Source organism: Equus przewalskii, unplaced genomic scaffold (assembly GCF_037783145.1).
Source record: "Equus przewalskii isolate Varuska unplaced genomic scaffold, EquPr2 contig_13666, whole genome shotgun sequence".
Classification (NCBI taxonomy): Eukaryota; Metazoa; Chordata; class Mammalia; order Perissodactyla; family Equidae; genus Equus; species Equus przewalskii.
The window spans coordinates 1-72,089 of record NW_027227214.1 but is presented as its reverse complement, the minus strand read 5'-3'; the positions used below and the strand labels follow the sequence as shown (position 1 = coordinate 72,089).

At 39.7% G+C, this 72,089-nt stretch overlaps 1 protein-coding gene across 1 annotated transcript; it reads left to right on the top strand.

Annotated features, from left to right (window-relative positions):
- Positions 1–57,241: 57,241 nt before the first annotated feature.
- ZNF658 (zinc finger protein 658) lies at positions 57,242–72,086 on the top strand (the record flags this gene model as incomplete). Its single annotated transcript, XM_008508492.2, has 6 exons — positions 57,242–57,572; positions 57,884–57,974; positions 58,162–58,220; positions 62,955–63,081; positions 63,373–63,468; positions 70,177–72,086. Coding segments are annotated over exons 3-6 (2,148 nt in total), but the record flags the coding sequence as incomplete, so codon positions are not given.
- Positions 72,087–72,089: the final 3 nt, after the last annotated feature.

Sequence of the window (72,089 nt, the reverse complement as noted above, 5' to 3'; positions counted from 1 at the left end):
ATGCAAATCAAAACTACAATGAGAACTTGAAAACACTAATGCGTAAAGATGCATGCACCCCTATGTTCATTGCAGCATTATTCGCAATAGCCAAGACTCGGAAGCAACCTAGGTGCCCATCAAGGGACGAATGGGTGCATATGTGACTTTGGATTGTTGATTTCTAATTTTGGGGGTAGATACCCAGTAGTGGGATAGCTGGGTCATATGGTAGTTCTATTTTTAGTTTTTTGAGAAGTCTCCCTACTGTTTTCCATCGTGGCTGCACCAGTTTGCATTCCCACCAGCAGTGTATGAGGGTTCCCTTTTCTCCACACCCTTTCCAACATTTGCTATTTTTAGTCTTAGTGATTTGAGCCATTTTAACAGGTTTAAGGTGGTATCTTAGTGTAGTTTTGATTTGCATTTCCCTGATGCTTAGTGCTGTTGAACATCTTTTCATGTGTTTATTGGCCATCTGTATATCTTCTTTGGAAAAATGTCTGTTCGTATGCTCTGCCCGTTTTTTGATCGGGCTGTTTGTTATTTTATTGTTCAGTTGTGTGAGTTCCTTATATATTATGGAGATTAACCCCTTGTCAGATATATGATCTGCAAATATTTTCTCCCAATTGGTAGGTTGTGTCTTTGTTTGAATTCTAGTTTCTTTTGCCTTGCAGCAGCTCTTCAGTCTGATGAACTCCCACTTGTTTATTTTTTCTTTTGTTTCCCTTGTCTGACAGGAGATGGTATTCGAAAAGATCCTTTTTAGTTCGATGTCAAAGAGTGTAATACCTCTACTATCTTCCAGGAATTTTATGGCTTGAGGACTTATCTTCAAGTTTTTGATCCATTTTGATTTTATGTTTGTGTACGGTGTGAGATAATGGTCTACCTTTATTCTTTTGCATGTGGCTGTCCAGTTTTCCCAACACCATTTATTGAAGAGACTATCTTTTCTCCATTGTATGTTCTTGGCACCTTTGTGGAAGATGAGCTGTCTGTAGATGTGCGGTTTTATTTCTGGGCTTTCAGTTCTGTTCCACTGATCTATGTGCCCATTTATGTACCAGTACCGTGCTGTTTTGATCACCATGTCTTTGTAGTACATTTTGAAGTCAGGGATTGTAATACCTCCAGCTTTGTTCTTTTTTCCCAGCACTGCCTTAGCAATTTGGGGTCTTTGTTTGCCCCATATGAATTTTAGGATTCTTTGTTCTATTTCCATGAAGAATGTCATTGGATTCTTATTGGGATTGCACTGAATATGTAAGTTGTGTTGGATAGTATGGACATTTTCACTATGTTTAGTCTTCCAATCCATCTGCATGGAATCTCATTCCATCTCTTTATGTCATTATAAATTTCTTTCAGTAATGTCTCATAGTTTTCATTGTATAAGTGCTTCGCCTCTTTGGTTAAATATATTCCTAGATAATCTACTCTTTTAGTTGCAATTGCAAATGGAATCGTATTCTTGAGTTCTCCTTCTGTAAGTTCGTTATTAGAGTATAGAAAAGCAACTGATTTTTTGTAAGTTGATTCTGTACCCTGCAACTTTACTGTAGTTGTTAATTATGTCTATTAGTTTCCCGATGGATTTTTGGGATGGGGTGTTTCTATATATACAATCATATCGTCTGCAAGCAGTGAGAGTTTCAATTCTCCACTCCCTATCTGGATTCCTTTTATTCCTTTCTCTTGCCTAATTGCTCTGGACAAAACCTCCAGTACTATGTTGGATAAGAGTGGTGATAGAGGGCATCCTTGTGTTGTTCCCATTCTCAGGGGGATGGCTTACAGTTTTTGCCCACTGAGTATGATGTTGGCTGTGGGTTTGTCATACATGGCCTTTATTATGTTGAGGTAACTTCCTTCTATCCCCATTTTTTAAAGAGTTTTTTTTTTATCATAAATCGCTGGTGGATCTTGTCAAATGATTTCTCTGAATCTATCGAGATGATCATGTGGTTTTTATTCCTCAATTTCTTGATGTGGTGCATTAAGTCGATTGATTTGCGGATGTTGGACCATCCCTGTGTCCGTGGTATAAATCCCACTTGATCATGATGGATGATCCTTCTGATGTATTGCCGAATTCGGGTTGCCAAAATTTTGTTGAGGAGTTTTGCATCTATGTTCATCAGCAACATTGGCCTGTAGTTTTCCTTTGTGTGTTGTCCTTGTCAGGCTTTGGTGTCAGAGTGATGTTGGCCCTGTAGAATGTATTAGGAAGTGTTGCATCTTCCCTAAATTTCGGGAATAGTTTGAGAAGGATAGGTATTAAATCCTCTCTGAAAGTTTGGTAGAATTCCCCAGGGAAGCCTTGTGGTCCTGGGGTTTTATTCTTTGGGATGCTTTTGATTGCTGTTTCAATCTCTTTCCTTGTGGTTGGTCTATTCAGATTGTCTGTTTCTCCTTGCTTCAGCTTTGGGGCATCGTAAGAGTTTGAGAATTTATCCATTTCCTCTAGATTATCCATTTTTTTGGCATATAGTTTTTCATAGTATTCTCTTATAATCCATTGTATTTCTGTGGTGTCTGTTGTTATTTCTCCTCTTTCATTTCTAATTTTCTTTATCTGAGCTTTCTCTCTCTTTCTCTGTGTACGTCTGGCTAGGGGTTTGTCAATTTTATTTCTCTTCTCAAAGAACCAGCTCTGTGTTTCACTGATCCTTTCTACTGACCTTTTTGTTTCCATAGCATTTATTTCTGCTCTGATTTTTATTATTTCCCTCCTTCTGCTGACTTTGGGCTTTGTTTGTTCTTCTTTTCTAATTCAGATAGGTGTAATTTGAGATTGCTTATTTGGGATTTTGCTTGTTTGTTACGGTGTGCCTGTATTGCGATGAATTTCCCTCTTAATATGGCTTTTGCTGCATCCCACATGAGTTGGTATGGTACGTTATTTTCACTTGTCTCCAGATATTTTTGGATCTCTCCTTTAATTTCTTCAATGACCCATTGCTGGTTCAATAGCGTGTTGTTTAGTGTCCACATCTTTGTCCTTTTCTCAGCCTTTTCCTTGTAATTAATTTCCAGCTTTACAGCATTGTGAGCGGAAAGGATGCTTGTAACTATTTCAGTTTTCTTAAATTTATTGAGGCTTACCTTGTTTCCCAAAATATGGTCTATCCTTGTGAATGTTTCATGCGCACTTGAGAAGAATGTCTGTTCTGCTCTTTTTGGATGGAGTGTCTATTAAGTCCAACTGGTTTAGCTTTCATTTAATTCCACTGTTTCCTTGTTGATTTTCTGTCTGGATGATCTATCCATTGATGTGAGTGGAGTGTTGAGGTCCTCTACTATTATTGTGTTGTTATTAATATCTTCTTTTAGGTTTGTCAGTAGTAGCTTTACGAACTTTGGTGTTCCTGTGTTGGGGGGCATAGATATTTACAAGTGTTATTTCTTTTAATGGAGTGTCCCTTTGATCGTTCTATACTGCCCCTCTTTGTCTCTCTTTACCTGTCTTATGTTGAAGTCTACTTTGTCTGAAAAAGTATGGCGGCACCTGCTTTCTTTTGTTTGCCATTAGTTTGGAGTATTGTCTTCCATCCCTTCACTCTGAGCCTGTGTTTGTCATTGGAGCTGAGATATGTTTCCTGGAGGCAGCATATTGTTGGGTCTTCTTCTTTAATCCATCTCGCCACTCTGTGTCTTTTTATTGGAGAATTCAATCCATTTACGTTTATGGTGATTATTGATGCAGGATGGCTCAATGCTGGAATTTTATCACTCATTTTCCTGCATTTCCTTTGTTTCTCGTCCTGCGTATTTTGGTCTACCCATTGAATTAAGTAGTTTTTTATGATGTGTTTCTTTGTTTTCTCCTTATTTCTTCTTTGTCTCTCTGTTCTGCTTCTTTGTTTAGTGGTTACCCTGAGGTTTGTATTCGGAAGTCCATTTGCTGATGGCCTCTAACTTCCATAGTCTAAACTGATTCAGTCCCTCTCCTCCTTCCCTCTTAAGTTGTTTTTCTCAAATCTTATTCCATCTTGTGTTGTGAGTTTGCGGTTTAAACTCAGGATTATCTTTGCTTTTGGTGTTTTCCTTCCCTTTAGCTTAATGCTATACTTGAGGATTTGCTATCCTATTCTGATTTGGTCTACCTATTTATCTCCTTACTCTGCGTTTTCTGACCCTTTTCTCCCCCATTTTTTTTTTTTTTTCAGGCATGAGGCCCTTCTTGAGGATTTCTTGTACGGGGGGCATCTCGTGGCTATGAAGTCCCTTAGCTTTTGTTTGTCTGGGAAAGGTTTTATTATTACTCCCACATATCTGAAGGATATTTTTGCTGGATAAAGTATTCTTGGCTGAAAATTTTTGTCATTTAAAGATTTGAATATGTCATTCCATTCCCTCGTAGCTTGTAAGGTTTCTGCAGAGAAATCCGCTGAAAGCCTGAAAGGAGTTTCTTTGTAGGTTATTTTCTTCTGCATTACTGCCCTTAGTATTCTTTCTTTGTCATTCCTTTTCGCCAGTTTTACTACTATATGCCTTGCAGTAGGTCTTTTTACATTGACATATCTAGGAGATCTAGAAGCCTCTTCCACACAGATGTCCCTCTCTTTCCCTAGGTTTGGGAAGTTCTCTGGTATCATTACTTTGAATGCGCTTTCTGCTCCATTCTCCTTCTCTTCTCCTTTTGGAATACCTATAATTCTTATGTTACCTTTTCTAATTGAGTTGGATATTTCTCAAAGACTTTCTTCATTTCTTTTTAGTCTTAGTTCTCTCTCCTCCTCTGTCTGGAGCATTTCAACACGTCTATCTTTGATTATGCTGATACACTCCTCTATGATGTCCACTCAAGCATTCAGGGAATCCATATTTTGTTTTATCTCTTCCATTGTGTCTTTCCTCTCTAATATTTCTGATTGATTCTTCTTTATAGTTTCCATCTCTTTTGTGAAGTACCTCCTGAGCTCGTTGAATTGTTTCTCTACATTCTATTTACCTCATTGAGTCTTTTGATGACAGCTATTTTGAATTCATTTTCATTTAGATTAAATATTTCTCTGTTCTCAGGACTGAATTCTGCGTACTTGTCATTTTCTCTCTGGTCTGGAGATTTGATATAATGTTTTATGTTGCTAGAAGTGGGTCAGATCTTATGCACCCTAATATTATTTGGTTGCAGTTACTGCCTATTGCCATTGGGTGGGGGTTCAAGAGCTGCATAATCTGAGCCCTCCACCTTCAGCCGAGATCCCAGGCAGTGGAGTGGGTACCAGGTGGGTGGGGGGAGGGGCACTTTCTCCTGCATGCTCTCCAGGCTTTCTCACTCTGCTCTTGCTATCTGCTCTCCTGGGGTGTTGGCTTGATGAGGTCACCCTGATGAAAGTTTTTGCCCTGGTAGAGGGCTTCCCTCAAGGCTGCAAGGGCCCTAGGGAGTCCTTGATGTTCCCATGAATGAATGTCCCCTCCCCGTTCCTTCCCTCATGGAGCCTCCTGTGGTCAAAGATCACAGTCTTTAGGGGAGGGAGCGAAGTTCTCTCTTACCCCTTACCAGCTCCACCGAGGGGGCTCCAGCTTCTCTGCCCTCCGTTGCACGGCTACATGTCTCTCTGGTGTTTTTGTGTTGTCTTAGGATGTCCTATGTTGGAGTACAGCTGCCCCTTTTCATTATAGGTTGGAGGGGAGAGAGTCCCTGGCAGGTTCACTCTTCCACGATGCTGCTGTCACCAAGATAGCTTTTGAGGAATGAAGGTTGACTTTCTGGAATGAAACCACTTGGAAATATTGGCCTGGTACCTTGCTTATGGGTTCCCAGTAACCTGGTAAGGTTGAGTAAAGAATGTCACTCCCTCTAGCAGGTGAAAAGGACCCCAGGATATTTGGGGAAACCTCTCAAAGAGAGGAAGTCATGCAAATCTGTAGGTATTGCAGGCAGAATCTGCTGACAAGTCCTTGGCTTGACTTTCCTGGCGGTGGGAGGCATTTAAAGTCCAATCTGAGATTCCTTATACAAAGTTCAGCAAAGCAGATTTAAAAGAATTTATATGATCAATTGCCATTCTTGGTGCACTTATGTAAATAATCGGCAAAATTTATTAAAACTAGACTTATCTTGAAAACCAGTTCATCTCAATTTGGCTATATTTAGTAAAAATGAGGGTGATTTTAGAGAGACAAATTATGTTTAAGTAGAAACTATAATACACATTTGTGAATATTAGGTCCTAGTTTTGATCATGGTCTTTGAGGTTCTTATTATATCTGTTAACTGAACTGGATCCTGAATTCTTCTAGTTTCCTATAATGTCTGGCTACAAATCTCAAAACTAACATTTTCAGGGGTTTTTTCCCCCCATTATTTTCATTCAGAATCATAGAGAACTGAACCTGCCCTTTTTCCTAAAGCCTTGCAAACTGAAACTGGAGGACTTGATACAAACGTGAGAGAGATTCATGTCTGCTATTATATAAGCCCCTCAAAATGGTACCTGAGTGCCAGGTGACGCCATCAGAGATACTTCAAACTGCAAAATATTCTCAACTGTAACATCTAAAAGTCTTTTAACTGCTTGCCATCTGGTCTCAAAATCTGGTCTATAATTTCTCCAACAATTAACCTGGTTTTCCTTTTGTCTCTCTAGAAATACTTCTTATTAAGTACCTGGTTACAACAAAACGTCAGATCATCATACTTCCATCCTAGATGGTACAAAAACGATATTGATGACTGGCTTTCAAGATTATGTTCCTGGTTACCAAAAGGACTCCAATCCACATTGTTTGGCATTTTAGCTCGGTTGATCTATGCTCCTAATGGTGGAGATATATATATATATATATATATATATATATATATATATATATATCATATTATAGCTAAATTCGTCCTCTGCTGTTTTTCCAGTATTTGTAAAATTGCAACTGAGGCTATCACCACCCACAGGGGAACCTGGCAAGAATATGTTCAAGCTTTCCACCACAAAAATCCCTAGCATAGCCCCAGTTCAGCAGGAAGCAGCCAGATGACCATGACACCCCCTTTTTCCATAGAAATGGAAAGCGGGAAATGACAGTGGGGAATATGTTACCAGCTCTTAGTTAATATCAGCCCTGATATTGGTTCCCCTACACTGAATCTGGCATGGATGGGGTTAAAACTAAAAGCCTGCATTCCCAGTGCCGCTGGTCTTTAGTTACACTCGTATGCAAATGTTTGTTCCTTTAACCTCTGACTCCCTAAGCTTTACAACCAAATAGAAGTTACAAATTGTTCAGGCCCAGATGGCCTCACCCTGGGCTCCCACTAAAGCTGTAGCTGATCCCAGGACCTTGAAGTTCTTTTACAGAGAAACTAATGTCCAAGGAATATCAAGAAACCGAAGCTTCCCGGGCCCAGCTTCTCAGCTTCCTGACGTCAGAGTCTACCTTCCACCATGGAGATAAACAGCCAAGGAAACTCATCTGACAAACCCTTTGTCTCCTCTGCTGGAAGCAGCCCCAGACACAGGCCAATGGGAAAATGCTGACCAAGAAGTCCACGGCCCTCCTCCCCTACCCAAAACCCCAAATAAAAAGCCCTACCCATCTCTTAACGGGGAGCAAGCAACTTTTGGGGCGCTGGCCCTTGCTTTGCTCCCTCTGCCTGGCAAAATAAAGGCTTTCTTTTTTCTCCCAAGACCCTGTTCTCATTATTTGGATTGGCATTGGGATCAGAGGCCAAGCTTTCGGTAACATAATGCTGGAGAACTACAGCCACCTCATGTCAGTGGGTAAGTATATAAGCATAACTAACCCATGCAATTCCCCGCATAATTCAATATACTTTACTTAAAAAATGTTATCATCTTGATTGAGGTACAATTTATACAAAATAAAATTCCGTACTGTTGAGTGTACAATTCAATGAGCCTTGACAAGTATATCAGCTGTTTATCACCACAATCACGATATAGAATATTTTCTTCACCCTAAAATGTTGCATTGTATCCCTCGCACCATTATATGTTTTGCCCTGGTGACCATTACCCTGCTTTCTATCACAATAGTTTTGCCTTTCTAGAAGTTTATAAAATGGAATCACAAAGTGTTTACTCTTTTGCGTCTGCCTTCTCTCACTGTGTAGTGCTTTCGAGCGTCATCCATTCTGTTGCATATACCAGTAGGTTTCTTTATTTTAATCTTAGCAATATTCTGTTTCGAGGCTATACCACACTTGCTTATTTATTCAGCAGTTACTAGACACTTGGATCGTCTCAAGGTTTTCGCTTTTATGGATAAAGCCATTGTAAACATTTGATTACAAGTCTTTGTGTGGACATGTTTTCATTTCTCCTGTGTAAATACAGAGGAGTTGGTTTTCTGTGTCTTGTGTTAAGGGTAGATTTACATTTATGTGAAACTGCCATGTATTTCCAACGTGGCTAAGCCATGCTGCATTTCCATCAGCAAGGTATGAGAGTTTTAGTGGCTGCACACTCCTCAGAATAAATGATATTGTCAATCTTATTATTTTAAAGAAATATTGTGTTCTTACTGGATTTTAATTTTCATGTTCCTGACAGACACTGATGTTGAGCATTTTTCCACATGCCCTTTTGTCATTAATGTATCTTCTCTTGTGAAGTACTGGTTGAAATATGAGCCTATTTTTGGTTTTGAGTTAAAGAGTTTTTATATATTCTATATGTACATCTTTCATCAAGACAAATGAACAGCAAATATTTCCCCATACCTCTAACCATCCCCCGCTTCCCAGGCTGTGGCTTCCCTTCTTGTTTCTTTAACAGTGTTTTTGAAGAGCAGAAGTTTTTAATTTTGAAATAGCCTCATTTATAATCCTTGTTTTCTTTCATACTTCATACTTTTGGTATTCTATTTAAGAAACCTTTGCCTTACTCAAGATCACTAAGATTTGCTCCTAAAAAAAGAGAGATTTCCTCCTGTCAAGTTGAAACAAAAGACAGAGGATCCCTAAAAGAGAAAGACAAGTGGACTCCGTGTGGCTAACCGGGACCTAAAACATAACAGTCAATCGACCATGCCAGCACTGAGGTGCAATGAGGTACTCTGTTCTCAGAGAAACCGCAGCTTGTACCTGAAACTGAGCATCCCTTCCTGATGGATGGCCAGAAGCCTGATATAGCTGATTTTAAAACACCAGTATCTATAGGGGAACCAACAAATTGGAGGGCTTTCTAAATAATCCCTATGGTCTATGATTTTTGCTTCTATAAGCTCTGCCCTCCCACACCCTCCCTGGAGTGTACTTTTGATTTGTTTTTGAGGCTGCATTTCCCCATTTGCAAACTGTATGCGCAATTCCTAACTAAATTCCTAACTGTATGAGCTTTCCTAAGTAAATTCTTGTATCTCAGATATTTTTATTGACATTCTTTGGTGTCAGAAGTGGGACCTGAAGCCACTCCTGGACCTTTCCCTGCACCATCCAGGACCAAGGCGTCGGCACCTCCAAGAGCCCCTTGAGTTCAATTGCTCCTTGATGGTGTTGAGAGATGTTCAGGAAAGTCCTCTAGAATCCAAGAGCCCCCACACTTTGAGGCAGAGGTCTCGGAAAGCTTTTTGCCTGAGGGGTCCCTCACTAAAGGTTTAAGGAGTCCAGTCTGGTTGTCCAGATGCCCTCACTAAAGCTTCAAGAAGGGGAGAGAAGGGAGCCTGGTCCAGTTGTCGAGACACCCACCACTCATTCCTATTTCTTGTTGTGGCAAGATAAGGCTTTTCAACAGCAAGTTCGCATTTGGAAAGATAAAGTTCACTCAAGCTCAACATGGGAAATCCATGTTCAAGGACAGCCTCTGCTGATCAGCTACCCTCTGGTACCCCAGCAGGGTTTATATTTAAGAATTGTGGCTCTGGGTCCTGTAAATATCTTGTTCTCTGGACTAAGACCACCAGGGATAATTTAAAATTACATCGGCCATTAGAAGGAATGTTCCAATTAGATAAGATCATTTAAGAAGTATACTTAAAAGCAAAGACTTCAAAATTCCAAAATACCCTTATTGAAAGTTTCATTGCAAAAAGCTAATAAAAAATTAAGATATAAGAGGTACCTAAAAGACTACACAAAAGTCTGTTAAGTTAATGGCTTTACAGACATTCCCATATCTACCTTCAAAGAAGGGCCCCCACGTGGGCTCCTTCCAGACTTAATGAGACTCAGAGATTTTCTGGTAAACTGCTGCATCCCATCTGACAGAAACAAAATTTAGATTCAACTACTATTTCATAACTAGTGATCTTTGCATTACTCTACATGATTCATGACAGGAATTTTCAAACAATAGCTATGGGGTCTCTCTATGTGTGTGCGTGTCTCTCTTTCTATATGTCACATATATATTTTTCTACCTCCAGATGACATAATTTCTAAAAGAGCTCTATTTAATTGTGTTAAAGTAAGTGCCTATATACGTTATTTATAAATATAATAAAAATTAACCCAGAAGAACTTCAGGATCATGTGATCTAGGGAAACGTTCCATATTAAAGCTAATTTAAGTTTGTTAACTTTAGAGTTATAAGCCTTAAGTATAAAACTTTTGTTCTATCTAAGTTCACCAAAAGCCAAATCCATGTTATCTCGGTTACAAAATTTGGCAGCAAAAGTTGATGGCTGACTTTGTCTGACGTCTCATAAAATTTTTGTGGGTAATCTAAAAGATATAATTATTGGGAAGAAACTAAATGAATTCAGATTAAAGAGTTTTAAGGTAAACTTTTTAACAATAATTATGTGTTGTGGTATATGTACTTAAAAATAACTTCAAAAACTTTTGGTGACTTGAAACCTTAGAGTTTTGCTAAATTAAATTAAATGATAAAAATTTATTGAGTATTTAGATCATTTCCAAATAAGATAAAACATTAGACATTAATCACTAAACATAGATTTATCTACTTTTGGCTTCTTATTATAGAAAATGTTAAAGTATTTGGGTTTATTAATAAACATCTTTTGTGTCACGCTGAGGAATTTTCTATGAGACAGTATATGTTTCTATAAAGTATTTTATAAGTCTGCCAATCCATGGACTGCTAATGTAAAAGACAGTTCATAATAGCTTATTCTTAGTTTTCACTAAAAATTAAGGTTTCTAGGGGTTAAAAATTCTAATTGTTATATGTGATTAAAGGTACTAAAATTTAATAAGGGAAACATCTCTGTGTACCAGGAAAGTAAGATGTATGCTTTCAGTAAAGAAGGTATAAGGAATGAAGATTTTTTTTGTTTTGTTAAGAAAGTAAATTTGTCCTAAAACACTGGGAAAGAGAGAAGGCATATGAGGAATTCTGAATGTGAAAGAAAAAGTTATAGAAAGCTTATGGGAGGAAAACCTGAGCAAACAGTTTTACGTATGGTCAAGTTGGCTAAGATTAAAATGAATTAGGTAAATAAGTTTAACTATCAAAAGTAACCTGTGCAAAATTAGGATTTGGTTTTCTTTCTCTTAAAAGGATAATTTTCTTGAACTTTTAGCCTGCTCTTGATAAAGACATTATAAAAGGATTTTTGTTTTGTTTTGTGTTGTTTTGTTTACCCTTGAGTAGCTTACCAAAAAGGCAAGTATCTTATGTTTTATCAAAATAAATTTACTGTATTGTTTTTATTAGGTTTTTAATCACAAGAGCTAAGGTTTTTCTTCTTTAATTTTCTGTATTTGTCTGAAAATCTTTAATTGCCACCATAGTTAATTGGATAGGTAGGCATTGTTTCACAGTAACCTATGATCCTATTTGACCAAATGTTCTAAAACCTTTTGATGTTTTTGTCAAATTTCCCAAAATTCCAAGTCAAAATAAAGTCTTTCTTTTGACTTGAAAGCAACTTTGAGAATTTCCAGTGGATCCCTGGGACTCCTCAAAGAATTTGTTCTCTCTTCTTACAAAAAGGGAAACATCAAACTAATTAAGTTTATTTGGTACGTTAAACTGCATGGGAAGCATTGTCAAATAAGTGATGCTAAGCCTCCTTTATAGGTGTCTTTGTATAAACTATCTTACTAATATAAATGTCTTAAAAGCTATATTAAACTTTAAAAATCTAATACATCCTGATATAATGTTATCATTTCTAATTCTAGGTATCATAAAATGTTACAAGTCACAGAAATAACCAAATTTCCTTTTCGATTGAATTATAACATTAAATCTTTTGTCATCCATAGAGAGTTATGGTTTTACTCTGAGGCTTTTGCAAATATTTTATCTTCAGAGAGATTCATGGAAAGGAGTCTGACACTTTTACTCTAGAATCCAGGTTTCTGATAAACTTTCAGATCATAAGACTGAACTGGTTAAGAAATTACAGAATTCTAACAGAAATTCCTGGCTTTTTTTTTTTTAAAAAAAAAACAACACTACTAACAAAAGATCAAGAACGAATATTAATTAGATAGGACTACATGAACCAGGGAGAACGCTCTAATGTTCTGTTTTTCCAAATTTAAAGAAATCTTTTCTCTTAAGCTATCAACAATTTGGTAAGATACACCTTTGTGAACAAGGATAAAGCATTTACTTTTTATCCCTACCTGATCCCTCCAGAATTCAGAAACTCTCAGTGAATATTCTTACTTTCACTTATCTAAATAATCAGACCAAATTTTTAATATAAGCGAATTAGTTTTGCCGTCATTATCTTTGGTGAAAAGAAAAAAAGAGGGTAATTGCGGAGAAAGAAATTACGTTACACCTTTGTAGATATTGGATTCTAGTCCTGTTAATTGTCTTTGACGTTTTGTTAAATACTTATAGACTGGGCTCCCCTGACCTAAGGTATTGCCTTTGGTCTTGCCAACTGTTTGCAATGCCCTCTTTGGAAAACATGAACTGACCTCACATGGGATAGTCACTGGCAGATCAACGTCTGTTGGTGTACAACCTTCTGTTGATCCCTTGTTGTCTTAGGCTAGTCTGACCAGTTACTGTAAGTCTCTAATATCTTATACTCGAGCCTATCGTCAACAGGATGAAGAAGCTCTCCCAGGTTCTAATTTAAAGGATCCCATTGATCACAGTCTAGAGCCTGTGTAAACATCATCAGAGGAAAACAGCCCTTGAACCCTATTGGAAAGGGCCTTACCAACTCCTTCAGATGACGGATAATCCGCTCTGCTCTTGGACACCATGATAAAGCTGACTCGCAGTAACAACTTCCAGGAAGAGAAGTAGCCAACATCTCTTACAGACAGCTGCCCCAAGACCCCAGACCAGACCTGTATATGCACTTCCATGACTATTTAGTATCACCATTGTCATATTGTTCAAATGTCATTTAAGACTCTTCTGATACTGTGTTCATTTTTCCAATCCACATCTGAATGGGCCTCTGATAGCAGTGTCTTTTTACAATGGGCTCACTCCTTCACTACACATAAAAGTCAGAGTAACTGTTGGATATGTGGGCAATTCCCCCTCTCTAGTTCATCTAGATTACCTTGGTGGATTTCTCCCCTCCAGGGCACAGAGCGGAAAGCTTTGAAACAATTTCTTAGGCATTCCTACTTCCCCCTTTTGTGTTTTCCAGATCCTTTTAGTTGCTTACCCTCAGGGCTGGGTTCACTTTTAAGATTGGGTCTCCAGGCCCTCACATTATTGTTGGTTTTAGGACTAAGCATCTGGCTGTTCTTTAAAATAACTATGGCTGGCTTCCACAAATGCCTCTGGGAAACTCCTACCCAAATCGTGATGACTCAAGACCTTCAGACCCTTGATGCAACTAATGCCAGTACCTCCACAAACTTCCACTCTGAGACCTTAGCTGACCTATAACAGGTACCTGGCTGGATCCCTGCCCTGCATGGCCCGAGTTACTTGATTGGATAACTGAGTCCCACTAAGCCCACGAGTCCCTCTGTGGGACTAGATGGACCCAAGGCGGGCAGAGGTTACTTAGGCACCGAAGTGAGACAAACACCAAATTGATCATCAACACTGCCTGTGACAGGTTTCAATCAAAGGAGAGAAATGTGGAATTAAAACAAAAGATAGAGGACCCCAAAAATGGACTCTGTGTGGCTGACCAGGACCTAAAATGAAGCGGCCATGCCAGGATTGAGGTGGGGTCAGGTACTCTGTTCTCAGAGAACCCACAACTTGTACCTGAAACTGAGCATCCCTTCCTGATGGATGGCCAGAAGCCTCATATAGCTGATTTTAGAACACCAGCATCTATAGAGCAACCAACGAATCACAGGGCTTTCAAAACAATTCCTGTGGTCTATAGTTTTTGCCTTTCTAAGCTCTGCCCTCCCACACCTTCTCCAGAGTATACCTTAGATTTGTTTTGGAGGCTGTGTCATAATACAAATCTACATAAATCAAAAGAGTGTGGCATTTATGTCTAAGTGGTTGTGTGGAATTGGCATTATTTCTTTATTTAAAGTTTGGTAGAATTCATCATTAAAGCCATCTTGGTCTGGGGGCTGGCCCCGTGGCCGAGTGGTTAAGTTCGCGCGCTCCGCTGCAGGCGGCCCAGTGTTTCGACGGTTCGAATCCTGGGCGCGGACATGGCACTGCTCGTCAGACCACGCTGGGGCAGCGTCCCACATGCCACAACTAGAGGAACCCACAACGAAGAATGAACAACTATGTACCGGGGGGCTTTGGGGAGAAAAAGGAAAAAATAAAAAATCTTTAAAGCCATCTTGGTCTGGACTTCTCTTTGTGGAAAGAATGAAAGGGTGGTCTTGGTACGTGATTTCCATTATGAATTAAATTCCTTTAATAGATAATAGTGCTATTCGTGTTGTCTATTTCTTCTTCAGCGAAGTTGCATTGTTATGCTGTTGAAATAACTTGTCCATTTCATCTATGCAATTGAATTATTAGTATATAGTTATTTATGATACACCTATTATCCACTGATTGTCTGTAGGATCTACAGCGATACCCTCTATCCTTCCTATTCTGAGTTATTTGTGTCTTCCTTCATTTTTTTCTGGTCTAGCCAGAAGCTTATCAAGCGTATTGCTCTTTTCAAAGAACCAGGTTTTAGTTTTATTGATTTCTCTCATTTTTCTTTTTACTTCATAGCTTTTAGTGCTTATCTTTATCACTTCGTATCTTCTATTAATTTGAGTTTAATTTATTCTTTCTAGCTTTTTAAGGTGGAGGCTAGGTCAGTTATTTACGTCTTTCTTCTTTGTTAATATACATAACTGAACCTATAAATTTTCCTCCAGGCACTCCTTTAGCTGAATCACAAATTTTGGCATGCTGTTTTCAAAATCCAAAAAGATATTCATTTTTTCCTTCTGGCTTCTCATTTAATGCATTGATCACATAGAAATATGCTGTTTATTTTCCAAATATTTGAGAGTTTCCCAAGTTCTTTCTGGTATTGGTTTCTAAAGACACACTATGGGTCTCCTCCTTTCGAACCCCTTGGCTTACTATCCAGGCATACGTGGTCCTTGCCTCTATTTGGTTTCTTTTTCTCCTCCCTTAGCCTTAGCCTGAACGACGCTTACCGTGGTCTATGTCCAAGCTTCCATTCTGGGGACCTTGTTGCCAAGTAGTTAAATAGTTTTGGGGAGGCTATCTCTGGGCACAAAAGAAAATTTTCCCAGATAGTCTGGTAGCATCAATTGAACAAGCCGATCACTCTGACCCTGGGTGACCATCCCGTTATCTGGATGCTCACGTTTCCCATTATAAGTCCAGATCTCGGTTACAGTGACCCTAAGGGAAGTTTCAGCTTCCTCGACAGTCATCCATGGTGCTTATCAAATGAGAGAATCACGCCAGGTACCCTACTGTTTCATTATGGATGCAAAGACCCACTTCAAAAAGCCCTGATCAGTCTTTACGTGTTCTTCTTCCTGCTCATGTCACCAGCCAAGGTGGTGGTGGGCATGGTGGCTTGGAGCATGGTGTTTCTCACTTGGCAACTGGGTGATTTCCATTCTTTTTCATCCAGCAAAACTTGCATGGCTCCTTTATCTGCTAGCCAGATAAGCCAAACTTTTCATAGTCTCATTGGAGTTTTGTCCAAATCTCTCTCTAATTTCCCCTTTTCCACTCATTTTAAGAGTACACTTCCCTTCAGCTCTGAGTAACTGAACTTACCTCAATCACTTAGGGAGTATTTTATCTGCAGTTACCACTGTGGTGCAGAGGGAAGTGGATTCTCTTCCCTGGCAGAGCAAGATACATGTTGTGTTTTGTTTTATAAACTTAGTGGGACCCTCCCCACTCGTTCTCTAACTCTCACCATTGATACAACTCATCAGGTGTCTCAGGCATGACAGTCAAAAACCACTTGTCCCCTTGTCACTGAACACTTCAGCAACCAGATGCAATACCACTTGCCAGACTCCCATTCCATACCTAGCTAGCCGGCCTGCAGTATCCTGCCAGTCTTTTTTCCAAAAAGGCACTGTGATCTTATCAGCCTCTGGGACAAGGGGGTTAAAAGTTTGATCTAGTCAATCTATCAGGAGTAGGTGGGGCCAAAGCCCTGAAACCAAAATGGACCAGCTTTCACAGAAGTTACAACTTCTGTGTTTGGAGAATTCTTTACCTTGTAAAAGATAGCATTTTTCTTTTCTTTGTCAGAAGCATCCAGTGTTATGAGTCCACCTACATTGTTTCAAGAAATTTTGCAAGTACCTTGACGTTTGTTGGAGCTTATCAGTTACTCCTGCTGATGGGCAGCCAAGCCCACTGAAAAAGATTTTTAAATTGCCAACCAACAAGATATCACTCACACAGTGAAAACTTTGGACATTAGAGGGATTTCTTTAACACTTTTTAAGCACTTACAGCTCAAACATGTAACATATGAATTCCAATTACACATTTTTGGAACAATACATACAATTAATCTGCTCAGAGCCTCACTCACAATATAATTTAACCTATTTTTTTCTCTTCACTACAAATTTTTCTCAAACTCTGGCAAGCATTTTTTAACAGAAACATAGACCAATGAGTTTACACAGGCACTCCAGGAATTACTTGGTGGTTGCCTGGAGAACACCTGCACAGCTAGCAGCTCATGGAATGGGGGTGGGGGCGGGCAGAGGGAGCAGCTCCCACCAGTAAGCACGGCTTTGCATTTACTTTTAGTTTTAAGTAGGTATTTGCTAGGCCTCAATAAATGCACTATTTTATGACAATATTTTGAATTACAAATGTGCGGTATTTGATTTAGACCTTAAGGCTTTTATGAAAACCCAAGTATAACATTTCATTAGACCCTAAGGCCTTTATTAAAACCCAAGCATAACATTGATTTCACGGGAAAGGGAGGTTTTGAAATTTTTAAAAAGGTAAGTTGAGAGACACACACAGACACATACATGCATATATTCAGATTAATGCAAAAAACTTTACTGCTAAGTCTCTAACATCTGATGCCCTTTTCCTGCTGCTAAGGGTGAACAAATAACCGGTAATTTTCATCTTATTTTTGTTTTGATATATATATTCTTTTAACCACGAGAGCTCTGAAGATCAATCCTCGCATAAAGGGAAATTTTCTCATCTGTTAAAGAAGCCTCCAGAAACTGAAATGAATTTTATCCTGAAGTCCCTTGGGAGGAAAATAATTTAAAAAATGGGGAGAAGACAGCATGAAAAATCTGGTATGTCTGCCAAGGCCCTATGAAAAGAAAGACATGCCACCTCTAGGACACATGCCAAGTTTTGTCTCTTTCCAAACGTATCTACTTATTTCACTTTTTTTTTTTTACTGTATTAAACTATATGTAACATAAAATTTACCATTTTAACCATTTTCAAGTGCACAATTCAGTGACATTAAGTATATTCACAATGTTATGCAACCATCACTACTATCCATTTCCAGAAATTGTTCATCATCTCAAACAGAAACTCTGTACTCATAAAACAATGATTCCCCACTCCTATTTCTAGCCTTGAAGTCAGATTTCTCATATTAATATAATTCAAGAGGGCCCTTTTAGAGGGCTTCAGAGGCAAGATGAAAGACTCTTTACAGTCCCACTCTTAGTATTTTCATCAGCCAGATGAAAAAAGTCGAGACCTGTGGTGATGGGTGGTGTACAGATCCATGTGTAGCAGTAATCTGTGGTCTACTTTCTGTTTCTATGAATTTACCTATTCTAGGAACTTCATATTAGTGGAGCCATACAATATCTGTCATCTTCTATCTGGCTTATTTCACTTATCATAATGTTTCAAGGTTCATCCATGTTCTAACACGTATCAGAATTCCAGTCTTTTTTGAAGCTGAATGATATTCCATGGTATGTATATATCACATTTTAGTTATCCATTCACCCATCAATGGACACTTGTGTGGCTTCCAACTTTTGTCTGTTGTGAACAATGCTGCTACGGATATTGGTGTACAAGTGTTTGTTTGAACCTCTGCTTTAAATTCTTTCGAGCATATATCTAGAAGTGGAATTGCTGAATCATATGCTTTTATGTTTAAAGTTTTGAGGAACCACCAAACTGTCGTCCACAGAGGTTGCGCCACTTTACCTTTCCATCAGCAATGCACAAGGCTTCCAATTACTCCTCACCAACACTTGTTTCACGTTTTCTCAGTAATAGCCATCCTAAATGGGTGTGAATTGGTTTCTAATTGTTGCATGGATTTGCTAATGACTCATCATGTTGAGCATCTTTTCATGCGTGTATAGGCCATTCATATATCTTCTTTGGAAAAATGTCTATTCAGGTTGTTTGCTCATTTCTTAATTGGGTTATTTGTTTTGTTGTTGATTGTAGGAGTTCTTTGTATATTCCAGATATTAAACTCCTATCAGCTATATGATTTGCCAACATTTCCTCCCATGCTGAGTTGTCTTTTCACTCTCTTGATAGTATCCTTTGATACACAAACTTTTAAAATATTGATGAAGTCAAAGGTATCTATTCTTTTCTTCTGTTGCCTGTGCTTCTGGTGCCAAATCCCAGAACATCACCAAATCCAACGTCATGAAGATTTCCCCCTATGTTTTCTTCTAAGAGATGGATCGTTTTTGGCCTCACATTTAGGTCTTTGATTCATTTTGAGTTCATTTCTGTATGTGATGTAAGATAAGAAACCAATTCATTCATTTGCATGTGTCTGTCCAGTTTTTCCAGCATCACTTGCTGAAAAGACAGGCCTTGCCCCATTGAATAGTCTTGGCATCCTTATTGAAAATAAATTAACTGTATAAGCGAGGATTTATTTCTGAGCTCTGTATTCTAGTCCACTGATCTACATGTCTCTCCTAATGCTGGCACCACACGGTTTTGACTTCTGTAGCTTTGTAGTCAGTTTTGAAATCAGCAAGCGTGAGGCCTCCAACTTTGTTCTTTTTCAACATTGCTTTGACTATTCAGTGCCCCTTGAAATTCCATGTGAATTTTAGGATTATTTTTCTATTTCCACAGGAATGTCACCGGGAGTTTGACAGAGATTGCATTGAATCTGTAGCTAGCTTTGGGAATATTGCAATCTTACTGATATTAAGCCTTCTGACCCAGGGATACAGGATGTCTTTCCATTTATTTACGTCTTCATTAATTGCTTTCAGCAGCAGTTTGCAGTTTTTAGTGTACAAGCCTTTCGCCTCCTTGCTACATTTATTCCTCAGTATTTTAGTCTTTTTGATGCTATTGTAAATGGAATTGTTCTTCTTATCTCCTTTTCAGATTGCTCATTGTTAGCATACTGAAATGCAACTGATTTTGTGTATTGATTTTGCATCCTGCAACTCTTGAATTTCTTTACTAGCTCCGACAGCCTTTTTCTATGTGGAATCTTTAGAGTTTTATACATAAAGATCATGTTTTCCGTGGACAGAGATTATTCTTCTTTTCCCTTTCCAATTTGGACTCCTTTTTTGTCTTTTTCTTTCCCATTTGCTCTAGCCAGAACATCCAATACTCTGTTGAATAGAAGTGGCAAAAGCAGGCATCCTTGTCTTTTTTCTGATCTTAAGGGAAAAGCTTTCAATCTGTCACTAACAAGTATGATGTTAGCTGTGGATTTTTCATATACACTCTTCATGATGCTGCGGAAATTTCCTTCTATTCCTCCTTTATTAAGATTTTCAATCAGGAGATGCTGTTCAGTTTTGTCAAATACTTTTTATGCATCAATTGAATGTGTCCTTTTTTCTCTTCCAGGAATGTGATGTATTATACGGATTGAATTTCATAACTTGAGCTATCCTTGCATTCTAGGCGTAGATCCTACTTGGTCATAGTGTATAATACTTTTAAAGGTAGCTGAATTCAGTTTGCTAATATTTTCTTGATGATTTTTGCATAAATATTCATAAGGGATAATGGTCTGTAGTTTTCTTTTCTTATACTATCATCATATCAGGTGACAAAGATACAAAGCTGGCTTTGGTATCAGGGCAATGCTGGCCTCGATGAATGAGCTAGGAGGTGTTCCCTCCTCCTCCTTTTTTAGAAGAGTTTGACGAGGACTGGTGGTAATTCTTCTTTAAAATGTTTGCTAGAATTCACAAGTGAAGCCCTGTAACTCCAAGGCTTTTCTCGGTTGGGAGGAACAAATGCACTTAATAACTTAAAGCATCAATTAGTGGCTGGTTTTGATCCAACCTCTAGCTGCTTGACTCCAAACGTATGTCAACAGGTAACAATAGGCTATCAGACCTGAGGGAGTCCTCTCATATCCCCTAACTTGACCCATGCAGGCCCCAAACAGGTATAAAAGAGGACGGAACATTTCCCCTCTCTGCTTGTCCAATACAGAAAGCATGCACTACCATATCTCAGGAACTTTTATGTCCTTCCCCTAACCTAACATGCATGTCAATCTCATACAAGTCCAGATCCTGGGGAGTCTTCTGTCTCCTAAGTTGACCCACCAAATCCCTTATTTGGAGAACTTTCATTCTCCCTCTTCTCTCTCACCCACCATGTAGGTGACATCATGCACTACCAGATCCCAGGGAATCAATCTTATCCCCTACCCTAGCCCACTTGGACCTTGTCTTCTAAAAGGGTAGTGAGATTTTATGATTCATGTTGACTGGGGTCGCATTTGCCAAGCACACACAGCAGGCAAGGCCAGGAGTGGGCATATTCAAGTTTGTAAAGGTACAATAAACCACTTTCAGATTCAGACAATTTATTACTTATGAAGACAATGAAAGGAAGAGCAGTCAAAGGTGCCAGAGCCCCAGCCCTTTTCTCCCACACCAAAAAGTATGCCACTAAAATGAAAGGGGCCAGATGACTGCAGTACAATTTGAGGGATACCCCATTCCCGAGGGACCAATTCTAGATGGCGGCTAAGTGGTATAAAATGAGAGGGGGCAAGTAGACAGAAAGCTGCATACCTCATACCAACAGGAAATGAGAAAGTATCTCATAACAGCCTCCCAGGGGACTTAGGGAGGCAAATGAATGGTGGCCTTAAGGTAGCTCCCTGCAAGCTGCCCATCTGATGTTCTGGGAGAACCACCAGATGTTATGCCAAGACTCATGAGTAGCTGTGGGTCAAACCTTTGTTGCTTGTCACATACAGATACTCGTACAGAGGGTGCCACAATGCAGCTGTTCCCCTGCACATTTCTTACTATTTTCCCTATCAATTATTGACCAGGAAATGTTGACATCTCTACTCTTTAATTGTAGATTTGTCTATTTCTTCTTTCTGCACTATAGATTTGTTTACCATATTTTAAAGCTCTGTAACTTGGTGCACAAATATTTAGATTTGTTCTGTACTCCTCCTGAATTGTCCCCTGAATCATTGCACAATGTTTTCTTTATGCCTGGTAATATTAACTTTTCTGAACTTTACAACTTTATTTTGTTTAGTATTTCCATGTTATAGTTTTTTGCATCCTTTTACTTCTAACCTATCTATATCTAAATATTTAAAGTGAGCTCCTTGTAGACAGTATAAAGTTTGGTCTTGCTTTTTGTCCAGTCTGACTATCTTTGATGCTTAACTACTTGGGGCTCATTTACCTTTTGTATCTGTGGCTTTATAGTTTCCACCTTGTTTGGAAAATTTTCAGTTATTACTACTTCACATATTTATTAAGCCTGCTCTTCTCTCTCAAAGAGATACCTGCACTTCCATGTTCATTTGTAGCATTATTCACAATAGCCAAGATTTGGACATAATCTAAATGTCCACGGATGGATGAATGGATAAAGAAAATGTGGTGTGTATACATGCAATGGAACATTACTCAGCCTTAAAAAGGAAGGGGGAGTGATGTCAGGGTCATGGCAGAATGAGCTCTTCCCTTAGTCTCTCCCCACTAAGATACAATTCACAAACCAACAGAGGACCTTCACAGAACACAATAGACGTCTGAGAGATCCACACAACCATACGTCTGAAGGTGGAGGTGCTGGACCCCCCAAGAGGCAGTGGAAATATGTAAGGGGACCTCCTCTCCCTCCCAAATGGCAGCAATCTAGGGTACAGGACCTCATGTGGTGGCTGGCATGCAACTCTGAGAGGAGAGAGGGGGAAAGGGCACCTCTCTGTGGAAACCCCTTCATTCTCAGAGATGCCACCCAGCCCGTGGGAATGCTCCACACTGAGGAAGCTAAGCAGTTGTGGGGGTGTCTTCACCAAACTGGGCAGCCCAGGAGGGCAGACAGCAAGTGCAGAGCAGGAGCACCCAGGATCATGTGTGAAAGAAAGTATCCCATGCCCCCTCCCACCTGGTGCACCAGCGTGGCTGCTCAGCCAGAGCAGGGGACCCCCACTAGAGAGCCTGCCCACCTAGGTGTGTAAAGCAGTGGTGGCCAGCAGGCAAATGCAGATGGGCCAAAGGACAGGCACAGCTGCCAGGGATCATGGCAGACTCAGAATACACAGCTCCTGCCCCCCTGCCCAGTGGCGGCAGATGGAATCTGCAACCACTACTACCACTACACGATGGCACAAGTCCACCCCACCAAATAACATGAAGAGATATGTTAACTCTCCAGACCAGAAGGAAACTGATGAGTACCCAGAAGTTTACAATCTAAATGACAGGGATTTCAAAATAGTTATCATAAAGAAACTCAGTGAGTTACAAGGAAACTCAGAAAGTTCAATAGGCTCAGGAATAAAATTAATGACAGGGAATTCTTCACAAAAGAGATTGAAACTATAAAAAAAATCAGAAATGTTGGAGATGAAAAACGATGAATGAGATAAAGAAAAATCTGGAGTCCTTAAATAACAGAGCTGATTTTATGAAGGACAGAATTGGTAATTTGGAGGACAGAAATAGAGAAATGCTTCAGGTGGAGGAGGAGAGAGAAGTAAGACTAAAAAGAGATGCAGAAATTCTCTGAGAAGTACCTGACTCAAGTAGGAAATGCAACATAAAGATTACAGGTATTCCAGAGGGAAAAAAAGAGCAGAGAGCTTATTCAAAGAAACAGTAGCTGAGAACGTCCCAAACCTGGGGAAGGAGCTGGAATTACATGTAAATGAAGCTAATAGAATTCCTAACTACATCAACGTAAAAAGACCTTCTCCAAGGCGTATATTAGTAAAAATGGTAAAAGTAAGTGACAACAAAAAATATTAAGGTCAGCAAGGCAGAAGAAAATAACCTACAAAGGAACCCATATCAGGTTTTCAGTGGATTTCTCAGCAGAAACCTTATAGGCTAGAAGAGAGTGGAATGCCATATTCAAAATTCTGAGAGACAAAAACTTTCAGCAAAGAATACTCTATCCAGTGAAAATATCCTTCAGAGGTGATGGAGAAATAAAAACTGTCCCAGATAAACAAAAACTGAGGGAGTTCATTGCCACAACAACCCCGTCCCCAGGAAATGATCAAGAAGGCCCTCATACCTGAAAAAAGAAGAAAGAATTTACAAAGCCTTGAGCAAGGAGATAAATAGACAAGGTCAGAAAATTGCAGCTCTCTATCAGAACAGGTTAGCAAACACTTAATTACAACATTAAAGATAAAGGGAAGGAAAACATCAAAAATAACTATAATCACTTCATTTTAATCACAAACTCACAACACAACACCAAATGGAATAAGCTGTGACAACAATCACTGAGTCAGGGAAGAGGAAAGGGGTGGAACCTGCTTAAGACTCAGGAAATGAGAAGCTATCAGAAAACGGACTATCTCATCTACGAGATCTTTTATACGAACCTCACAGTAACCACTAAACAAAGAATCAGGACAGAGACACCAACGATAAGTAAAGAGAAACCCATCATAGAGAAGCACCAAACTGAATTGGCCGTCAGAAATAGTGACAAGACGAGAGTACAAAGGAAATGCAGAACAACTGGAAAACGAGTGATAAAACGGCAGTATTAAGCCGTCATATACCCATAATCACTCTAAATATAAAAGGATTGAATCCTCCAATCAAAAGACACAGAGTGGGGGCCTGCCTGGTGGCGCAGCAAAGTTCGCATGTTCCGCTTCAGTGGCCCAGGGTTCGCTGGTTCAGATCCTGGGTGCAGACCTATGCACAGTTTGTCAAGTCATTCTGTGGTAGGCGTGCCACATATAAAGTAGAGGAAGATAGGCACGGATGTGAGCTCAGGGCCAATCTTCTTCAGCAAAAAAGAGGAGGATTGGCGGCGGATGTTAGGTCAGGGCTAATCTTCCTCAAAAGAAAAAAAGACATAGAGTGGTTGGATGGATTAAAACACAAGAACCAACAATTTGCTGCCTCCAGGAAACACATCACAGCTCCAAAGACAAATACAGGTTTAGAGTGAAGGGGTGGAAGATGATACTCCAGGCTAACGGCAAACCAAAGAAAGCAGGTATTGCCATACTTATATCAGATAAAGTAGATTTCAAGATAAAAAAGGCAATGAGAGAAAATGAGGGGCGGTATATAGTGATAAAAGGGGACACTCCACCAAGAGAACATAACACGTAAATGTATATGCACCCAACACAGGAGCACCAAAATACACAAAGCAATTATTAACAGACCTAGAAGGAGAGATTAAGAGCAACACAAAAATAGTAGGGGACCTCAACCTTCCACTTACATCAATGGATAGATCATCCAGACAGAAAGTCAACAAGGAAATAGTGGAATTAAATGAAAAACTACACCAGATGGACTTAATAGATATATATAGAACTCTCCATCCAAAAACAGCAGAATACACATTCCTATCAAGTGCACATGGAACACTCTCACAGATAGACCATATGTTGGGAAACAAGGCAAGCCTCAACACACTTAAGAAGACTGAAATCATATCCAGCATCTTTTCTGATCATAGTGCTAGGAAACTAGAAATCAACTACAAGAAAAAAGCTGGGAAACTGACAAATGTGCGGAGACTAAACACCATGCTACTGAACAACCAATGGATCAATAAAGAAATTAAAGGAGAAATCAAAAAATATCTGCAGACCAATGAAAATGAAAATACACCATACCAACTGACATGGGGTGCAGCAAAATTGGTCTTAAGGGGGAAATTCATAGGAATACAGGCTCATCTCAACAGACAAGAAAAATCTCAATAAGCAATCTTAAAAATACACCAAACAGAACTAGAAAAAGAAGAGCAAACACAAAGCCACAAGTCAGCAGGGGGGAAATAGTAACAATTAGAGCAGAAATAAATCAAATTGAAACCAAAAAGAAGTAGAAAGGGTCAATGAAACTAAGAGCTAAATAAAATTGAGATAAATAAAATTGAAAAACCCTTAGCCAGACTCACTAAGAAAAAGAGAGAGAAGACTCAACTAAATAAAATTAGAAATGAAAGAGGAGAAATTACAGTGGATACCACAGAAATGCAAAGGATTATAAGAGAATACTGTGAAAAGTTGTATGTCAGGAAATTGGACAATCTAGAGGAAATGGATAAATTCTTAGAATCATACAACCTCGCTTAACTGAATCAAGAAGAAATAGAGAATCTCAATAGACCAATCCCAAGGAAAGAGATTGCAACAGTAGTCAAAGATCTCCCCAAAAATAAAAGTCCAGGACCAGATGGCTTCTCTGGAGAATTCTATCAAACATTCAAAGGAGATTTAATACCTATCCTTCTCAAACTATTCCAAAAAATTGAAGAAGACAGAACACCTCCTAACACATGCCACAAGGACAACATCACCCTGATCCCAAAGCCAGACAAGGATAACACAAAGAAGGAGAATTACAGGCCGATAATCACTGATGAACATAGATGCAAAAATCCTCAACAAAATATGGGGAAATCGAATACAGCAATACATTAAAAGGATCATACGCCACGATCAATAGGATTTATACCAGGGACACGGAGGGTTCAACATCCGCAAATCAATCAATGTGATACACCACATTAACAAAATGAGGAGGAAAAACCACATAATCATGTCAATAGATGCAGAGAAATCATTTGGCAATATTCAACATACATTTATGATTAAAAACTCTCAATAAAATGGGTTTAGAAGGAAAGTACCTCAACATAATAAAGGCCATATATGACAAACCCACAGCCAACATCAGTCTCCACAGGGAAAAACTGAGAGCCATCCCTCTGGGAACAGGAACAAGACAAGGGGGCCCACTCTCACCACTCTTATTCAACACAGTACTGGAGGTTTTCATCACAGCAATAGGGCAAGAAAAAGAAATAAAAGGGATCCAAATTGATTAGGAAGAAACGAAACTCTCGCTGTTTGCAGACGACATGATTTTATATATAGAAAGTCCTTGGGCCGGCCCGGTGGTGCAGCGGTTAAGTGCACACGTTCTGCTTTGGTGGCCCGGCGTTCGCCGGTTCGGATCCTGGGTGTGAACATGGCACCGCTTGGCAAGCCATGCTATGGTACGCTCCCCACATATAAAGTAGAGGAAGATGGGCACGGATGTTAGCTCAGGGCCAGTCTTCCTCAGCAAAAAGAGGGGGATTGGCAGCAGTTAGCTCAGGGCTAATCGTTCTCCAAAGAAAATTTTTAAAAAAAGAAGAAAATAAAGAAAAAGAAAGTCCTAAAGAATCCATCAGAAAACTACTAGCAATATTCAACAAGTACAGCAAAGTTGCAGGGTACAAAAGAAACTTACAAAAATCAGTTGCATTTCTATACTCTAATAACAAACTAACAGAAAGAGAACTCAAGAATACAGTCCCACTTACAGTTGCAAGAAAAAGAATAAAATATCTAGGAATAAATTTGACCAACGAGGTGAAAGACCTATCGAATGAAAACTATAAGACATTCTTGAAAGAAATCGATGATGACATAAAGAAATGGAAAGATAATCCATGCACATGGATTGGAAGAATAAACACAGTTAAAATGTCCATACTCCCTAAAGCAATCTACAGTTTCGATGCAATCCCAATCAGAACCCCAACGACATTCTTCACAGAAACAGAATAAAGAATGCTAAAATTCCTATGGGGCAGCGAAACACTCCAAATACCTAAAGCAATCCTGAGAAAAAAGAACAAAGCTGGAGGCATCACAATCCCTGACTTCAAAATATACTACAAAGCTGTGGTAATCAGAATAGCATGGGAGTGGTACAAAAACAGACACACAGATGAATGGGACAGAACTGAAAGCCCAGAAATAAAACCACACACCTACAGACAGCTAATCTTCAACAAAGGAGCTAAGAACATACCATGGAGAAAGGAAAGTCTCTTCAATAAATGGTACTGGGAAAACTGGACAACCACATGTAAAAGGATGGAAGTAGACCATTATCTTGCACCATACACAGAAAAATAACTCAAAATTGATTAAAGATCGAATGTAAGACATGAAACCATAAATCTCCTAGAAGAAAATATAGGCAGTACACTCTTTGACGTCGCTCTTAGAAGGATCTTTTCAAATACCATGTCTACTCAGGCAAGGGGAACAAAAGAAAAAAGAAACAAATGGGACTATGCCGGACTAAAGAGCATCTGCAAGGCAAAGGAAGCCAGGAACCAAATGAAAAGACAACCCACCAACTGGGAGAAAATATTTGCAAATCATATATCTAAGAAGGCGTTCATCTCCAAAATATGAAAAGAATTCGTAGAACTCAACAACAAAAAAACAAATGACCTGATCAAAAAATGGGCAGAGGATATGAACAGACATTTTTCCAAAGAAGGTATACGGATGGCCAACAGGCACATGGAAAGATGCTCAACATCACGAATCATTAGGGAAATGCAAATCAAAACTACAATGAGCTATCACCTTACACCTGTCAGAATGGCTATAACTACCAAGACAAAAAATGACAAGAGTTGGAGAGGATGCGGAGAAAAGGGAACCCTCATACACTGCTGGTGGGAATGCCCACTGGTGCAGCCACTATGGAAAACAGTCTGGAGATTTCTGAAAGAATTAAAAATAGAAATACCACACGACCCAGCTACCCTACTACTAGGTATTTAGCCAAAGAACTTGAAATCAACAATTCAAAGAGACTTATGCACCCCTATGTTCACTGCAGCATCACTCACAATAGCCAAGATGTGGAAGCAACCCAAGCGCCCAACAACTGATGAATGGATAAAGAAGATGTGGTACACAATGGAATACTACTCACCCATAAAAAAGACAAAATCGTCCCACTTGCAACAACATGGATCGACCCTGAAGGTATTATGTTAAGCAAAATAAGCCAGACAGAGAATGACAAACACAATATGATTTCACTCGTATGTGGAAGATAAACAAACACATGGACAACAAGAATAGATTAGTGGTTACCAGAGGGGAAGGAGGTTGGGGTGGGCATAAGAGGTAAAGGGGCACATATATATGGTGACTGACAAATAATACTGTACAACTGAAATTTCACAATGTTATAAACTATTATGGCCTCAAAATTAAAACAAAAAAATAGGAAGGGAATCTTTGTGACAACATGGATGAACCTGGGGGATATTATGGTAAATGAAATAGGCCAGTCGCAAAAGGACAAATACTGCGTGATTTCACTTATACGAGGACTCTGAAATAAACTCATAGAAACAGAGAGTAGTTGCCAAGGCCTTGGGGAGGGAGAAATAAGGAGCTGCTGTTCAACATGTACAAAGTTTCAGTTATACAAGATGAATATGTTCTAGAGATCCACTGTATAGCATTGTGCCTATGGTTAAGAATACTGTTTTGTGCAGTTACAAATGTGTTGAGGGGCGATCTCATGTTAAGTGTTCTCACAAGAAAAATAAATAAAATAAAATAAAACAAAACTATACTGCTTTACAGAACCTGAAGTGATTTTCAAGTTGGATCAAGGGGAATCTCCATTGTCACTAAGGGAAGAATTTCTGAACAGAAGGGCTGCAGGTGAGTTCTTGAACACTGGCAGAATGTATCTGTGTGTTGGTCCCAGTCTACTGATAACGATGCTCTCATCTAGGAATCCCTGAGGCACTTGCCCAGGCCAGTATTACTCAAAGCAAGCCCCCGCAGACACTTCCCCTACCAGGGCCAATGTTGTGGCTGGACCTGCCCCTGTGGTTCTTATTATGATCACAGGACATACTTCAGCACAAACCACCAGGGAACTTTGAGGAGTAAGATTTATTACTCATAGGTCCTGGAGGGTACATGGCACGCCTGAGGACCAAACAGCGAGATCACGGGTAGAGAGAGAGACAGAGAGCAGACTGGATGGTCTGCCCTTATTAGGGTCGAAGGGTGGAGGGGTCTAGGGTTTTGCAGGTTCACTCTTTATTGGCTAATTTAAAACATACGAGCAGGAATTAGGGCACGGCAAAGGAGAAGAGGGTTCACTCAAGTGGTCAGTTATCTAGGTTACCCAGGGCTTTCTGAGAGCAAGACCTTCATGAGTGGGGGCAGCCTAATTCCTCATCTGTTTATTTTGTTAGTAGCTTTGACATACAGCAGACAATAGGCTTATTTAAGATGGATGTCTTTTGAAATAGCTGCCTTGGCAATCAAAAGCTTAATGTCGGGCACTTATAGTACAGCATCCAGGGGGAATTAAGTCCTAGATAGTCAGAAGTGGACACTTAAGAACATTTTTAAAGACTCCCCTCATAGAGACCTTTACTTCTGAGCTTAGGAAAGAATATATCTAATGTGAAAGGGGAAGTTAGGAGATAGGGTACGAAATGTAAAATTTTTGATTTTCTCACTTTCCAAGCTGGGCACAAAGAATATTACTTAAAGCTGGCAAATTAATTAATATGACTATAAATAACACTAGATAAAACCAAAGAAACAATATGAAGGCAACTAAACTTGGGGGTTAAAGGATGGGTAGGAAAAGAGAGGACACATACTGATTTTTTTAATTGGTTATACAATAGGGATTACTGGATGAATTTAAATAAACACTGTGCAATAAATGTGCCCCAGTGATGGGAGTATTCTACATCTGCACTGTCCAACATAGTAGTTAATGGCTACCTGCCGGGGTCCAGCCCCAGCCGGAACAGGGTCTCCTGAGGGATGGACAGTGTCGGCGAAGGAGGAGGCAGTGAGACAAGGAGTTTGGTGTCCAAGTCTGACTTTATTTTGTGTACGTATGATTTACATAGGGCTCAGGATATGCATGGATGATTTCACGGAACAGTCTCAGTACATTTTTTTGGCTGGCGTAAGTGGGTTTCTGCAAGGTGAACAATAGTCAATTGTATCTGGATTGTGTGTAGGCCTGGGAGAGTCAAGCTTCTGCAATCCTTTACTTCGAGGAGGCCACCCCCAGCGGCCTCCTGACTTAGTGGGCCGTGGCAACCACCGCCCTCCCAGAGAGATCCGTGGGGGCCACGAGTCCCCAACAGGGCAACCGCTAACAACCCACTTCCTAGGTGACTTGTCAGGTTCCCTTTTTCTCTTCTTTCCAGGGGCGGGTCAGAACATTCTTTCCCTAGAAGATGTTGTTCCCCAGAACCTTCCCTAGAATACCGCATTGTATCATTCCCATTTCCAGGGCCGGGCTGACTGCCCCTGAAATAACCCCAGGTGCAGAACAGAGTGAGCAGAAGCAGGGAAGTCAGAAGTACCAGGGAGACTTGTTGCAGGGGCAGCCTGGTAGATTCCCTTGAGGGTCTCCGTGTGTCCCCTCATCTGTCTCCCGGACCTTGTCACAAGGCAGAGGCTTAACTTGTAGGCTGATGGCTCCCGGCAGCTACCAGTAGCTACTGAGTATTTTAAACGTGGCTAGCATGAGTGAAGAACTGAATTTCTATTATATTTAATAATAATTTAAGTGTAAATAGTTACAAGTGGCAGGTGGCTACCCCATCAGATAAAATAAGTCTACACAAATCGATAATTATTGAAAGTACGTAAGATTCTAGTTTAAAACTTCCGAGAACCATAAAAGGTGTGAAATTTTACCCAACATGCAAGCTAGTTTAATGAATGCTGGCAGAAGATAAAAGACTCCTGGGTCAAATGGGTCAAAGACAAAGGACTTCATTGCTCACATCAATAAAAAATATCCCGAGTACCAGTAACTTTTTGTGATATGGATGGAATGAAGGGTAACTTTCTGAGAGATTTTGGGTGCAAGGTTATTTTTGGAAATGAAACCTTTAAGAGGGACAAATAGCCTGTCCAGATTCAAACAGATAACACTGTGGACTTTGGAGTGGTGGCATGAACAGCTAATATGCACGTAGTTGGTGTAAAACTTTTTTCCAGAATGCTGCCTCTTAATTCTTTTATCTGTTGGTACCTAAAGCAGTGGGCTCAGGGCCATATTAGGTTTTCAGCATATCCCTGATGTTGTTCCATGGAATGTGGGGAGCAGCAGGATAATAACAATCAAGTGTACGCAAAGACTTGTATAATAAATAAATATAAAGAATATGTCTAATGTCCTCAGAGTCGATAAAAATTAGGCATCTTGATTGTACAACGTTATTTTTAAGATCTACAATATGATTTGATATACATACACATTATGAAATGATTACCACATCAAATTAATGAGCATATCCAGCACTTCTAAATATATACACTTTTTTATTTGTCAATCATGCCTCAATAAAGATGCAAAAAAAGAGCACAGAGCTGAAGATATATCCCCTGAAAAAAGAATAGTCCGTGTGTGTATGATATGTTACATGTGTGTTATCTTATAGAAGATTCCAATTACTAAATACCTATCTTGTGTCAGGCTCTTGAACTTACATCTCATACCACCTGACAAATGTGTAGGATATGTATCCTCTCCCCACTTCACAGGGATGGTGAAGATACTGAAGCTCAGAGACATTCAATACTTCTAAGTTACCTGACTAGTAAGGGGCAGATTCATTACTTGTCAAACTGGAAATTTATATTTTTTCCATATGATATGAAAACATTCAATGACTTACCTCAAGTCACCAAGAAAGTGATTTATAGGAAGGATTAGAATTCCTGTGGGTTCAATGCACAGAGCCAAGAATTTGTGACATGAGAAGGTCTGTGTAGCAGTAAACCATTTTCCACAGCGAGACAGGAATAACTAGGTAGATGGGCATATCTACTAAAAGACTTTCCTCACATGTAACCTGAAACATCAATTTCAAAACAAAGTTTTGAAATCTGGGAAAAACAAATTAGGTATCTTGAAAAGCAGATGGAAAGCAGAGTTGAAGACTGGTCAGTAGAATGACTGAATTGGCAAAAATGAGTGAACAAATTGAAAAGAGGAGAATTAAAATTTGAAGGTGAGTAGGATTATTCAATCCAATCCAGGTGGCAAAATGACTTTAACTCCCACCAGGTTTATACTTTCTCCTGTGCATGTGTATATCTGTGAATAAAAGCCAGGAAAATTATAGACTGGGCTATAAGTCTGTTCCTTTAAACATGGGTAGTTTTTGCCACTTGAAGTTTACTTTGATGATGTGTAGAATGGAAAAGAGAGAAATGCACCTGGAGGCATAGATTTTAATGAGTATCCTATCCCTGTAATTTCTACTTGACAATTGGAGAATCTAGACCCTGCTATTCCTACCCAATCTGTACGCTGTTTCTGAAATATTCCTGAAACCTGTCATGCACTGATTTTCCTTTTAATTCTATTTACTGTTTGTAATCCTTGTTTAATTCATCCTTTATCTGATTTTCCAGTCCCCACAGTTAACCAATCTCAGAAAACGTTATTCTCTACTCACTTTTCATTTCCTTTATTTTTTTTCACTACTAGGCTTTGAAAATCATTATTTTCAAAATGCTAAATACCTAGGATTATTCCATGCTAGTTTCCTCTCCACTTTCCAAATAAAGAGAATTTTTCCAAACAACGGATTTTTCCAAACAAAGAGAGCATAAGCAATATACACTTGGAATTACTTTATTCTTTGGATACTAGTCCAGGAACAAAAGTGTCTAATTAACAAGAGGGCATAGGGCACAGGTATATAAGCCCCAATCCATAAAAAACATGTTAGGTTTTCTAAGAAATTTTTAATTTTTTCTAATTTTTAGAAGGCAATCAACTTGATAATCTCTTTAAAAAGAGCAAAGAATGAAGAAAATATTTGTGGCAAGTTTTATTCACCACCAAAAAGACTTTCTACAGAGCAAGAGAAAGTTTCTAGAAGACCATGAAATCTGAGCATGGATATATTTTCTTCAAAAAAAATGCCCCATAGGGTGGCCCAGTGGCACAGGGGTTAAGTTTGCACATTCCACTTTGGCGGCCCAGGGTTTGCCAGTTCGGATCCCAGGTGCAGGCCTCCGCACCACTTATCAAGCCATGCTGTGGTAGGCATCCCACATATAAAGTAGAGGAGGATGAGCATGGATGTTAGCTCAGGGCCAGTCTTCCTCAGAAAAAAAGAGGAGGATTGGCAGCAGATGTTAGCTCAGGGCTAATCTTCCTAAAAAAAAATGCCCCATAAATATGACACTGCACCACCAATATTCAAAAAACAGAAAACGTTCTTCAATATTAGAGATCAGATAACCAATTCTGCAAAGATATCCTCTATGGATAATCAAACAGTTATAGTCTTTGGAGCTGCTGAGTGATGTCAGTAATAATGGTGGAGGAGAGAGCCTCAAGGGCCTATCTCTCCACAGAAACACTAAAAATGTTGAATACGTAAATAAATAACAAAACCTCAGAATCAAATTTGCCAGAACTATGGAAAATATTCAACAAAGTAACCGAGCAAATGATAAGCCAAAAAAGAGACAACTTAAACATGTTTTTTAAGTAATCTCTGTCAAACCACTAGATGACCACAAGCTAAAAAAGGAAGAGAGATTTCAGAGGCCATGCAAGACAAAAATATAGTCTTGAAAAATTCATTTATAAATATCATTAAGCAGAAAAGCAACTACAACCCCAACAAGCAACAACAACAAGCCCTGAGGAGGGGAAAGAATTTGATTTCCAGAGTGGGTACATTATAATATTTAAAAGAGTCCTGTTTTCAACAAAAATAAAATTAAGAGGCATGCAAAGAAACAAGAAAAGATGGCCCATTTACGGTAAAAGGGAAATTAACTAAGACCATCTCTGAGGAAGAACAGACATTGGGCCTACTAGATAAAGACTGTAAATCAAATGTCTTAGTATGTTCAAAGAGCTAAAGGAAGCCATGGACAAAGGACTGAATGAAACTGAGAACAGAATGTATGAACAAATAGAGACTATCAATAAGGAAACAGAAACTATAAAAGGAACCAAATAGAAATTCTGGAGATGAAAAGTACAATAAGCAAAATGAAAAAGTAACTAGAGGCTTTCAAACAACAGATGTGAGCAGGCAGAAGGAAGAATAAGCAAACTTGAAGATAGGTCATTTGAAATTATCCAGTCTGAGTAACAGAAAAAAGAAGAATGAACAAAAGTGAACAGGACCTAAGAAACCTGTGAAGCACCATCAAACATACCAATATATGTGTAACGGGAGAGCCAGAAGGAGAGGAGAGAGCGAAAAGCGGACAAAGAACATTTGAAGAGGTAATGGCTGAAACTTTCCAAATTTGATTAAACACATAAATGTACACACTGAGGAAGCTAAACAAATCTCAGGTAGGATAAACACAAAGAGATACACACCAAGACACATTAAACTCAAATTGTCAAAAGCCAGAGCCAAAGAGAGCATCTAGAATGCAGCAAGAGAGAAGTATCTTGTCAAGTACAAGGGATCCTCAATAAGACTAACAAGCAATTTCTCATCAGAAACCATGGAGGCCAAAGAGCAGAGGGAAGACATATGGAAAGTGCTGAAAGAAATAAACCATCGATCAAGAATTCTATATCCAGCAAAATTGTCTTTCAAAAAGAGGAAGAAATTAAGATATTCCCAGATAAGCAAAAGAAAAAAAGAGTTCGTTACCTCTATAACTGCCCTAAAAAGTGCTAAAGGGAGTCCTTCAGACTGAAATGAAAGAAACTAGAGAGTAACTCAAAGCCATATGAAGAAATAAATACTTATAAACATAAAGAAATGAGTAAATATAAAAGTCAGTATTGTTGTATTTTGGGTTATAACTTATCTTTTTTCTTATATGATTTAAAAGACAAATGCATAAAACAATAATTAAAAATCTACGTCAGTGGGCACACAATGTTTAAAGACATATGTCGTGATAACAACAACATAAAGGGGAAGGGATTGAGCTGTACCAGTGCTCAACTGAATACTACTGAAACTAACTTGTATACTTTTGAAACCAAATTGGTATTAATTCAAAGTAGATTGTCAAAGTTTAAGATGTTAACTGTAACCCCCAGAGTAGCCACTAAGAATATAACTATCAAATATACAGAAAAAGGAAATGAGAAGAGAATCAAAATGATACACTACAGAAAATCAGCTAAGCACAAAAGAAGGGATAAAGAAGCAAATTAAGAACAAAAAAGAAAACAAATAGCAAAATGGCAGAAGTCTTTGCTTATCAGTAATTACTTTAAACATAAATGGATTAAAATCTCTAGCCAAAAGAAAGGTTGTCAGACTAGATAAAGAAAACGAGACTCAACTATGTGCTTTCTATACTCTTGTAGATACTCATTCTACAGCTATGGACATGCATAGGTTCGAAGTGAAAGGATAGAAAAAATACTCCATGCAAATACTAATCAAAAGAGATCAAGTGTGGCTATACAGATACTAGAAAAAATAGACCTTAGGTCAAAAATTGTTACAGGAAACAAAGGACATTATATAGTGATGAAAGAGTCAATACACCAAGAATATATAACAATTACAAACATACACACATCAAACATTAGAGCTCCATAATACATGAAGCAAACATTGACAGAATTGAGGGGAAAAGTGACAGCTGTACACTATTATTAGGATATTTAAATAATGGATTGAACAACTGGACAGAAGATGAACAAAGGAATAGAGGATTTGAACAACATTATAGACCAATTGGACACAACAGATACACACAGAACACACCACCCAACAACAACACAATACACATTTTTGCAAGCGTACATGGAACAGCTTCCATTTTCTAACATTTGTTAGGCCGCAAAACAAGTCTTAATAAATTTTAAAAGATTTAAATCATACAAAGTATCTTTTCTGATCACAATACAAAGAAACGAGAAATCAATAGTAAAAGGAAAAATGGAACATTCTCAAATATGTGCAAATTAAACACACTCTTAAGCAAACAATTGATCAAAGACGAAATCACAACGGGAATTCAAAAATCTCTTGAGACAAATGAAAATAAAAACAACATACAAACACACGGAATGCAGCAAAAGCAATGCTAAAAGGAAAATTTATAGCTGGAAGGCCTTACATTAAAAGAAAAAAAAAAAAAGGAATGTCTCAAATCAACAACCAAGCTTCACACCCAAAGGAACCATAAAAAGAAGCAAAGATTAAAGCCAAAGCTGGCAGAAGGAAGATAATAATAAAGATTACAGCCAAGATAAACAAAATAGGGATGAGAAAAAAAAAATCAGCAAAACCAAGAGTTGGTTCTTCTAAAAGTTCAACAAAACCAGCAAGCTTTCAGCTATATTGACTAAAATAAAAAGAAAAAAGCTACTTTCAAATAACAAAAATCAGACACTACAGATTTTAGAGAAATGAAAAGAATCATAAGAGAGTACTATAAGGAACTGTATGCTAATAAATTGGAAAACCTAGATGAAATGGACAAACTCCTAGAAACACACATCTACCAAGACTGAATAATGAAGAAAACAGAAAATCTTAACAGACCTATAACTAGTAAGGAGATTTAATTAATAATCAGATCAAAATGAAATCAAATCAAATTGGATTAGTAATCAAATCAAAAAACTCCAAGTAAGAGCCCAGGACCAGAAGGCTACACTGGTGAACCTTACCAAACACTTAAAGGAAAATTAACAGCAATCTTTCTCAAGCTCTTCCAAGAAATTGAAGAGGAGGGAACACTTTCTAACTCATTCTAAGAGGCCAGCATTGCCCTCATATCAAAGCCAGACAAAGACAGCACAAGAAAGGAGAACTACAGACCAATATCCCTTATGCAAATTGATGCAAAAATCCTCAAGAAAATACTATCAAACTGAATTGAACAATCTATTTAAAGTATCATACACCATGACTACGTGGGATTTAGTCCTGAAAGGCAAGGATGATTCAAGACATGAAAATCCATCAATCAATGCAATACACCACATTAAGAGAAGGAAGAATAAAAGATCACATGATCGTCTCAATTGATGGAGAAAAAGCATTCGATAACATTCAACATCTTTTCACGATACAAACAGTCAACAAAGTAGTAATAGAAGGAAACTACATCAACAAAATAAAAGCCACATATGAAAACCCACAGCCGACATCATACTCAACGGTGAAGAAATAAAACCTTTTCCTATAAGATCAGGAACAAGACAAGGATGCCCTTGCTACTCCTATTAAAGTGTCAATTACTTCTATTAAACATAGCACTATGAGTCATAGCCGGAGCAAGTAGGTAAGAAAAAGAAATAAAAAGCATCCAAAACGGAGAGGGAGGAGTTAAATGATCTCTGTTCTCAGGAAACATGATCTTATACGTAGAAAATCCTAAAACTTTCACATTGAACCTGTTAGAACTAATAAATTCAGCAAAGTTGCAGGATACAAAATTGACATGCAAAAATCAGTTGTGTTTCTACACACTAACAAAGAACAATTGAAAAGGAAATTAAAACAATTCCACTTACAATAGCATCAACAAGAATAAAATGCTTAGGAATAAACTTAACCAAGCAGGTGAAAACTTACACACTGGAAACTACAAAAACGTTGCTGAAATCTGTTAAAGAAGACACAAATGGAAAGACATCCTGTGTTCGTGGACTGGAAGACTTACGACTGCTAAGATGACACACTACCCAAAGCCATCTACAGATTCAATACCAACCGTAACAAAAGCCCAATGACTTTTTTTTGCAGAAATAGAAAAATCCACCCTAAAATTGATACTGAATCTCCCTGAAAAGAAATTCATCTTTTAAAATTCACATGGACTCCGAATAGCCAAAACAATCTTGAAAAAGAGTAAGTTGGAGATCTCACACTTGCTGATTTCTAAATTTACTACAAAGCTAATGGTAATCAAAATAGTGTGGTTCTGTTACAAAGTCACACATACAGACCAATGGAATGACATAGAGATCTCAGAAATAAACCCTTGCACACATGGTAAAATGATTTTTGAAAAGGATGCCAAGACCATTCAACGGGGCAAGGACAGTCTTTTCAGCAAATCGTGCTGTGAAACTGAATATTCACGTGCAAAAAACCAAAAACTTGAAGTGGGACCTCTATCTTGCACCATATACAAAGATTAACTCAAAATGGATCAATGACCTAAATGTAAGCTCTAAAACTATACACCTCTTAGAACAAAACAGAGAAAATCTTCATGACACTGGATTTGGCAATGCTTTTTTTAATATGATACCAAAAGCACAGGCAGCAAAAGAAAAGATGGGTAAACTGGAACTCGTTAAAACTAAAAAGTCTTGTGCATCAAATAGTATTGAAAGTGTAAAGGCAACCCACGGGGTGGGAGAATATATTTACAAATCATAATTTGATAAGGGATTAATATTCAGAATATACGAAAGAATTCTTACAACTCAGCAACAAGAAAACAAAACAGTCTGATTCAAAAATGGGCAAAGGACTTGAATAGACATTTCTCCAGTGAAGACAAACAAATGGCGAAAAGCACACCAAAAGATGGTCAATATCACTAGTCATTAGGGAAACGCAAATCAAAACCACAATAAGACACCACTTCACACTCATTAGTATGGCTATCATTTAAACACACACAAACAGAAAATAACAAGTGTTGGTGAGGATGTGGAGAAACTGGAACATTTGTGCATTGCTGGAATGGTGCAGCTGCTGTGGGAAACAGCACAGTGGTTCCTCAAAAACTTAAACAGAGAATTACCACGTGATCCAGAAATTCTAGTTCTGTGTATATACCTAAAAGAACTGAAGGCAGACTCGAACAAATATTTGTACACCCATGGTCACAGCGGCGTTATTCACAATAGCCAAATGTGGAAGCAACCCAAGTATCCATTAACTGAGGAATGGATAAACAAAATATGGTACATACATACGGTGGAGTATATTCAGAAATTCTGATGCTTGCTACAACATGGGTGAACCTTGAAGACGTCATGCTAAATGAAATGGCCAATCACAAAAGGACAAATATTCTATAATTTCACTTACATGACGTACCTAGAGTAGTCAAATTCATAGAATCAGAAAATAGAATGGTGGTTGCCAGGGCTGCTCTCCCCCAACTGAAACTCTATACCCATTAAACAATAACTCCTCATTCTTGCACTCACCTTCCACGGAGGCCATGGTCCCCACGCCTGGAATTAAGAGAGTGGCATCCAAACTCTCCCCACCTGGCCTCTGCTTCTGAGGACCAGTCCTGAGGACCTGGACTAAGCGAGGAGAGCCAGAGCACCGGCTCTGCTCTGCTGGGCTTGTAGCCCTTGGCCCTTCCCGGTCCCACTTTTCTCCTTAACCCTCTTGGTCCCATTCTCTCCAATTTCCCTGCAGCCACCCTGATTCCTCCAACATGCGCGCGCGCATGCGCACCCTTTCAAATGATCCAGAGACCCGATGCTCACAGCTATTTTTCTTTACCTAGATCCTTCCGCGTTGGAAGACAGGGTATCGAGTGCCTATCTCTTTCATTACGTAAATACTAAATAACTCACAATGGTTTTCCAAAGAACTAATGCCAACTTACATTCCTCCAGACTTGTAAATATCAGCCATTCTGGTGGATGTGTAATGGGATATTGATATTCTTTCTCACGAGTTCTGGCTCTTGCTTTGATTATCGTTGTCTGGGTCCAGTGGACCTAGGAGAGTTGAACATTTTCATATATTGAACTTCTCTTTTGAATAAGAAATAGCGACTTCATAAAGGAAAGAAGTGCACTCTGCTTTGGATTCTTCATCACTGAGGTTTGCTTGACAATCTAGCTGAGACAAAAGAGCAGGTGGCTCCATAGCCTGACTCGTTCTAGGTATTTCTCTGAGGCAATCAAAGGGACATTATTAAAGGCTTCAAGTGTCTGAGCTTGGCATTTATATTTTCTTTAAATGCAATAAAATCTTTCTCACATGAGGGCTCTTGGTTTTCCTGCCTGGGGGTTTATTCCTCCATTGTTCACATGGTTTCCTCCTTGCCATCCTTCAAGCCTCAGTTTAAGTGTCACCTCTTCAGAGAAGCTTTCTCTGACTGCCTGGAGAATCCCCGTCCTTGCCTTCCGTTCCCACGATAGTCCTTATCTCTACCTCTGGACTCTAAGCTCCAGGAGTCTTGTGAGCACCAGAAATCCACTTCCTAGTAGTATCGGGCAGCTGTAGGTACTTTCTGTCTTACTCAAGAAGTGTTTGAGCACGTATATGATCAGTGAAACACATACGAGGACCCTGTCCTCAGGAAGCTGACTTTCCGTTGAAACGGACACACTTAGGAAACTTTATGTAGTGAAAGAACTTCGAGGGGAAAAAAAAGATAAGAGCCACAGACGAGTGTAATGCTACTATGGATGGTCACCAACCCAATTAGCTTAACTTCTATGTCAATTTATTTCCTGAAATAACTGGAAGCCTGGAAGTAAGTCACTCAGGATGTGGTCATTCAATAAACTAATGACATCAAGACTCTGTCACCTACTCAGCATGTTGGCTTAAACTCTATGCGCTCTTTCTGTGGTTATAAGAGGCTGCAGTCTAGTCTCATAAACAAGGACCAAAGGTAGCAAAGGTCTGTTTATTCCTTTTGAGTATTTATCTGTAATGAAGAGAGCAGGACACCATTTTTTGATGTTTGACTGCTGAGAGCTTTTAAGCCTCACCCCTCTCTCTTCTTCTTGTACACACATCTGGGCAAACTGATACGAAAACCTGAACGATTCTTCCTTTGGCACTGGCAGGAGATTCGAACCTCGAAATCCCCTGCCCAGGCTTGGGAACTCTCACCCGAACCACTCCCTAGCCACAATAAAAACCCGGGCCAGTCTCCTTTCCTTGCTCTCTCAAGCCATTTCAGACCTGCTTGAGGGGCCTGTCCTCTTCTCCCCAGAGACCTCCACCAAGTAAGTAATACGACTTTCGTATGCTCTTGGTGGGTGCGTGGCATCGCCATTCTCAACACCCAAACCACATTTGTGTGGTGTCCATCTGTCTCTGTAGGTGACCGAAACATTGTCCATGAGGAAGGGATTTACAAGAACTCTCTCAGTCTGCTGTTCATAGTTCATGAGCTCCAATCAAGTCACATTTTTATATGTCAGCAAATGCTTGGTAAGAGAAAGGGGACCAAGATGGTTGGCTCTAGACCAATGACTAGTAAAGTCTTAGGGCCAGGCGTCGATCCCCAGAGCTTGTGCAGAATGAAGCAACAGCTTCCCTCAGTGGAACAGTCACTCCCAGTTCAAAACTAGACTGGCTCCTTTGAACTGAGTAAGGTGTGAGCGCTCTTGCACAGGCAGAAGGAGATGGCTTTAAGAAGAGATATCCCAGACTCTCTTTCCTCAGGGAAAAATTTGTAGCTTAAGAAATGGAAAATAAATAGGCTGCTAATCATTCCCAAGCTGTGGAATGGGTCACATGGGCCTACTGTGAAACATTTATGTATATAGACACAAATTTGTGGCAGTAGTGAAACAAAAATTTGACTCTTGACCGTATAGATGGCTTTATGATTGTTTTATCAATCTGTCCCAAAAGTCTTTTACATAGTATATAGGCATTGAAACACATGTTGAACTGACTTTAAATTCAGGGATTATTTCCACATCTTACCTAGACGAGGAAAGCATTTAGCTCAGATATTTCTAGTGGCGACATTTCCCATCCTATCTAGAGCTATCACATTTCTGGAAAAATACCAATAAGTGAGGAATCAAGATTTACAACTGTACTAAGGAAGTATGAACGTATGTGAAGTATTTATGAATGTATAGGGAACGTGCTACGTTAAGTCTATACTTTGACAAAACAGAACTATTTGGGATGCATAGAAACAATAATGTTACAACTTTAAAGTGGGGAAAAAAAGAAAAGATAATTTCCTCATGGTCATGTGATTTTAATCAGAACTATATAATTCAGACCAGCAAGGATTCACAAAAAATTTTAGCTCTGCAAAGACCAGGAATAAATAAATAAATAACTGCTCAGTTCTACCTCCTGAGCAGGGAGGTCGACCCACTCCAGAACAAAAAGAAATGCTATTTGAGGTGCGTAATTAATCCCCCACCATTGACTAGCCAAGTACAAGTTTTAGAATTCAACTTAATTTGCTACAGTTTTAAAAGCATGCACTTTAATTTAAAAATTTCAATAAAAGTTGATTATCTAATATAGACTATAGTAGAAATATCTGTATTTATGAGTCAGGAATTTCATAGTTTCCAAACTGATTTTCCTTTACATTTAACACTTGCATTGATAATGCAAATTGGACCCAGAGCCTTTTTTATCGTGTGTGTGTGTGTGTGTGTGTGTGTGTGCTTATATGCAAACACCATTAAAATAAAAGTCTAAATGAAAAGGTACAAAAAGGAAGCATTCTGATTGCAAATTGGCCCTATAGAAAGAGTACATAAGATGATATTGAGACAAGTCGGGGCCATTTTGTGGTCCTTTAAGCTCTTGCAGTTACCTTTTTAAAAACTTTTAAAAATTTACTTAAAGGAGAAGTAGTAACCAGTTATTCTGCTTCAATTCACATTTAGCTTACGTTTGAAGAGAAATCCTTTTGTTTTTGCTTCTGCCATTTTGCTGCAAGGATATTTTTCTGTTTGCTAGTTCTAGGGTATCATTCTAATTCTAAAGCATGATCATTAGCATAAAAGAATAATAAAATATTTAATAATTTCTTTCCTCTTGGCAACTGCTATGCTACCTACACTGAAAATAGGACAGCCAGTTAGGCTTTTTCTGTGAAAAGGATAAAAACACATCACATGGCATCAAACGGATCCTAAAGCAAACAACCAGCCTGAGATAACTATAAGTGTACATACTTACAAACAATTTGCCGCATTAAAATTTCCCTGGTCAGAGAATACGTTTCACACAAACCATTATTTTTTCCTTGCATTTCACTACCTTACACACTAAACAAAAATAACGTTAATATAAAAAAAAAATGCCTATTTTAAAAAGCCAACTCGTGAGCATTTTTATTCATCACATTTGGAAAGCCTTATGCTACTATTTAAAAGGCATCACAGACCAATTCATTTGGCCAAATAATTCTACATCAGTAGTTTGAAATAACACTTAATGAAATGGCCACAGTATCAAAAGATTGAAGTTACATTGGAATCTATGGAAGTGATAAAACATTTCACACTACTTTAAAAAAAAATGGAAAGTTAAAAGAAACCCTGAGAATTACATCAACACTCGCAAGGTAAGCACAGAGCAGCATCTGTGAAGTCTGACTAAGCTTCAAAAGATCTGTTCATACAGCTTAAAAGCAATGAAATTCAAAATAAATAAACAAAAATAAGCTTCTGGTTTCCGTCTGACATGTAAAGAGCTTGGAAGCCATCACTCCCATCCTCACAACAAGAATAAAGCTGAACACAATGAAATCCAACAACTCTTCTTAGATTCATCTGAGAATTGAGATCATAAGGCAAAACTGTTGTCCTGAAAGTGGAACAAACAGGCTGGCAATTACAGAGAATCACAGCTTGCCAGTATATTTAAACTGTAACTGATAAATTGCTGGAGGCTCAGTGTAGACTAGACGTGGAGTCAAAAGACTCTGAAGGAGCCCAGTCTTAGGCAGGCCCCAACACTTCCCACAGTTTTTCTTGAAAGAACCCTACCAGTTTCTTGCTCTTGAGATCAGAGAAAAACCCTCCAGGACCTCCCACAGGGGGAGGGGAAAGGCAATCATTGTTGAAATATGCCCAGAGGTCTCTCCTCCTTAAACAAGGCCTGCCTTTGTCAAGGGAAACAATTTTACTAGAGCCTAACCTAATGTGGTCTTACCAAAGCCTATCCAACCCGGGGAAGGAAGACACCCAACTCCAGCTCAAATACGTAACTCAGGCTGACTAACAGACTGAGACCTAATCATAGGCCTATAGAAGGCTCGCCCTCCTACACATTACCGCCACATCAATAGGGCTCCTGCATAACAGCAGGAGATTATAGCTGAAAGAATTGAAAGCCTCAGACCCTATTTATGGGCAAAGGCAACAGAGGAGACCAAAACAAGGACACCAGAGGAAGTTTTAGCCTCTGACACGTACAGCACAGCAAACAGTAAACACGGCCTCTCAGGCAAATAAACATGAAAGCTCCTTTTACCTGATATATCATGTTCATCCTTCAAGATAAAATTGCAATGCATGACAATAGGCAAAAACACAGTCCGAAGAAAGAAAGCAAGCCTCAGAACTAGACTCAGACTTGGCAGAGATTTTGGAATTATCAGACTCGAAATTAAAGTGACTATGATTAATATGCTAATGGCTGTAATGGAAAAAGGAAATAACATGCAAGAACAGCTGGGTAATGTAAGCAGAGAGATGGAAACTCTAAGAAAGAATCAAGAGAAAATGTTAGCAATCAAAAACACCATAACAGAAATGAAGAATGCTTTGATGAGCTCATCAATAGACTGAACATGGCCAGGGAAAAAGGTCAGTGAGCTGGATGATATGTCAACGGATACTTCCAAAGATTAAATGCCAAAAGATAAAAGAATCAAAAAGATGGAATGCAATAGCCACGAACTGTGAGATAATTGCAAAAAGTGTAACATAAGCACACTGGGAATACTAGAAGGAGAAAGAAGAGAGAACATAAGAAATATGTGAAGTAATCATGGCTGAGAATTTTCCAAAGTTAATAACAGACACCAAACGACAGATCTGGGAAGCTCGGGGAACAGCAACTAGGAAAAATGCCAGAGACTCTACACCTAGGCATATCATATTCAAACCCTGGAAAATCAAAGACAAAGAGGATATCTTGAAGGAAGCCAGGGGTAGTCGTGGTAGATGGGGAACCTTAGAGACAGAGAAATAGGTGAGAATTACTTTCAACTTCTCTTCAGAAACCATTCAAGCAAGAAGAAAGCGGAGTGAAATATTTAGCATTGAAGGAAAAAAACCCACTAACCTGGAATTCGGTATGCAATGAACAACTGTATGCCCACAAATTTAGTAACCTCGATGAAATGAAACAATGCCTTAAAAGACAAAATCTACCAAAACACACACAAGGAGAAATAGGTAATCTGAATAGGCCTATATCTATTAACGAAATTGAATCAATAATAAATAACCTTTCTAAAAAATGCTCCAGGCCCAGATAGGTTCACTGGTGGATTTTACCAAACATTTAAGGTAGAAATGATACTAACTCTCTACAATCCCTACCATAAAATATAGAATGGGTTAGGAATTGTTTCCTCTGCTCTAAGGCCAGCATTACCTTAATACTAAAACCAGACAAACACATTACAAGACAGGAAAAGCACAGAATACATGAATATAGATGCATAATCCCTCAACGAAATATTAGCAAATTGACCCCAGAAAGGTATAAAAGCAATCATATACCATAACCAAGTGGAATTGATCCCAGGTATGCAAGGCTTTTTCAACATTAAAAATCAATTAATGTAACAAATTGATATCAACCTGCTAAAGAAGAACATATAATCATATCAATAGATGTATGAAATGCATTTGACAAAATCCAACACCCACTCATGAGGAAATCCCTCAGGAAGTAATGTAAAGAGGGAACTTGCTCAACTTGATAAAGAACATCTACATAAAACTGACAGCCAGCATCATACTTAATGCTGAGAAATTAAATTATTTTCCCCAAGATAGAGGACAAGGGAAGGATGTCCCATCATCATTCCTAGTCAACGTGGTCCTGGAAGTCCTAGCTAACTTAGCAAAACAAGAAAGTGAGATAAAAGGCATACAGATTGGGAAGAAAGAAAGAAACTATCCGTGTTCATAGATGACATTATTGTCTGTGTCAAATAACTGACCAAAAACAAAAAATGCCTGGAACTAGAGAGCAATTACAGCAAGGCTGCAGGATACAAAATTATTATACAGAAGTCAATTGCCTTCCTGTAAATAGCAATGAACAATTGAAATCTGAGATGAAAAACACAATACTATTTGCATTGGCACCGAAACAATGAAACAAATCTAACAAAATATGTACAAGACCTATATAAGGAAAACTACAAAACTCAGATGAAGTAAATCAAAGAACTAAATAAATGGAGAGAGATTCCATGTTAATGGATAGTAAGTTTCAATATTGTGAAGATGTCAGTTCCAACTATCTTGATCAATAAATTCAACTCAATCTCAATCAAAGTCACAGCAGGTCATTTGTTAGACGCCGATAAATTGATTCTAAAGTTTATATGGAAATGCAAAAGATTCAGAATAGCCAACTCAATATAGGCACACCTCGTTTTATTCTGTTTCTCAGATACTGCGATTTCACAAGTCCCTCCACCAGCAAAAAGACTGCAACTCGCTGATGCCTCAGAGAATGGTTTGCAATTTTTAGCAATCAGGTATTTTTCAGTTAAGCTATGTATATTGCTTTTTTTTAGAATAATGCTATTGCACACTTAAAAGACTACAGTATAGTGTCAACATGTTTCTTTTTGATTATTTTATTGAGCTCATAATAGTTTACATCATCGTGAAATTTCAGTTGTACATTATTTATTGACTGTCACCACATAAGTGCTCCCCTTCACCCCCTGTGCCCACCCCCAGCCCCCTTCCCCTGGTAACCACTGAACTGTTTTCTTTGTCCATGTGTTTGTTTATATTCCACATATGAGTGAAATCATATGGTGTTTGTCTTTCTCACTCTGGCTTATTTTGCTTAGCATAATTCCCTCTAGGTCCTTCTATGTTATTGCAAATGGGATGAATTTGTCTTTTTTTTCTGCCTGAGTAGTATTCCATTGTGTGTGTGTGTGTGTGTGTGTGTGTGTGTGTGTGTGTGTATGTATACCACATCTTCTTTATCCAATCATCAGCCGATGGGCATTTGGGTTGCTTCCATGTCTTGGCTATTGTGAATAGTGCTGCAATGGACGTAGGGGTGCATATGTTATTTTGGATTGTTGATTTCAAATTGTTTGGGTAGATACCCAGTAGTGAGATAGCTGGGTTATAAGGTAGTTCTATTTTTAGTTTTTGAGGAACCTCCATACTGTTTCCCATAGTGGCTGCACCGGTTTGCAATCCCACCAGCAGTGTATGAGGGTTCCCTTTTCCCCACACCCTCTCCAACATTTGTTATTTTTAGTCTTAGTGGTTAGAGCCATTTTAACAGGCATAAGGTGGTATCTTAGTGTAGTTTTGATTTGCCTTTCCCTGATGCTTAGTGCTGCTGAACATGTTTTCATGTGCTTATTAGCCATCTGTATATCTTCTTTGGAAAAATGTCTGTTCATCTCCTCTGTCCGTTTCTTGATCAGGGTGTGTTTTCATTGTTCAGTTGTGTGAGTTCCTTATATATTATGGAGATTAACCCTTTGTCAGATATATGATTTGCAAATATTTTCTCCCAATTGGTGGGTTGTCTCTTTGTTTTGATTCTAGTTTCTTTTGCCTTGCAGAAGCTCTTTAGTCTGACGAATTTCCAGTTGTTTATTTTTTCTTCTGTTTCCCTTGTCTGAGAGGACATGGTATTTGAAAAGATCCTTTTTAGTTCAATGTCAAAGAGTGTACTACCGATATTATCTTTCAGGAGCTTTATAGTTTCAGGACGTATCTCCAAGTCTTTGAGGCCTTTGGATTTTATGTTTGTGTATGGTGTGAGATAATGGTCTACCTTCATTCTTTTGCATGTGGCTGTCCAGTTTTCCCAACACCACTTATTGAAGAGACTATCTTTTCTCCCTTGTATGTTCCTGGCACCTTTGTCAAAGATTAGCTGTCCGTAGGTGTGTGGTTTTATTTCTGGGCTTTCAGTTCCATTCCAGTGATCTGTGCGCCTGTTTTTGTACCAGTACCATGTTGTTTTGATCACTATGGCTTTGTAGTACATGTTGAAGTCAGAGATTGTGATACCTCCAACTTTCTTCTTTTTTCTCGGGATTGCCTTAGGAATTCTGGGTATTTGGTTGCCCCATATGAATTTTAGGGTTCTTTTCTCTATTTCTGTGAAGAATGTCATTGGGATTCTGATTGGGATTGCATTGAATCTGTAGATTGCTTTGGGTAGTATGGACATTTTAACTACGTCTAGTCTTCCAATCCATGAGCAAGGAATCTCTTTCCATCTCTTTATGTCATTATAAATTTCTTTTGGTACTGTCTTATAGTTTTCATTGTATAGGTCCTTCACCTCCTTGGTTAAATATATTGCTAGGTACTTTATTCTTTTAGTTGCGATTGTAAGTGGAATTATATTCTTGAGTTCTCTTTCTGTACATTTGTTATTGGAGTACAGAAAAGTAACTGATTTTTGTAAGTTGATTCTGTGCCCTGCAACTTTACTGTAGTTGTTAGTTATTTCTATTAGCTATCTGATGGATTTTTGGGGGTTTTCTATATATAAGATCATGTCATCTGCAAACAGCAAGAATTTCAGTTCTTCACTCCCTATCTGGATTCCTTTTATTCCTTTCTCTTGCCTAATTGCTCTGGACAAAACCTCCAGTACTATGTTGAATAAGAGTGGCGATAGCGGGCATCCTTGCCTTGTTCCTGTTCTCAGGCTGATGGTGCTCAGTTTTTGCCCATTGAGTATGATGTTGGCTGTGAGTTTGTCATACATGGCCTTTATTATGTTGAGGTAATTTCCTTCTGTCCCCATTTTGTTAAGAGAATTCATCATAAGTGGCTGTGGGATCTTGTCAATGCTTGCTCTGCATCTATTGAGATGACCATGTGGTTTTTATCCCTCAATTTGTTGGTGTGGTGTATCACGTTGATTGATTTGTGGATGTTGAACCATCCATGTGTCTCTGGTATGAATCCCACTGGATCATGATGGATGATCCTTTTGATGTATTGCCAAATATGGGTTGCCAAAATTTCCTTGAAGATTTTTGCATCTATGTTCATCAGCGATATTGGCCTGTAGTTCTCCTTTTCTGTGCTGTCCTTGTCAGGTTTTGGTATCTGAGTGGTGTTGGCCCTGGAGAATGTATTAGGGAGTGTTCCATCCTCCCTAAATTTCTGGAATAGTTTGAGAAGGACAGGTATTAAATCCTCTCTGAAAGTTTGGTAGAATTCACCAGGGAAGCCATCTGGTCCTGGGGTTTTATTCTTTAGGGTGCTTTTGATTGCTGTTTCAATCTCTTTCCTTGTGATTGGTCTATTCAGATTGTCTGTTTCTTCTCAACTCAGCTTTTGGAGGTGGTGAGAGTCTAAGAATTTATCCATTTTCTCTAGGTTATCCATTTTTTTGGCATATAGTTTCTCATAGTATTCTTTTATAATCCATTGTATTTCTGCACAGTCTGTTACTTCTCCTCTTTCATTTCCGATTTTGATTATCTGAGCTTTCTCTCTTTTTTTCTTTGCATTATGTCTGACTAGGTGTTTGTCGATTTTATTTCTCTTCTCAAAGAACCAGCTCTTTGTTTCATTGATCCTTTCTACTGCCTTTTTTGTTTCCAAAGCATTTATTTCTGCTCTGATTTTTATTATTTCGCTCCTTCTGCTGACTTTGGGCTTTGCTTGTTCTTGTTTTTCTAATTCAGATAGGTGTAATTTGAGATTGCTTATTTGGGATTTTTCTTGTTCATTAAGGTGTCCCTGTATTGCGATGAATTTCCCTCTTAATACAGCTTTTGCTGCGTCCCACATGAGTTGGTATTCTATGTTATCGTTTTCATATGTCTCCAGATATCTCTTGATTTCCCCTTTAATTTCTTCAATGATCCATTGCTTGTTCAATAGCATGTTGTTTAGTCTCCACATCTTTGTCCCTCTCTCGGCTTTTTTCTTGTAATTACTTTCTAGCTTTATAGCATTATGATCGGAAAAGATGCTTGTTATTGTTTCATTTTTTTCTACATTTATAGAGGCTTGCCTTGCTTCCCAACATATGGCCTATCCTTGAGAATGTTCCATGCGCACTTGAGAAGAATGTGTATTCTGCTTGTTTTGGATGGAGTATTCTATATATGTCTATTAAGTCCAACTGGTTTAGCTTTTCATTTCATTCCACCGTTTCCTTGTTGATTTTCTGTCTGGATGATCTATCCATTGATGTGAGTGGAGTGTTGAGGTCCCCGACTACTAGTATGTTATTTTTAATATCTTCTTGTAGGTTTTTTAATAGTTGCTTATGAACTTTGGTGCTCCTGTGTTGGGTGCGTCAATATTTTTAAGCGTTATTTCTTCTTGATGGAGTGTCCATTGGATCATTATATACTGCCCCTCTTTGTCTCTCTTTACCTGTCTTATCTTGAAGTCTACTTTGTCTGATATAAGTATTATGACATCTGCTTTCTTTTGTTTGCCATTAGCTGGGGTGTCGTCTTCCATCCCTTCACTCTGAGCCTGTGTTTGTCGTTGGAGCTGAGGTGTGTTTCCTGGAGGCAGCAAATTGTTGGGTCTTCTTCTTTAATCCATCTCGCCACTCTGTGTGTCTTTTTATTGGTGAATTCAATCCGTTTACGTTTAGAGTGATTATTGATGTTTGATGGCTTAATGCTGTCATTATATCACTTGTTTTCCGGTTTTCCTGCATTTCCTTTGTTTTTCGTCCTGTGTGTTTTTGTCTACCCATTGAATTAGGTAGATTTTTATGATGTGTTTCTTTGTTTTTTCCTTATTTATTTTTGTGTCTCTGTTCTGCTTTTTTGTTTAGTGGTTACGCTGAGGTTTGTATTCAGAATCTCGTGTATAAGATAGCCCATTTTCTGATGGCTTCTTACTTCCTTAGTCTAAACCGATTCAGTCCATTTCCTCTTCCCCTCCTAAGCTGTTTTTCTCATATCTTATTCCATCTTGTGTTGTGAGTTTGTGGTTAAAGTGACAAAATTGTCTTTGTTTTTGGTGTTTTCCTTCCCTTTAGCCGAAAGCTATAGTTGAATATTTGCCATCCTATTCTGATTCTGTCTACCCATGTATCTCCTTACTCTGTATTTTGTGACCACTTTCTCTCTTTTTTTCCTTTTTCGGGTATGAGGGCCTTCTTGAGGATTTCTTGTAAGGGCGGGTTTCATGGCTACAAAATCCCTTAGCTTTTGTTTGTCTGAGAAACATTTATTTTCTCCATCATATCGGAAGGATATTTTTGCTGGATAGAGTACTCTTGGCTGAAGATTCTTGTCTTTTAAAGTTTTGAATATGTCATTCCATTCTCTCCTAGCTTGTAAGGTTTCTGCAGAGAAATCCACTGAAAGCCTGATAGGGGTTCCTTTGTAGGTTATTTCCTTCTGCCTTGCTGCCCAGAGTATTCTTTCTTTGTCATTCATTTTTGCCAGTTGTACTACTATACGCCTTGCAGTCGGTCTTTTTACATTGACAAATCTAAGAGATCTGGAAACTTCTTCCACACAGATTTCCCTCTCTTTCCCTGGATTTTGGAAGTTCTCTGCTATCATTTCTTTGAACACGCTTTCTGCTCCATTCTCATTCTCTTCACCGTCTTGAAGACCTATAATTCTTATGTTGCCTTTCCTCATTGAGTCGGATATTTCTCAGACACTTTCTTTATTCATTTTTAGTCTTAGTTCTCTCTCCTCCTCTGTCTGGAGCATTTCAACATATCTATTTTCGATTATGGTGATATGCTCCTCTATGATGTCCACACGAGCATTGAGGGAATCCGTATTTTGTTTTATCTCTTCCATTGTGTCTTTCATCTCTAATATTTCTTTTATTTTTCTACTGAGGAAGACTGGCCCTGAGCTAACATCCATGCCTATCTTCCTCTGCTTTATATGTGGGATGCCTACCACAGCACGACTTGCCAAGCGGTGCCATGTCCGCAGCTGGGATCCAAACCGGCAAACCCTGGGCTGCCGCAGTGTAATGTGCACACTTACCTGCTCCGCCACTGGGCCGGCCCCCATCTCTAATATTTCTGATTGATTCTTCTTTACAGTTGCAGTCACTTTTGTGAAGTAGCCTCTAAACTCATTGAATTGTTTCTCCACATTCTCTTTTACCTCATTGAGTTTTTTGAGGATAGCTATTTTGAATTCATTGTCGTTTAGCTTATATATTTCTGTGTCCTTAGGGCTGAGTTCTGGGGGCTTGCCGTTTTGTCTCCGGTCTGGAGATTTGATGTAGTGTCTGATGTTGGAAGGTCAGGGCTTTCTCATTCTGATAGTATTCGGTTGCAGTTACCACCTATTGCCATTGGGTGGGGGTTGAGAGCCTCGTATTCTGAGCCCTCCACCTTCAGCTGAGATCCCAGGGGCTGGAGCCACGCTGAGCGGGTCGGGGGAGGGGTGCTGTCTCCCGCATGCACTCTGGGATTTCTCGATCAGCTGTCGCTATCTGGTCTCCTGGTGTCTTGGCTTGATGAGGTCACCCCGTGTGAAGGCTTTCACCCCGTTAGAAGGCTTCCCTCTAGGCAGCAAGGGCCCGTGGGAGTCCTGGGTGATCCTCCAAATGAGCGACCCCTCGCCCGCTCCTTCCCTCATGGATCCGCCCGCAGCAGCAATCCCAGTCTTTGGGGGAGGGAGTGAAGTTCTCTCTTACACTGTTCCAGCTCCTCCAAGGGGAACTCCAGCCTCTCTGCACTCTGTCGTGTGGCTGCATGTCTCTCTGAGGTTTTCGTGTTGTTATGATGTCTTCTGTTGGAGTACGGATGTCACTTTTTGTTGTATGTTGGGGGGGGAGACAGTCCTGGGCAAGTTCACTCCACCATGGTGCTGTCATCACTCTCTCAACATAACTTTTATATGCACTGGGAAAACAAAAAATTCATGTGACTCACCTTATTGCAATATTTGCTTTCTTACCGTGGTCTGGAACTGAGCCCACAATATCTCCGAGTGATGCCTGTATTAAAAAATAACCAAGTCAGAGGACTGACACTACCTGACTTCAAAAATTACTATAAAGCTGAAGTGGTCAAACCAGTGTGGTACTGCAGAAAGAATCAACAAAAACATTAATGGAACAGAATAGAGAGCCCACAAATATTGTCAAATGATCTTTGACAAAGGAGCAAAGACAACGCAATGAAGAAAAGATAGTCTTTTTAACAATGGTGCTAGAAAAACTGAACAGCCACATGGAAAAAAATAAAGGTAGACACAGACCTTCTACTTCTCACAAATATCAACTCAAAGTGGATCATAAACTGAAAAATATGAAGCAAAAGTATAAAACTTCTAGGAGATAACACAGAAGGAAATCTAGGTGACCTTGAGTTTGGCAATGAGTTTTTAGGTAACACCAGAAGCACAATCCAAGAATGAACAAATTGATCAGTTTGAATTCATTAAAAGTAAAAACGGCTTTCTGAATGAATATCAAGAAAATGAAAAGACAAGCCACAGACTGAGAGAAAATATTTGTAAAAGACATCTGGTAGAGGAATTTTATCCAAAATATATAAGTAACTCTTAAAACTCAACAATAAGAAAATTAACAACCCAATAAAAAATGGGTGAAAGAGTTAGACACCTCACAAAAGAAGATATACTTATGGCAGTTAGGCATATGAAAAGAAGTCCAGCATCAGATATCATTACAGAATCGCAAATTATGAGATACCACTACACACCTATTAGAATGGCCAAAATCCAAAATACTGACAACACCTAATGCTGGTGAGGACATGGAGCAATGAGAACTGTCATTCATCGCTGGTGAAAATGCAAAATGATACATCCACTTCTGGAAGACAGTTTGGCAGTTTCTTATAAAGCTAACCACAGTCTCCACTATACAATCCAGCAATTGCACTCCTTGGTATTTACTCAGTTGATTTGAAAACTTCTGTCGGGGCCAGCCCGGCTGTGAGTGGTTAAGTGTGAGTGGCTAAGTTTGCGCACTCCGCTTCGGCAGCCCGGGGTTTCGCCGGTTCGGATCCTGGACGCAGACCTAGAACTGCTCATAGCAGAACTAGAAGGACCCACGACTAGAATATACAACTACGTACTGGGGGACTTTGCAGAGAAGAAGATAAAAAAAAAAAAAACATTCACAACAGACGGTAGCTCAGGGCCAATCTTTTTTAAAAAAGAAGAAGAAGACACGTCAATACAAAAGTCTGCACACAAAAAAATGTTTATAGTAGTTTTATCCATAATTGCAAACACTCAGAATCAAGCAAGATGTCTTTCAATAGATGAGTGGATAAACAAACTGTGTACATCCATACAATGGAATATTATTCAGTGATAAAAAGAAGTGAGCTATCAAGCCACAAAAGGACATGGAGAAAGCTTAAACGCGTATTCTAAGTGAAAGAAGCCAGTCTAAAAAAGCTACTTACTATACCACATTCTGGAAAAGGTAAAGCTATTGAGACAGTAGAAAGATGAGTGGCTGCCAGGAGTCCAGGAGGAGAAAACAAGAAGGGAGAGGTGGAATAGACAGAGCACAGGAGATTTTTAGGGTAGTAAAACTATTCTGTACAATAATGCAATGGTGCATTTTACACCACTATAATGACGGATATTACACCAGATGACATGATCCATGTGGCAAAACCCATAAAACTATACAACGCAAAGAGCGACCGGTAATGTAAACTACGGACTTTAGCTAGGAACAATGGATCATTTGTTAAGTGTACAAAATGTACCACACTAATGTAAGATGTTAATAGGAGAAACTGCGTGTGGGGTGGTGAGAGGGGGTCTATGGGAACTCTTTTTGTGCTTTCTGCTCATTCTGTAGGCCTAAAACTGCTCTAAAAAAGCCTACTAGAAAAAAATTGTTATTGCGCCCCTATGTCTCTAATTTGTGAAAAGTCTGAAGTGTGCACACATTAATTTTCAAAAAAGGTTTACTCATGGAAATGCAAAAGTGATATAATAATTTTCTTATTTTGGGGTGTATGTGTTTTCACGTATTACTTGTGCAATTTTGAACAGCTGGCGTATTCTCTCTTCCCCCTCAACTCCCCGCCCCCATAAACCCTGCGGGTCACAGGTGTTACTCTTTTTCATTAATGTTGGCTCCATCCATTTTCTACTATTTGTTCTACCTCACAGCCGTAACCCTAAGGGACACTTGGGTGTACCCTTGCTTCTCCTGGCAGCTCGACTTTAAAAGGTGCACTTCTGGAGGGACGGGAAACTCCCTAACGTACCCCCCGTCTCCTCCCCGCACCCACCTCCACGTCTTCAAAACCTCAGAATAGCAGAAAGAGTAAAATGAGCATTATACACACGTATTACAGAGATTTAATGATTCTTAACCCTTGGCCATATTTGCTATCTCTAATTCGTTTGCTGAAGTTTTAAAAAGTAAATTCCAAATATATGATTTCATAATCGTAAATGTTTCAGTATGCATGTGTAAAACATAACAATTTCGTACCTCGTCCAAATATTATCACTAATCAAAGTAATGCTGATTATATATATTAACCATTAACCATATATGTATAATATTGCTTGCGTATATATAATAACCCTTAATATTTCCATAGCTAGTCCATGTTCATATCTCTCCAACTGCCTCCTTGCAGCTGTTGTTTTTTACAACCAGGATCCGATCGAGAACCACGCTTTGTCATAAATGTCGTAAAGCAAAAGTCTAACCCACAACCTCTAGGATTCAGGAAAAATCTCCAGCAGCAAGGTCCAATCGTCACGTCTTCCAACTCGCGAAAGCAGCAGTAACGCTTCCCAAACCACTTGCTGCTGTGTCAGGGTCTTATGGGAAATGTAGTCTTGGATGGTGCGGGCCCTCCGCGCAGCAGTCTGGGAAGGGTCCTCGGCGCTCACTCTGCGCACGCGCACACCCAGCGCCGCCCCGCCCTCCCCCGCCTCCCCGGGCGCGAGAGGGCCAGCGTCCGGACGTCTGTAGGTGTAGGCGGGAGCGGAGGCTGCCGCTCGGGGTGAGATCGCTGGGGACGGGCCTCCGCGCGGCTGGGGGCCTGCCGGGCCGGCTAGGCTCGCGTCCGGGGACGGGAGCGGGGTGCCCCGGAGGCGCCACCGGGCCCTGCCCTCCCCTAGCCCCGCGTCCCCGGCGGCCCCGGGGCGCGGGCTGGGGGCGGCGCCTCGGGCCGCTTCGCCGCCGTGGGCGTCGCTCTCGAGAGCTCGCGTCCTCCGCGCGCACACCTGCGGCGGCGGCGGCCTGCGGGGCCCGCGCGGTGGGCGCGGGCGGGGCTCGCGGCGCGGGGCTCGGGCCGGGGCGGGGCTGAGGCAGCCGGAAGGGAGCTCGGCGTCTGTCCGGAGCCGCGGGCGGTGGAAGGCGGCGAATCGGCGTTGCCGCTGCCTCGCTTCGGGGCCTCCGGAGGCGCCTCGCCCTGTGGCCCTAGCCGGCGGCAGGGCCGGTGGTCGCGGGCGGCTGACGGCCGCGTGGCCGCCCAGGACGTTTCTGGCGAGTTCCGGAGGAGCCGGGCGTGGAGCGCTGGGTGACGCTTGGGATAAAGGGCACTGGCTCCGCGCCCCGGGTCCCAGCCCCTCGGGAGCAAAGGAGCTCTCTCACGGCAGGGGCGAGGGGGCCGCGGGGACAGCTGCCTCTGGGCAGAGCGGCCTTGCTGACGGAGCCCTGCGGGGCTTCGGAGCGGAGGCGGAAGGTTCCAGGCACGCGCGGGCCCGAGGCGCCCGGTCAGAAGCAGTTGTGGGTCCCTGTGTGGCGTGAGGCGGGCTCGAGGAGGTCCCCGCGCCCGGAAGCCGGCCCGGCCTGTGTGCGGTGGACGCTGTGGACCCGCCTGCGGAAGGCGGCGGCCTGGGGTGGCGGGGATGGGGGACTGTGAGGCTGCGCAGGAGCGGGCGGGTCGCTGACGGCTGGTGGGGACGTGGCGTCCGGGGAAGGCTAACCCGCGAGCGCGGGCGGGACCCCAAGCAGTCCCCTGTCTCCTCCGTTCTCCCCGCGCCCCCTGCGGATTCTGAGCTGCTGTCGCGCCTGTTCCTCACCACGTGTGGCATCTATGAGTGATGCCGATGCTGCCTCTTTCCTGAGCATAGAGAAAAACGAAATGGGAGGAGAGGGGTTTTCTGTGCTGGACGCTTTCGGAAGCCCAAAGACAGCAGGCCTGTAATGAACGGGGTTTGTCGAGTCACCCAGGGCAGACCCAGGAACTAAGCGCACAGCTGTTGACTTACACGGGTGAGTACTGTAAGCATCTGATCCGAAGATCTTTTTTAGGAACTGCAACCAATTGAGAACAGAAAGTTGCAAGAAATTTATTTCTTGTATGAAGCATCCGTTTTTATCTCGGAGTTTTCTGTGAAGCTCTAACTCAAGGTGTAAAGACAAGAACTTGGTTAATAATCCAGCCTGAGTAGTTGTTTTGGACAACGTTAGTTTTAATGAAGGTAGAGGGTTTCCCCCCCCCCCCGGTGTTGCTGAATTTGTTTATTCCTCTGTTTCATGCTGCTGCTGCTGCTGCTGCTGCTGCTACTGCTACTGCTAATTAGTCAGAAGAGGATAGACGTTAACTCATCAAGAAAAAGCAGTGTACCTTACTCAGTGAAAATGCAAGGTTAAGCCCAGAGAGTCATATCCGAGGTGCGCACGTTCAGGTGGTGCTCCCTCTGTGTCCCTTCCTCTCCCTTCTCCAGCGTGTGCAAGGGCTGTTTTCCCATAGGGAAGGCTTGTCTCCAGCTGGTATAAGGGGAGTTTTAGGCAGGTGAGTGTAGGAGTTGTAGGGCTGACCAGGTTTCTCATGACCCCATTTCTCTTTCCTCCTCCCCAGCTGAACCTTCACAGTTCTTTACCTTCTTCCAGGAGTAGCAGAAAATGAACATAGCTCAGGTGAGTTCAGTTTTTAATAGCTTGCTTGTGTTACAAGGGATTTTATAAGGGCTTACGTGTCTCTCCGTCAACATGGAAGAGTAGAAATAGAAATGGATCAGATGCATTCAGAGAAGACACAGAAATACAGTTGAAGAGCAGAGCAAAGGTGGCAGGTGGGTACATGCAGGTCCTCTGACATTGCAGATGTACTACGTTGGAGTTCCAGGTTTATTTCTGAGGTTTGTGATAGCCGTGGCAGGGTATCAGGCGTGATATTTCTTTCAAGGTTAACGTTGGTGAGAAGGTAAAGCAAACTGATTCCTCATAGACTATAAAGACAATTGAAGGTGAAGAATATCTTTGTTGTTTTCAACTACGTGATTTAGTTAACAGCTTCCAGTAGTAACCCTAAGATAACATAGGACGTTGCCTCCACTTGTGCTTCAGTAAAGGTAGAAGAGGTAACGCTGAAGTGAGCTCAGTCAGTACTGTTTTTCACAAACTCCAACACAGGGATTGCAGGAGACATTTTTCTGATGGACCAACTGACTGTCCTTAAGATTACTCTCCATAAATATTTCGAGTACCCGTGATTTTCAGGACAGTTTAAAACGGTCAGCCCAGCAGACAGTTTAAAATTCTGTTCTCCTTCAAGTGTTTCAACACTTTCAGTCACGCTCTAAACCTTTTCATGAGGCCTTGGTCTCTCTCCCCACTTACCTGTGATCTCCAGTGACCAGAGACTCGATTATGATCAAATCCATTGGGTCTTGCCTGATCCTTTGCTTACTTGACTTTTCTGTAGCACTTGCCTCTACTTCTCACTCTGTCCTTCTGGAAAGTGTCTCTGTGAGTGTCTGTGACACCTTCCACTGGCTCTGTCCTTCTCCTGCTGATATCTTCATGGAGTCGTCGTCTTTCCCTTGTCCTTGCACATGGCTCATCCCCAGTTTCCCTCTTTGGCCCTTTAATCTCGTCTGTTGTCTTGGAATGATTTCATTTTCTCTCATTTTTTTCTTTAAACAGCTTTATTGAGATTCCGCTCACATACCATGCCATTCACCCATTTAAAATGTAGAATTCAATGATTTTTTTAGTGTACCCGTAGATATGTACAAACGGCACCACAGTGGATTTTAGAACATTTTCATCAACTTAAAAAGCAAGTCTGTACACTTTATCTTCTCCCATCATTCCATTCACCCCCAGGCCCCTCGACTTTCTGTCTCTGTAGATTTGCTGAACCAGTTCCTGTATTACTCCTCATAGGGCAGTTTTGCCTGTGACAAATTCTGTTTATCCGGGAAGGTTTTAATTTTTCCACTTTTGCTGGGTGTAGAATTCTTGATTGACAACCTTTTTCTTTTAGCATTTTGACTGTGTTGTCGTCCCACTGCCTTCTGTCCTCCATGGTTTCTGGTTAGTAGTCAGCTTGTACAATCATACTATTGTACAGGATGAGTCACTTCTTTCTTGCTGCTTTCAAGATTGTGCCTTTTTCTCGTCTGGTAGTTTGATTAATCCTGTGTCCATGTGTGGATCTCTTACTCCAAGTTTATCCTACTTGAAGATTGTTGAGTTTCTTGGATGTGTAGATTAATGTTTTCCATCAAACTTGGAGACTTCTTGTTGATTATTTCTTCAAATATTCTTTCAGACCTTTTCTTTCCTCTCTGTCTGGGACTCTCATTACACGTACGTTTGTAGACTTGGGACCGTCTCCTAGTTCATTTTTTGCAGTTATTTTTTCTTTCTGTTTCTCACTCTGTAATTTCAGTGGACATATGTCCATTCATTCTCTTCCACCTGCTGAAATCTGCTCTTGAATCCCTCTAATGAAAGTTTTGTTTCAGTTGTACTTTTCAACTCTTTAAGTTTCTATTTGGTTCCTTTTTATAATTTCTATCTCTTTATTGATACTCTTTATTTAGTGAAATATTGTTCTCATACTTTCTTTGAGTCCTTAGACATTGTTTTCTCTAGGTCTTTGATGATATTTAAAATAGCTGATTTAAAGTCATTGCCCAGTAAGTCCAACATCTGCTTCCTCAGATGCAGGAATCGATTTCTGTTGATTACACTTTTTCCTACATAAGGGTCTTACTTTCTTGTTTCTTTCTTTGTTTAGCAATCTTTTGTTGATGATTGGACATTTTAAGTGCAACAATGCAGCAAGTCTAGAAATCAGAATTTCTCCCCTCCGTGGGGGTCACTGTTGAAATTTATTTGTTCACTGACTGTTTTTGAGCTAATGCCCTAGAGCCTGTGTTTCTTGTGATCTGTGGCAGTTGGAGTCCCTGTCCTTAAATGCCAGGAACCGGTAAGTCTCCAGGTCTTTGCTAAGGGGCTCTGTGCGTGTGAGGGCATTCCTGCAGCAGTCAGGCAGGCAGTTTACGACTCTGTGCTGGCCTTCACTCCCTTCTTAGCCCAAACCTCAAGGTCAGTTAGAGGTGACAGCGTAGTGCCTTCTCACATCTTTCCTGAGCATGCTCACAGCCCTGGGCATATGCACAGCTCTCCACATGAATGTGGCCTTCTAGATTCTCAGGAATATATTGGAGCTTTTAAAAATCTGTGTGGACATCTCATTCCCCAGCTTTTCCTTTTAAGCTTTTTGATTAGGGTATTGTTTGCCCCAACTGTTATCTACCTCCTCAGATAGCCACTAAGTTAAACAAGTGCCTTCAGATGTTTTTGACAAATGCCTCTGAGCATATGGCTTTTCATTCTCTGTGAGCTCTGAGTGAGCTCAAGTAAAGACACCTTTGCAAGTGGGGTCTTTCAAGGAATCACCAAACAGGCCAAATAATGAGTTTTCTGGGAGTGGGGCTTTGAGGGAACCTCACCCCAGCTCTTCTCCCTCCAGTAGTTGCCAGGCTGCTGGTTTTAACTGTGATGGCAGATTGTTGGTTCTCAAACCACCACAGAGTTGGAGAGCAAGGGATGGGAATAGGGTCAGTGAAAAGGATCCTCTATCACTGTTTTTACTCTGATTCAGCTGTTTTCCTTGAATACATGTCCCGTAGGTTGCTTTTGTTAACTTCTACAATTTTTGCCAGTTTGTTTATCGCTTTTATGAAAGAGAGAATTTTCTTGGATCCTTACCTCACCATTTTCACTTAGGTCACTTGTTAGCTTAATATTTTTTAATCCAGCTGATTTTTATTAAGCCAGATGTGAAAGACATTGGCACGAATGAAAACAATGCCACTTTTCCCACTAATTTTTTAGTTTTTGAAAATATAGTTAACTTTTCTTTACGTTTTTCAGATTAAGATAAATTTAGTGAGAGGTACTCCTGTTCTTTTGTTCATTTGTTTTGGTTACCAGCTACGAGCGCTGAGCTTCACGCAGAGGAGGTACTCGCTCAGTAGCACTGAAGACGTGAATGAACAGACAATTGGGTACACAGCACCAGGGAAAAAAGCTTGTTTCTGTCCTCTTTTCTCTTGGTCTACTTGCTTTCTTTTTATTTTTAATTGTGAAAAGAACACTTAACATGAGATCTGCCCTCTTACAAATTGTTCAGAATTTTATGTGTGCATGATAGTATGGTTAACTGTAGGCATCATTTGTGCAGCAGATCTCTGGAACTTAATGACCTTGCATAGCCAAAACTGAAGGTGGGTACCTGTTGGACAGCGACTCCCCATTTCCTCCTCCTCCCAGCCCCTTTGAAGCCTTTGGTTGTGGAAACTTTCCCTTTGCTCAGTTTCAAGGACTCCTCCCTCTCCCGATCCTGTTGTTACTTTTCAGAAAACATCCTCTCTGGCTTTATGGCCTGTACTTTTTCTGCCAGCCTCTTTAATATTCGTGGCTCCTCAAATTCTGTTTTTGGTGCTTTTCTTTCCTCGGTCCCCATGTGCTCAAGTTGCTGTCTGATTGCCTCTGATAACTTGAGTTCCCACCTAAATTGCTAGTAATTCCTAAATGCTTGTCTTCATCCTAGACCTTCCTTCTGTGTTCTAAAACCATATGTATACTAGTTTAAGGGGCATTTCCAATATTATGTTCCATAGACCTTTCAGTAGCAACCTCAGCAGATCCGTCTCACGATGACTTCTAACACATTTTTTTCCTTTTGTTTCCCAAATATCGGTGTTTGGCACCAGCATTCAAGGAGCTGCTCGTGCAGTTAGACTGGGTAGCTCCACAAGAAAGTAGTCATCAAACTGGTTGTTGCTTCTGCTCTGTGATTATACCCCTATCCTTATATCCATTCCTGTCCCGTCAGTGTAGATAGTGTTCTCTTCTACTGGTCTCTTTGATTTCAACTCCTTGGTAAGTTGTTCTTCGTTCTTCATGAGCTCTAGATTTATTTATCTTTATACATTTACTTATACATAAGTTTGGTCATGTATAATGTCTCCACAACTTACATAGATCTCTTCCTTGGCCCCCATTATTTGCAGTGATAATGTCCAAGGAGAGACTGACTATCCTAGAAGTCTCTAGAATACCCAGGGCAATTCCTTGGGATGTGGAAGAGTTGTAGGAAGTCGCTTTACATTGAATTTTTTTCTGTAACAAACCCCTATAATTCATAAATATGTGTAAATGAATTATGGTTAGTTAAAAACCTTTTTAACTAGTTGAGCAATTTGAAGTTGGCGACAAAATTAGGTCAAAAATTGGCATCTTTTGTAGCCATTTGTTTTAGAGCCTTAAGAGTAAATAGGAATAGTAGTGGTTCTCAAAGGTCTTTTCTTTGTCACGTAATTCTGAACCTTTGCACAAAATGTGCTGTTATAGGGATTGGTGTCGTTCGAAGACGTGACTGTGGAGTTCACCCAGGAGGAGTGGCGGCAGATGGACTCCACACAGAGGGCCCTGTACAAAGATGTGATGCTGGAGAACTACGGCCACCTGGTCTCCATGGGTGAGCAGCCCTTACCATGTGACTCCCTCTGGATTACATTTCCTTTTTTTGAAATCACCACGCGTGAACCCTCACTAGAGATTAGTGTTGTTCAGGCTTCTTATTAAGAGGTTGAAGGAAACTGAAACCTTTAGAGAAACAGAAACAATGTTTGTGTCATTACTTCCGCGTTGAAAACTTCAAATGAGCACCTTCATTTCGCTGCTCTTGCCACCGTCTCTTTCTCCACCTTTGGAAACCCAAAGGCCCATGGATCTGGTCTGGATATACCCTCAATTGTTATGTTCACAGGATACTGCAGTACTAAACCCCGGGTGATTTTCAAGTTGGAGCAAGGAGAAGAGCCCTGGTCCTTAGAGGAAGAATTCCTAAACCAGAGGTACCCAGGTGAGTGAGCCCTGACAGAAACACCTGGGGTAGTTAGACCTTAGAGGGGAACACTTTCGAAAGTTTTTTTTTTTTTCCCCCTTTTACACAGCTTTATTGAGATAGAATTTGCATGCCATACATGTCACCCATCTAAAGTACACAATTCAGTGGCTTTTAATATTATTCACAGCTAGGTGTAAACATCACCACAGTCAATTTTCATCACCGCAAAAAGAAACCCCATACCCTTTACCTATCACCTCCCTATCCCCCAGTCCCCTCCAGCCCTGGCAACCACTAGTCACTTTCTGTCTCTATAGATTTGCCTAATCTGGACATTTCATATCAGTGGAATCACAACATTATGTAGGGTCTTTTGTGATTGGTTTCTTTCACTTAGGATTAAGGTTCCTGTTGTGGCATGTATCAGTACTTCATCCTTTTTATGGCAAAATAATATTTCCTTGTGTGGATGTATCACATTTGTGTGTCCATTCATCAGTCAGTGGACATTTGGGATTCCACCTTTGGGCTGTCATTGAGTAATGCTGATATACACATTCATTTACAAATTTTTGCATGGACGTGTGCTTTTATTGCTCTTGAGTTTCTATCTAGGAGTGGAATTGCTGAGTTATATGGATACTCTGTTTGAGGAACTGCCAGACCATTTTCCAAAGTGACTGCACCATTTTACATTCCTGATGACGGCGTAGGAGGGTTCTGATTTCTCCACGTCTTCACCAACACTTGTGATTGTATGACTTTTTGATTCTTGCCGTCCTAGAGGATGTGAAGTGGCTTATCACTGAGGTTTTGATTTGCATTTCGGTTTTAGTTAGCTGGACTGGCATAACAAAATACCGTAGCCTGGGTGACTTAAACAACAGAAATTTATTTCTCACGGTTCTGGAGGCTGGAAGTCCAAGATGAAGGTACCAGCAGGGTTGATTTCTGGTGAGGCCTCTCTTCCTGGCTGCCTTCTCACTGTGTCCTCACTGGCCTTTCCTCTGTGCCTGTGTGGGGAGAGACAGCTCTCATCTCTCTTCCTCTTCTTATAAGGACACCAGTCCTATAGAATTAGGGCCCCACCCTCGTGACTTCATTTAATCTTAATTACCTCCCTAAAGATCTTATCTCCAAGTACAGGTACACTGGGGGCTAGGGCTTCACCATATGGATCTGGGGGGAGACACGATTCAGTCTGTAACAATTTCCCTGATCACGAATGATGTCGGGCATCTTTTCATGTGCTTATTACTTATTAGCCTTTGTCTAAACTAATAATTCCAGGAATTTGAGAAGTTATAGGTTCAATATAATTCCTAGAGCAAAAAAGTAAAATCGTCTGAAGTCATTGTGTTTACTGAAAGTTTTGTTGTGAAGCCATGTAAACAGATAGCATAATGTAACAGGTTGACGTAATTTAGGTCGGGTGTATCTCCCAATTGCTAAGTGCAAATGATTGGATCATATTGATTGGCTAAAGAAGATATCCCGAAATAAGGATCTTAGGAAGTTTGTAATAAAAGAATAGTAAAGTTATTAAGTCAGTAAAAATAGAATAATTCAGGGTTTCGTGTTCCGTTATTATTCAGGTTTGAATTTTGGCAGTAAATACATTAATAAAGATCCTCTAGCTCAAGAGCACAGCTGAAGTAAACCTTTAAGCATTTGAATGACTGCACCAAACAATATGATATCAAGGATCTTAGCACACAAAATAAGGAAGTTCTAGGAACTTAATGATTCACTAGGATCAGGAGGTCATAAAACACTGCATCTTATTAAATAATAGGTACTGTGGACATTAAAGAAGTATTATGCCTGTCTAGGATATACGTGATATTTGTACTAAAGTGAATCATGTATTTGTGCGTGTATATGCTGAAATCAAAGAGTAAGCCTTCCATGGTCCCATGGAAGAATCTTAAAATTGTGAAAATAATAGTGTTAATCTAAAAAGAGAGCACCAATAAATCCAACAAATTAGAGTCACCACAAATAACATTCCCTCAACACAATTTGGTAAATCTAGAAATTAATGATAAAATGGGTAAACAAAAACACTCTTTCAACATGGAAATTTTAAAAATTACCTCCTTTAAACAATGTCTGAAATAGGAAACCGAAACTAAAATTGTATGAGATTTACAAGATAAAAAAAGAAGGTGCATATTAGAAACCATAGGCTATAGCAAAATGAGTGAACAGAGGTAAATGTGTAGTCTTATATTTATATTAATAAATTACGCAAGAGCACTAAGGAATGTACTAATGAAAGCAGAAGAACTTGAAAGTGCAATTAAAAGTTAATAAACTAAAAAAACTGAGAACTTGTAGAATGTTTCTTTGAATAAAAAACAATAAAGTGGATGAAACTTTAACCCTAACAAAGACAAAAGAAAAGAAGTGCTTATATAATAAATTCAAGTGGGGATGTGTTTGTAAAGACCTAATGCCATAGCCGAGTAAGTCCGTTCCTGAGAGCCATGTGGGAGGACCTGCTCTACTAGATAGCAGGGCTTTAGGTGAAGCTCCCAGTAGTTCAGTAGCATGGAGCTGGGGCTGGGATGGTTTAACAAATGAGTGAAAGAGAAAAGAAAGCTCAAGAAAAAACATGCTTTATAGACAGTCGGTCTTTGACAGGCAGCACTGTCCCCACAGAACAGTGGGGAAAGAATCCTGAGGTAACCTTTTGGATTAAAACAAAAAGTCGGAGTCAGGTTGCTTACAGACCTGATTATCAAAGCAAAACTAGAAACATTCTATGTGGTGATAAGGAGAATATGTTCACGACTGCTTAGGGAAGGAATTAGTAAGATAGAAAAAGCAGTAACCAGAAAGGTGGAGTAAATGTGTTCCTTCCTACTCTGCCCACAGGTACAGTTAAATATGTACTTCTGTGTAGTGCGTACATATAAGACGAACGTAAGATTCTGAAAGACGGAGAGAGGAATGAAGATGAGCTAGGGACCTTGGCACCTGATGAAATACAGAGTGGTTAGTGTCAGCAGAAGGCTGGTGGGGAGCCTGATCTCTCAGCCCTGCCCAGCATTAATGTGGCACCCTCTCCTCCGAATCCCCAGGGTGTCAACGGGGAGCTAATGGGGAACCTAGACTTCTCTCCCCACTTGGCAGTAAGTGAAGATGCACCCCACTTCTGTTGGTGGGGTCTCAGAGGAGGCCGGCTAAAACTTAACATTAGTTTCGGTAACGGCCAATTCATTAGTTTTCTCTTAAGGACCATGCTTTTGTTGTCCTGTCTGGAAACATTGAAACTCAAAGTAGCAGAGATTTCCTCCTATGTTTTCTTGTAGACGTTTTTAAATTTCGCACATTACACTTTGTGATCCATTTGGTGTTAATTTTCATAGAAGGTGTGAGGTGTGTGTCTGGTTTAAATTTTTGAAAAGAGGCGTCCAGTTACTCCAAGTACCATCTGTTGAAAAGATTGTGATTTCTCCATTGAATAGCATTGGCACTGTTCTTGGACAACAGATGAATGCATATTTATGTATGTGTGTGCGTGTGTGTGTGTATACATTTGTACATGTATTCTGTGCTTCTATGACTATATTTCTGTGGCATCTGTATTCTTTATTCATCTACGTAGTTATGCTTATGCCGGTACCACATTAACTTTTATTTCTGTAGCTTATTAATTAGGTCTTGAAATCAGGTAATGTGAGTCCGCCAACTTTCTTCTGTATGAATTTTAAAATGAGCTTCTTGATATTTACAGAAAGGCATGCAGACATTTCAACTGGGATTGCGTTGACTGTGTAGATCAAATTAAAGAGAACTGGCATCTTAATAATAGTCTTTCTGTCCATGAACGACATACTCGTCTCCGTTTATTTAGGATTTCTTTCGTCAGTAGTTTTCAGCATACAGATACCCAGTTTTCTTGGCTCTGTATTTTTTGGTGTGATGGAAAATTATATTATCTGATTTCGAATTCCAGTTGATCGTTGTTTGTGTATGTTTGGCTTTGTATTTTGCCATTGCTGAGAACACTTAACTAGTTTGAGGAGTTTGGGGAAGATCTTTCTGTGATTTTCTGTGTAGACTTAGTCTGTATCTTTCCTGTTTATTCTTGCATTATTCTTACTGCATTGGTTGGAACTTCCTTTACAATCTTGGGTAGAAGTGCTGAGAGTAAACACCTTTGTCTGATTCCCAATCAGGTTTGAAGCATTCCAACTCTCACTTTTAAGTATGATGTTAACTGTAAGCTTTTTATGGATTCCCCTTATTAGGTTATTGAATGGATTTTGAATGGCTTGGAATACTTTTTTGCGTTAATTGATGTGACTGTGTATTTTAATTCTTTAGATGATTAATGTGATGCATTATGTTGATTTTTGGATATTGCAACAGTTTGCATTCTTGGGATGAATCCCACTTGATCCTCATTTATTATTTCTTTTTATATATTGCTGTGTTCTTTGGCTACTTTTCATTCAGGATTTTTGCATTTTTATCATGAGGGATATTGGTCTGTAGGTTTCTTTTCTTGAACTATCTTTGTTCGATTTTACTATGAGGTTAATATAGGCCTCATAGAATGATTTAGGAAATATTTCCTCATCTTGTATTTACTAGAAGAGATTATATAAAGTTGGTATTATTTCTTCTTTAAATGTTTGGTAGAATTCGCTTGTTAAAACCATTTGGTCCTGGAACTGTTTTTTGAAACTACATTTTTTTTTTTTACCACATAGTTAATTTTTTTTTTTTCTTTGAGGAAGATGAGCCCTGAGGTAACATCTGCCACCAATCCTCCTCTTTTCACTGAGGAAGGTTGGCCCTGAGCTAACATCTGTGCCTATCTTCCTCTATTTTATATGTGGGACGCTTCCCACAGCATGGCTTGAAGAGCTGGCGTATGTCCATACCCAGGATCCAAACTGGTCAACCCTGGGCTACCAAAGCGGATCGCGCGAACTTAACCACTGCGCCACAGGGCTGGCCCTGTCAGTTTCTTAAATAGATACTCATCTCTTTGGGGTTATCTTTTTCTTCTTGAATGAGTTTGGTAGGTGGTTTTTATTTCAAGAAATTTGTCCATTTTATGTAAACTGTCAAATTTATGGGCATAAGGTTTCTCTTAATATTCTTTGATTATGTCTTTGGTCTGTTGTGTCGCTAGTTATATCCTCTCTTGCTTATCTTTCTGATATTGATAATGTGTCTTCTCTTTTGTCCTCTGTTTTTTTATCATTAAAGGAAAATCTTTTCAAAGCACTAAGCTTTGATTTGATTGATTTTTCTCTGTTGTTTTCAATTCCATTGTCTTCTCTAATCTTTATTATTTCCTTCCTTTTTCTTTAGATTTAACTTCTCTTTGTCCACTTTCTTAAAGTGGAAGCTGAGGTAACTATTTGGAGGTGTTTCTTTTCTCATATGATAGTTTTAAGGTATAAATTTATCTCTGAGCGCTGCTTTAGCCTCATCCCACAAATTTCTATATGTTTTAAACAGTTTTTGTTTTTGTTCACTTCATAGTATGTTAACTTTCTGTGAGACTTCCTCCTTGACCCATGGGTTATTGAGAAGTGTATTAATTTGTAAGTACTCTGTACTTCTCCAGATAAGTCTGCATTACTGACTTCTAGTATAATTTCTCTGTGGCTTGAGATCACACTTTATGTGATTTGTGTTCTCTTATATTTGTAAAGATGTGGCTTACAGCCCAGAATGTGGTCTGTCTTGGTGAACATTTCATGTGCATTTGAGAATAATGTGAATTCAGCTCTTTTTTAAAGTATTGCATCCTTGGGTTGTGAGGGTGTGGTTTTCACCAGCGGTACTTCCTGTCTTCTGGCTGTGTTAACATTGGGCTACCATGTATTCCTGCTTGTTTTCTTGTTTCTGTGCTGCCTTTTCTTCCTTCTTTGCTTCCCTTACCCACTATGAGTTGCCACCAGTGCCCCAAAGCAACAATTTGTTAGAGTAGATAGGAATGTGGTTCCAGGTAAAATTTTGCCCATGGCTGCTGTTACCATCTCCCAAAATGTCCTATGAATGGAACTTTCTCAGGACTTTTCATGATTTTTCCTGTGAGCTCTTGAGTTTGGCTCATGGATGAAAATTTTGCAGGAGTGTGCAAATCCTTTGTTTCTGTGGGAAGAAAAATCCTTTATGTCACAGGGAAGAGTGTTCCAGGTTTTTCTGGCTTCAGTAGGGTGGCTGTTGTCAGAAAGGTTTTCTGTTCTGTTAGACAACCTTTTTCTCAGACCTTTGGTTAAAAGAACAGGCTTTCCTTGGTGCTCTTCTGTGTCTCCCTCTTACTGTATTTGGATTTCAGGCTTCTCCAGCACCCCATATAAAATATGTGGGAGCAGAAAGAAAAGCCTTGGAATTCTCTGCCATGTCATTTCTTAAGTCCCAAAGTCCAACTTTCCATTTTTTTAGCATCTTCCTTTGTTAACTCTTGTTTGTCTGTTTTTGTCCAGAGATTTTTTAATGGTAAGAGGAAGTACTTGGGAAGAAGGAGCTGCTTCATCTTGGCCAGCACTAAAAATAATACCTGTTTCTTTTTTTTTTAAACAACATGGATGAGGAGAGAGAGGTGTCTTTCTGTCTGTGTGCATTAATTATTAATCTTTGGAAATATGACTAGAAACAGTAGAATTCCAATACATAACAAAACCATGACTCTTAGCCCCCCTCTGTAAGAAAGTAAGATTCATAAGATGTTTTCAATTTTTCTCATTTTAGGCTATTACAAAGTTGATGTCCACCTTGAGGGGAACTGGGAAAAAGAAGAGAAACCTCTGTGGCAAGTAATATTCATGGATAACAAAAGATTGAGTAAGGAAGTACAGAAAGTTTTAGAAAAACCATTTAATCTGGATTCAACTCCAGATTTTTCAGGATCAATGCCCTGTAAATGTGACTCACATAGAGTGAATTTGCCAGTTGTTTCTGAATTAATTATTAATGATAGAAAGTATTCAAGAAAGAAGGCCAATTACATGAATGTAGGTGAAAAGTTGCAGCTTGGGATTAAGCGTCAGAAAACTCCTACTGGAGAGAAGTCTAATGAATGTAATAAAAATGTGAAAGGTCTCAGTTACAAGAAAGATCATCAGAAATTTCAAACTCTGGCACAATCCTTTGAGTATAATGAGTTCGGGAAAGTTTTACGTGATAAAACCGTCTGTGTTACAGTGACAAGTTCTCTAACAGGAGAAGAATCCTATAAGGACTTTGAATTTAGGAAAAACTGTGATAAACCAACTGTATTTAACCTCGTCAGAAATGGCACAAGGGAAGAATGCTTTGATCTTGATGAAGTTGGGAAATCCTGTGACGATAGGAATACTTTATTGGAGTACAATAAAATTAACGTGGCTATGACACACTGTGAACGTCATGAAAGTGGGAGTAACTTCATCAGGAATTCACCCCTCATTCAACCTCAGAGAACTATTACAGGACAGGGTGCTTCTCAAAGCAGTAAATGTGAAGAAAATTTGAGCCAGAGCTCAACCCATCAGAAGACGCAAACTGGAGATAAATTCTGTGTTTTTAATGAATGTACAAATGCCTTCTATGAGAAATTAGACCTTATGATACATCAGAGAACTCACACAGAAGAGAATTTCTACGAGTGTGGTAAATATGGGAAATCCTTCCATCAAAACTCAGCCCTGGATCTATTTCAGCAAAGTGGCACAGGACAGAAGTCATTTGAATGTAATGAATGCAGGAAATTCTTTTACCAGAAAGCACACCTCATTCAGCATCAGAGGATCTGCTCGGGGGACAAAACTTATGAATGTGAGGAATGTGGAAGATCCTTTTCTCCAAATTCACACTCTGTTCATTGTCCTGGAACCCATATGGGGGTCAGTCTCTGTGAATGTAATGAATATGCGAAAACTTTCTGTCAGAAGTCAAACCTCAGTGAACATGTGACAGTTCATACAAAGGAGAAACCTTATGATCACAATCGATGTGGGAAATCTTACAAGAAGTCTGCCATCATAGAACACCAGAGAACACACACACGGATGAAACCCTTTCAGAGTAATGAATATGGGAAAACATTCTCCAAGATGGCACATCTCAAAGAATGTCAGAGAATTTACACAGGGGAGAAACCCTATGAATGTATTGAATGTGGGAAAACTTTCTCCAAGACGTCCCATCTCAGAGCACATCAGAGAATTCACACAGGTGAAAAACCCTATGAATGTATTGAATGTGGGAAGACTTTCTCTCACAAGACTCATCTCAGTGCACATCAGAGAACTCACACAGGGGAGAAACCTTATGAGTGTAATGAATGTGGGAAAACTTTTGCTGATAATTCAACCCTCAGAGCACATCAGAGAACTCACACAGGGGAGAAACCTTATGATTGTAATGAATGTGGGAGGTCTTTTGCCCATATATCCGTTCTCAGAGCACATTTGAGAATTCACACAGGGGAGAAACCTTATGAATGTAATGACTGTGGGAGATCTTTTGCCCATAATTCAGCCCTCAGAGCGCATCAGAGAATTCACACAGGTGAGAAACCCTATGAATGTAATGAATGTGAGAAAACTTTTGCCCATAATTCAGCTCTCAGAGTACATCACAGAGTTCACACAGGGGAGAAACCATATGAATGTAATGAATGT